Source organism: Eutrigla gurnardus (genome assembly GCF_963514095.1).
Source record: "Eutrigla gurnardus genome assembly, chromosome: 5".
In the NCBI taxonomy this organism is placed as follows: domain Eukaryota; kingdom Metazoa; phylum Chordata; class Actinopteri; order Perciformes; family Triglidae; genus Eutrigla; species Eutrigla gurnardus.
In genome coordinates, this window is record NC_139919.1 from 14,319,945 (window position 1) to 14,370,768 (window position 50,824).

The 50,824-nt window shown below is 41.6% G+C and overlaps 1 long non-coding RNA gene across 1 annotated transcript; it reads left to right on the forward strand.

The window, feature by feature from the left end:
• The first annotated feature begins 26,828 nt into the window (after nucleotides 1-26,828).
• LOC311013517 lies at nucleotides 26,829-35,493 on the forward strand. The gene is made up of 4 exons (XR_014597155.1): nucleotides 26,829-26,939; nucleotides 32,487-32,628; nucleotides 33,199-33,257; nucleotides 33,947-35,493. It is a non-coding gene; the product is annotated as an uncharacterized lncRNA (long non-coding RNA).
• Nucleotides 35,494-50,824: the final 15,331 nt, after the last annotated feature.

The window sequence follows — 50,824 nt, forward strand, 5'->3', positions numbered from 1 at the left end:
TTCTGCTTAATGTTCTTGTTACACATTTGCCATGTGATGACGGTTTCATCCTGAAATCCATTATAATGGATCACACTGTCGATTACGCAGCTAGATGTCGCCTCAGGCCTTTGTCCTAACGGGGCGATATAGAGACATCATTTCTCAGCATTATCGCTGATGGTAAAATTGCTGTGGCAGAAGGATATTCCTCCGCGGACAGGCAGACGGGGCTGAATTGAAAGCACGCTGGCAAACATTGGGAGAGAAAGAGACGGAGTTTAAACGATACGTGATAATCAAAACCATGCAGCGCCTTGGCCGGAGGAGATGGCAGAGTCGGCGCAATGGAACCGCAGTGTGCGTCGTGCATGCTTACTTCATTAGGTACACGGTCTGTGGACCAGAACGTCTGACACCGCTAGAACAAATGGGATTATTTTGATTTAAAAAATTTGCCATCGTTTTGGCGCCTCTGGTGCAACGTCACTCCTGCCAAAGCTCTCTTGACTGTCTTTCAACGTAAACTTTGGGGCGGCCATTTTAATCGTCTACGCCGTCGCCCGCGCCAGCGTGAGAATGAGCCGTCGATGTCATCATGTGGGCGCGCTCGCCTAGCTGTGCACACGCGGAGCTCGTTAATTTTCTTACTGTTAAGCAGCCGCCGACTAATGATAATCGAGTGTAACCTGCTTGCTTTTCATCATTGTAATTAAAAAAAGGATAAATTAACACTGTGGACATGAAAAGAAGAAAGGCTCCCACCACTGACCCCGTTAATCAAGACTGGAATGATCAGCCTAACTGGGATTTAATTGCCTTCTGCTGTTTTTCTTCGAGCAATAATTTGGTTTGTGTTGGCGACGCCGCGCCACTGTAGTAAGGCAAGCGCTGCTGGCCCATTAAAAGCTAAGGCACTCTGTTTTGGTGGGAGCTGGGGTAGATGGGAAGGGTGTGGAGGGGATTTGGGGGGGGGGGGGGGGGGGGGGCTGATGGCAACGCACATAGTGACTCATGATCGGGTGTCCATGGAAGTCAATGTAAGACTATAAAGAAAGCAGCTTCCCTCTCTTGGGTGTGGTGAGGTTTAAGGGCTTCTACATACAACTTTAAAGAGCCCAAGTTTTAAATCCTAGGATATACTGTTAAATCACATGGGAGGCTTATTGTTTTCAAGGCTTCACATATAAGCGCTGTTAACCCTCAAAATGCCATTGAAGCCAGCCTGGATGTATCCTCATTATAGAGCATGAGCAATCAACAGCGGGGCAGGTGTGAGAGAAATGGCGTACAGTTCATGTCGCTCTTTGTTTACAGTTATTATCCAATATCATATTACATTCTGTTGAATAAGTGACTCTCAGCCCCTCCCAGGCCCCCCTTCCTCCCATCAGAGCAGCGTGTCCATATGCCATATGAGCATGCGTTTTTTGTGTGACCGCCAGCTCGTCGGAAAACCACCCTGACATCACTGAGTGCTTTTTGCTGCATGTGCAAAACCATCCAGCGCGCCAAGATTGAACCCTTTTCATTAATCTATCATCAGCCGCGACTGAGGCTGTCTGCAAGGCAACGCTGTGTTTTGGTCATGCTGGGAATAAGATGACAAGAAATAAATAAGAAATAACACGCGTGGTTGCAATGACATTCTGACAGGCTTTTAAAAAAAAGTTTATTTTAGCATTTTTTTTTGCTGAATGCAAAACGAAAAAAAAGGACTGCAATAAGTAGGAAGCTCACATGAAGATATATTTCATGATGGAAGTGTAGATCTTTTTTTTTTTAGGATAAGATTTGACATCCAGACAAAGTTAACTGCTGCAGATGCAACCAATTTCCTCCGGTTCCTTTGTCTCTTTTTTTTTGTTGACATGAAATATTCTCCATTTGAATTAAATTACCTCCTAATATTTCAAAACCGTGACTATTCATGCCGGTCCAAAAATGTGCAGGAATCTAAATCCCAGACCTCCAAAAAACCTGCAAATCTGCAGAATAAATCCTGTTCAAATTAGAAACGTTGAGTTACTTTTGTTGCATTATATAAAAACGATCAAACCTTTATTTTCTGGCCTGTTTTCATTTTCCCGCCCACAGCTCCTCCTCCCCAGTGTGGTGTGCTTCGAAGACAGTGTCAAGAAGTAAGATATGATTGTATCATCAGATATCGATCCAAGCCACAACCTGCTCCATTGCCTGGTATTGATTCTTCAAACTGGTGCAGCAGGCCTGAAATTGGTCCTTGCAGTGAATTTCACCGGCGTCGTGTTTTTATTTGTCAAGAAAACATTCATGCAGCGCTCAGCCGTGTCAGCAGTGCCTGTCTGTCTGTCTGTCTGTCTGTCTGATCATCTGCCTGCTCTTTTGTGGTCCTCTCTCTGAAGTGAAATGGTTGCTATAGGTTTCCGAGGAATATCTATTTGTGTGTTAACTTGCTCTGATGCTTTTTATTTACAGATGTGATGCCTACAGTGTGTAGTTGTGCAGACTTTTCAACTGCTTTCATGTGAAGAGGGATTTAACTTCTAATTTTGACTATCAAAAAAAAAAAAGTTATTATCCAAACCTCTACAAAAAAACTGAATCCTTTACATGGATGAATGTAAAAATTTGAATACTCCATTTATTATGCTATTAACATTTCTTTAATTCTCCAGTGCAGCCGTTGTCTATGATGGGGTAAATGCTTCGGGGCGATCTGCTCTGCCAGCATGTGGCGTGACATGCATCGCACTGCATTTTCTTTCACTGGAAAATGTGACTCCATTGTAGAAATCCATCCATCTAAAAGCCCGAGCTGCTGCAGCTTTAGTCAGTCAGCCGAGCTGCCCGTCTAGCTCCTCTCAACTGACTTTAATTTATTTGGAGCTGAGATTATGTAGGAAGTTTTAGGCCTTGATCTGACAGATCTGAAGGAGGTTTGGCTGTGAGTCTGATGGTGAAGACGGCTGCACCATATTTGATCTTGTGCTTGAAAAAACATTAAAAAAAAATAAAAAATACGACTGGAAATCTGAAGAACATAAAAGTGCAAATTTACAATTCTCAACAGCAATTAGCGCGCACACAGAAATGATTCACAGGCATGTTGTTGTTTGATATGGTTATTTATATGCTGAGAAAATTTTAAGATGCCTGAAACACATCCTGCCTACTTTTTATTTCTCCACAATTACAGAAATGTCTCATCATAAATTAGGAAATCAGCATGTTTATGTCATTACTATTCCATGTCTGTCCAATGACTGAGAAGCTGTGCTGTATACCCCAAAACAGACAACTTAATGGAGCTTTACTGCCATCCCCACCGATAATCCGTCCTTACAGTAGCATGGTTGTGATGTAGCTTAAGTGCTTACACCACTGCTGATAATACCTATTATTCCAAGGAACAGCAACTAAACAACATGACCCTGCTCAGTCTAATGAAGTCACTAATTTAATATGCCACTGTGCTTTGGTGGCAATAGATTCAAAATCTAATCTGGGCCAAAAACTGATTAGGCCTATTAAGTGGTAATGGAGCAGGGGGCACTTAGCCCGCTTGGAGGTTAAGCACCTTTATCTAAGGCGTGGCTGCTCTTTTGTTGTCCTGTTGATAAGCTGATTGCATAGCCGCAACCATCTGTCTATGTGTGTGGTCCTCGTCTTCAGTCCGATTCTCCAAACGTGCTCATTTGTAACACCGATATTCACATGCACAGATCTTACAGATGCACTGTTTGGAAAAAAAAAAGGAAAAAAAAGGACATTTTGAATTGTCAAATGAAGCCGCCAGCTACATTTGTAATTCGTATAAAACATTTTTTTATTTTTTTTTATTTTTTACAAATCTTCATGGACATGCCCCCGTGGGTTTTGACACCTGTCACCTCAGACAATTTTATATTTGTATTAATCATTTGAAGAAAAGCAGAACACCGAAACCAAATCATATTAAAGTCAAGGCAAATTGTTGTAAATGCAGAGAGAACATACATTTAAAGCATTAATACTCCACTTTGACAGGTAATGAATTTTATTAGACATTTTTTAAATGATTTTAAACAGCACCTTTTTAAACAGCGTGAACTCCAACTTAATCAAGAAGTGCACTCAAATCTCCGCAGTTGCATTGGCCTATTGCGTACTACTTAAATAGTAGAATAAGCTTTCATTGTCTTTTGATGTGTGACTGATCTGCCGACCAACACAACCAGAAGGCATTCCTTACTAGGGAGCTGGCTGTGGATCCTCGCTCTCTGCCAGCTATAGACGCTCACTGCCACGGCACGCTTTCTTCTCACTCCCAGAAGGCCTTGACATTTTTTTGGCATGTATGAAGCAGGGCATAAAAAAAAAGACAATGTATTGAAAATGTATGGCAGATAGCTCATGCAGACCCATATGTTTAGGAGACAAGATGGGGGCCATTGTTAAAGCTGCAATCAAATCCATCTCAATTAGAGCATCTTTTCTCCCAGTAATACCTGCTTTAATTTGAAGGGCTCGAGACGGACGTGCCACACTGCAACACGAGACGAGTTTAAAGGTTTTATCTTCGCTGGGAGTGGAGTTATTTCACCTTTCAACTTAGGCTGTGTTCTTTAAATTGCTTAAGATATGAAATTATACAAAATGTGAAAAATCTTTTTTTTTTTATTACAAGCTGATGGGACAGATAATAAAAAAAATGTCTATTGGAGCAATTAAATCCATTTTAATTAATGAATTTAAGCATAAAACTAGACAAACATCCAGGATGAATAAATGAACCCACACTGCCACATTAAAGCTGCACGTCTTCATTCTTAACACATGTTTTTAGTTTTACCATCATTATTACATTTTCTTTTTGGTGTGGATATGCGAGGCTTATGTCATCTTACCTAGACAATAGTGTTTTGTATATTTGTCCTTTATAGGAATGTGTTTGGTATTAGGAATCCAACAGTAGATTTGCAGGGAAATGGCAGGATGTTGTTGGGACAGTCCTCACATCTAAAGCAGGTATCAGATGCCATCTACTGGCCGCTAAAGGGACTTCCTCCTTTTTTCAATGTGCTGCTTCTACATAACTAGTCACATTAAATGTGAGAAATTTTGTCACAGAGTACTGCATTTTAAATAAATGGTGAATTTCAATGTGTTTTGATACATATTGACGGTCTACATTTTTTCATATTACTTTCTGAATTAATTGAGTGCAAAATAAAAGCTATTTTAGAATAAAATTACCAGCATGTGGAAATAGTTTTTCCTCTATTATCAAAGCAAGTGAATGGAAAGGGAGATGTTAATATAGTGGATGAAATAAATATCTATTTTATTAAAAATAAATAAATAGATGATGTTGCAGGGAGCAACTAATTTTATTTGAAATGAAAACATGAACATGTAGTTATGTGGACAAATACATGTTGAGTTAACAGTCAACACTTTACCCTAACTCATTAAAAACATGTTATGCTGAAAGCTTCAACCAAAATTGCCTCAACAAGAAAAAAGTAAATTTATCCAAACGAGACAAAGACAAACGAGAATACAGTTTCCAGTTTAATTCATGCACTCAATCAGTTCCCTTCCCCAGCCGTTTCACTCAAGTCTTATAAGATTTTAAGGCTGAAAGCGCAGACACGGAGCAGCTGAGCACCGCCGTGTGTGCGACTCCACCATGTGACCCGCCACCCTGCGGCCTGTCTATCCAGATGGCCACTTTTCTATCTGCCCCTCTCTCTCTCTCTCTCTCTCTCTCTCTCTCTCTCTCTCTCTCTCTCTCTCTCTCTCTCTCTCTCTCTCTCTCAGCACTGCACAGCTGAGCTGGCCATCGAGCAGCGAGGGAGCCGTCCCTCTGACAGCTCGCTGAGCCCCGCTGCTAACCAGCACCAAAATATCAGGGCCGGCCCGGGTTGCGTGCAGTTCAGTGTGTGAGGGATTAAACCATGCGTATGCGTGTTTATGGATGTGAGTTTGAATACGTTTTCACCAGAGGGTTACAGACAGCTGATACCAATTCCAGTATAATCTTGCACTTAAACTGCTGATGGCTGCTGTGTTCTGCCAGAATTATTTAAGATTGATCATTTTCATGCCAGAAAAAAACTATCAAGGATTGAATGCTGATTCTTCTATGGAGGGAAAGTCTTCTAACTACCGTGGTGCATTAAAATAGGAGAATAGAATAGACGCATTTGTAGGCTATTTTTAAAGGTGCCATTTTACATGACTATGTTTTGTAAAATTACTCTCATAAGGAGCCTCAGGTGGGCGTCCTCCTCACTTGGGCCACGCCCACCTCCCACCCCCCCACTCGACATGGAGGCTCTCCTTCGAGGCGCGTTTTTATCGTTTCTGGACTTAAGTGTAGGCCACTTAACTATCTAAGCTTTCGTAGTGATCATCCCATTTATCTGGGATTATTGCAGTGAATTTACTGTTTGGTCTTCTTCCAGGCCTAAAATGTCAAGTCCAAAGTCATGTATGCAGTAGCTTTATTCGGTAAGACCTCCGCAGATCCGTCCAAAGCTGGTAGCAGTTGATCTTTGGATAGAGCATGAAATAAATAAATCCTCTTTAGCAGATCAATATTCATCCTATTTAATGCTGGATGTGAAACTGCTGGATTTGAGGTGGTAATGCTGATGTACAGCTAATCGTTGGAAAATAAGCAGCGGGGCTTTGCGATTCTCCAGCAGATAGTTTAAACAGGAAGCCGGATGAGTAAATGCCGATTGTCGAGGCAGTGAAAAAACCTGGTAGTGATTACTTGTAATTTATACCTTCCAATTAATACGCAGAACGTCTGCTCCGGAGTGGGAGGGGGGCGGAGTGCGAGGACTCGCCTTGATGAGTGTTATTGGAGCAGGAAAACGAGCCGGTGACACGTTTCCTGCTGCAGTTTCACAGTAACGACATCGTACACTAATGATATTAGTTGACACCTCTTGTATAAATAGAGTGGGAGTGAATTGATATGACAGAGGGATGTGAGGTTTCATTATTATTCTTCCTCCTCGTGTGTTTCTATTGTATGGGGAGCAAGCGGGAGGACACGACCTCTGGCAGGATTGGGTTTTGGCATGAAGGAGGAACGGACTCTTCCTCCATGTGTAAATTCACTCTGCGGTAACGGCACTAAAGCACCTGTGACAGAGTGTGACAGTTGGGCTGCCCTGTGGACTCCCGACCAGTTGGGACTGATAAGTTTGCAGCGCACAACATAAGGGGCCGGTTCCCATAGCGTAAAATACATTAAAGCATCAAGAAGTTGACCAGTGTAATTTATGGCCAGACTCTCTGTTCCCTGTTGTGAGGTGCCCCGCCCACACAGGCTCGCAGGCCTTTCTGGTCCGGTGATTTACACTTCACTTGTGGCTACTATGACTTGAAGTCTGCATACCGACTCAGTTCAACGTCTAACGCTGGCTTCCTTTGATGGCTCGCCTCAAGATGTGTCCTTATTCTAGCATCAAATTAATATGGAATTGTTTGGTAAAAATATCACCAATGCTTCGTTTGTTGTTTATTGTGAAAAAATAAATCCTCCACGGCTCACGTGTCTTGACATCACAGCCTTCAAAGGGATTTTGGCATGAGCATTCTTTTTTCTTCTCATGCCAAAATAAAAAAAAAAATGTTCCAATGAAGCACCAAAACTGCAGCATCATGATAAAAACTCCAACAGGCTAATAATAGCAGCTATGGATACATACTGCTTAGTATTTTCAAAAGAAGACCCAGGGATTCTTTGTGCTTCTTGTGTAAACCACAAGGGTTAGTCCTGTAGATAATCATAAATCATGGCGCTGTTATAAGCACGACTGTGACATGATGACAAAGAGACCTTTAAATCTAAATATTAGGCCATTAAGCTTGTCTTTGCCAATCTGGGATTACACCGATGACCTAGCAGCCTATGTGATACCCACGTGGCAGTAGGGACTTTTGAAACTAAAACACCTGTTTTCTTGTGGCTGCAACCTCACTGGATAAACTGGCAAAATAGAAAATAACGGTTGCTCTATTATTATGATTGCTAAAGAAATTCACCACTTTGAGTATTAAAAAAAAAAAAGTTGAATGTTAGATGATTTACAGATGAATATCTGGGGGGAAAAGGGATAAAAGTGGCAGGTCACTGAAACTGTGCTGGAAACCAGAGATCCCAGTGCAAAGGGGGGCAACGCGGAGAGGGAAAGTAAAGCTGCAGAGCCAGGATGTTTACCAAGGATTTTTGGCTCACAACGCTGGAGGGCTACGAGAGAAGAGAAGAAAGGAAAGACGAAAGAGGAAGAAGACGGGGGGGAAAAAGATATTTGGCGTTTCTGACTTTTCCTCAACAAACACCCCAGGGTCTAAGAGTCTCATTTAAATAAACAAAACCAAGGGGGTTGGATCAATTTGTGGACAATAAGCTTTGCCTCTGGGCCCCGTGCTCTGACAAGCTTCGAAAGTGGCGCCGGACTGTGTCTCGCTGAGTCAGAGGGAGAAATCCCATCCTTCAACAAGTTGTTGTGAAGCAATGTTCACAGGCTTCACTGGTGGCCTCGCCCGCCTCTGCAAAAACTTTGAAGTCCGTGGAAGCAGACTCCGGCTGCAAAAAAAAAGGCAAACCTCCATGTACAAAATGGCTGCTTGCCACAAACGGGTGTAGGAGGGATGGAAAATGCAGCGATAGGCTGTGGGGAGAGGAGCTTGGACTGAAACCACCGCCTGGACCAGATGTTAGATTTAGGAATCCGGACTGGAGCACCTGCAGGCTCCGCCAGCCAGGCCTCTGTCCTATAAGGTCATGGCCTCTCTCCAGAGATGAAGGGGGTTTCATCAGGTTCCACCACGTGTTGGATCTTTGACACCACCAGCACAGTGAAGCTGGTATTCTTCATTGTTTTTAGTTTCCACACACGACCAGCAGAGGGAGACCCCAGCCCTGAAAACATCCACAGGATCAGCATCACTCAGTGGTTTTAAAATGTCCACAAAGATTGCAAGAAATCATTATTTCTGTCCTTATATAGATGTAGCTTTTTAAAGATGTGTGTAATGTGCATTAGAAGAAGTTTTTCTGTTCCATAAGACAGAAATTCAATTCTGAAATGCTGCTTAATTCTTGCCGAGGCATGTGAGCCGAGAGCAAACAGCAACAAACAAATAAACACCTTTGGAGTTTTGCACTTGGTATTAACTTAGAATGCAGAGACAAGAGATTTGTGCAACGCCGCGTCATATTGATAGGAGGAGAGGCTCTATATGTATATTGGATTTCGTCATTAGACCCTTGTAGTTTTAGGGATTCACAGGCATCCTGGGCTGCAGGCTGAGAAATTAAAGATTTTTAGGTCATGAAAAATAAGGCCACAAATACAACTGTGACAATTTAAAGCGTGGTAAGACCATGTGGTCAGCTGTGATGTGTGTGCTGGACCACTAGAGACTGAACAGCCTCCACAAAACAAGCCTTTTATTTGAACCCAAAAAGAAAACCTTAAACCTTCATTCAATCATGCAGTGGCTTTAGCTGATCTACTGAATGACCTGCACAAGTCTGGGGACTGGCTAGAGGTCACATGGCTGTTGATGAGCACATGGCGTCAGGATCAAATCTGACATTACACGTATATATATATTTGGCTGCACCTCATTCCGATAGGAAGCAGGCATGTGTTGCATACAATGTCGGACTGCAAAAGGATTATAACTAATACATCAGGAGACCGTGATCAACGTGGTTTGTTGTTTCTATACAGCATCGCCACACATACGCAACATGATTTTCTATTTATTTTGTTATTTTTTTTGCTCAATCTAGCAATACAGTGCTGCCAATCACCGAGGTGAAACTGAGGGAGGAGGTGGCGTCCGCACTCAACTGCTGCCAATTTAAATGTTTCAACTCAGAGTCCTAACAGCTTATAATAAATACCTTTAAATGCTGGTTATGTGAATTAACTAATTAAATAAGATGTTTCCCCAAAACTTCTTGAGCAACAGTCATTATGCTGTGTCACTTTTACAGAATAAAATGTGCATTTTCATTGTGTTCACTATTTCTTTATGTATCAATCACATTGTGAAGTGAAGTTTTTTTTTCTATCTACATGCTTAAACCCAAAAATAGACACAAATGTGCTCCGTGGATTCGCCCCTATGTTCTAATAATAAATACCCAAACATGTTTTTTCAGTCGTGATGAAGTTCAGAGCTGGCCCCTCTGCATCTTATCTACCCTTCATTGTTCAGCCAGGGGTCACGTGGGGTCACCGACAGTCTGTTTTGACACACTGCTCCACAACCCAGCCTCCGCCTCTTATCGAGCCAACGTTTCCACAATGTATGACTGTCCATAAAAGGTTAGAGGCCCGAATAAAAAATGGCCCGATGCAACGAAAAAATATGACATCAGCGGCGAGGCGAGAGAGAAGAGTGTGATACGACCACCGGCGCTGTCCATCTGCTGTCAGGTATATAGGCGCTAAAAACAACCACTCCTTTGCTTATCAAGGAAATTAATTAGTGACGGGTCCAGCCTTGGCTTGGCTTCCATTTGGCTGCAGGAATACATTAACAGAAATAACAGATTCAGCGGGAATGATAAACAGAAATGTTTCCCAGCCTGGGCAGTGCAACTCTCTGAGGAACCACAAACGGAGAACAGATTTCTCTGAAACACAGCTGAAAAGATTTACAGCGTTCGTGATTTCTTTAACGGCTCATCCCAAAGAAAGTGATGAGACGTGTGACAATTTATTACTGTTGTGAAAGAGAAATTAGAAAACGATTATGCAATAGCTTTTTTTTTTAATTGGTCGACACACTGTGTAAACAGAAGAAAAGAAAAACATCACCATGTAAGTTAAGTTTTTATTCTGCAGCTTCAGCCGTGTTCCCAAAGAAAGATCTGAGAACGTCAATGGACAATTTACAACCGCGGGTGTTTTATTAGGGAGGGGACAGTTCATGCTGCACTGCATTGCTTTTTTGAATGAAAACCATTCAGGACAATAGACTTCCCTTTCTCTGATTTGTTCATCTTTCATCTAAACAGAATGTTTTATTTGGTCAATTTTCCATTTCTTAAAAAAAACATCTTTATTTGTTTTCACATTGGATGTCAACATCTCTGCAAGGGGAGGTACGATATGTTCTCCACATTGTATAAATGAAGGAATTGAGACTCTTAATATCTTTGATCCCATGGCTTCCTGAAATGGTCGGCTTAAACATTGTTCTGCTGTTCTCTCTCTTCCCACCGGAGACTTTCCATCCCATCCCAGACACCGAACGAGCTAGTGTAAGCCTCGCTAAGTCACTCTTAGCTCCACCGCCTCAGCTTGTGTGAGCCAATTCATGCTGAATAAGACCATGTTAATCTGGGGTTTACATCGGGGACTAAGTAACTTGATTTCTCTCCTCTGTTAACCTGAAAATGCTGCGATGGCCAACCGGACTCATGGCTGGAGGGTTTTTGTTGTTACTGTTCCCAAGATGTTCCTGTTTTCATCTTCAAGTTCTGCTTTGTGTTGGAGGGACACACACACACACACACACACACACACGTATCCCAGTAGTTCCCAAAGCTCCGTTTCATTTCACCGCTCTCACTAAAATCTACAAAGAAATTAAATCACATGGGGCTTCCACTATTTTTAATATCAAGGGCACTAAGATTGATTAAAATATATTCCCAGTTTAATAATGCTGTGATCTTAACATGCATATGTACTATGAGTTGAGGCTAAGGTCTCCCAAAAGAGAAAACTGAGTTTAATCTACTTGTGCACAGCACTGGCCATTGACAACCTTTGAAAACAACCACTTTTCAAACTTTCAAAATAAGCTTTCTTAAATTAAGGAATGAACACAAAAGGCCACAGAGCTGCAGACGCTTCAGTAAAATGTATTTACGATGTGATTTTATGGATCTCAAACTTCACATCAACGTATCAGAAAAATGAACGATTGAAACATTAGCCTTAGAAACAGTGACAGCTCTACAAAAATACAATGTAGAATTTAAAATCAAGTTTTTTTGTTCTTCTTGAAAGTAAACCTGCTGTGTGTTATTCTTTGGCAGTCTCAACAAGGAGTTTGAGGTTGATGAAAACCTGTCAGCAGGAATCCTCAGATTCAGGCTTCGGAGAGCTCGTTGCTCTGAGAGACTGGACTTATCAGCAACTGTTTTCACGCTGTGATGTATGACAGGACTCTTCTCCAAGAGCCAGATACATAGAAGAAAATCAGTTGTAGCAATGCGAATAATTAGTTAAATATGATATAAATAAAAACTTGCTTGTGTAGCGCCGTATAATTCCTTGGTATTAAATGAGGGGGAAAAACTCCGAAAATCAGTGATTAAAGGTCTGAAAGTTGCTTTATTTGATTTAACTGATTCTTCTACAATTAACTGATGCCACCATGATAAATAAAGAAAATAATATTGCATGTAAACACCTATGGAACCATCCATCTTGTTATTTCCATCTTGTGGTAACGCTAACCAGGAGGTATGACTAAGTCGAACACCATCACGCACCAGTTTTTCCCCCAGAAACTGAATTCAGGACTTCAAACATAGAATGTTTGCTCTCGCTGTATCCGTTTTACGCTGAAGATCCACCCGTATTTTGACAGACTCCAAAAACACTTCTGCTTGCTTATCAAGGTTTTCCCAGACAAAGCACAGAGAATCATTTCAGATGTCAATTTTCACCGCTCTTTACATATGCACACAAAAACTAATCCACACAAAGTGTCCAACATTACTCAAAGGTACCTTCAGAAATGCAGTTATCAGAGGCCCAGTGTGGAGTACAGTCAGAGGACACCCTGCCTTCTGTTCCTTATCTCGGCACTCTTCAGTGCGGGTGAGTGTTTGGTGGAGGGAGATGAGTGCGGCTGCGGCGGTTGTGTTGGGCACTGGAGCCTCTCGTGACTGGACATTGTCAAGTGGGGTCACCCGCGGGGCCGACCTGCGGGCTCACCAGGAATGCAGCCGTCTTATCAGTCGTAAAGGAGCTCGAGGCCCTCTGAAAGAAAAGCAAACGTCTCCGTAGGAAAGACACAGACGGTCCTCCGCTCAGGTTGGCAGATTTAAAGCTGCGGTGCAGATACCCAATGACTCCGACTGTCATGGAGGCTGTGATTTAAGACGTTTCCCCCCTTTTTTTTCTCCATCCCTTTCCCTCCCATTCTACTAATATTTTGATAGATTTATATAACATGCTGATAATGGTAATTGTTCATCTACAGGACGGTAGCTACAGAAGCCTAAAGCCCAATTCTGCTGTTTTCACCATGGTTTTATGTGCACATAAAACTGAGGCACATTCACATTTTTTTCAAAGGTTGAAAGAAAAGAAAATCTAATACTTTTTGTTTCTTAACTGATCATAATTAATAAATAAATGCATTTTAATTGCTCTGTTTACATACAGTGGATCACCGATAGAAACAAGCCTAAGAAAACATTAACGGCATCAATTTAGGTGAGAAATACATTGAGATGGGAATTAAATTATGTGGTTTATTGTACTTTTATGTCAGCAGTTTATCAGTCTTTTTGATTAAAACAAATATTTGGTAGGCTTAAAAGACCCCAATTTATCTCAATAATCCACATTAGATCATCAGTAGAAATCATGAGCACTGCGATGAGTAATATCTAGAGCTGACAATAAAATGCTAAATTTAGGTTTTGTTCAGACTGTTTGATTGGTCGCATGAGTAATTTGGTGACGTTGTCTTGGACCCTGGGAAACTGCGACGTGCGATTAACTGATTAATTGAATCACCGAGAAAATAATCTGCACATTAATCAATTATGTAAATAATTGTCTGTTGCAGCCTGACTAATATCCATTGCCTTGTTTTTGCCTGTTACAGAAACAGACTACCCTCTGAATTGGTTTAAACCTGATAATAAATGTGAAAATATTTGTAATCTTGTTTCATGTATTGTCATTTGTCGTTTTTAGTTTGCTAAATGAGAAAAATCCACAAAAAGAGCAAAATGGTGGTGTAGGATGAATGTAGGAGCCTGAATTCACTTTGAACCTGTGTGATGATTCTATCATGCAGTGCAGACACCAGACAGCTGCAGCAGTTCAAGCAGGCAACCACAAAGCGTAGCTTAGAAGGACACAGTTGACATTGAGCGTGGGGCTACAAATAAAAAGTTTTCTATTTTTTTTTTTTTTTTATAATATACTCCCAAGTCACCACACTCAGACTGCCTTTGTCATCCCATAATCCTTTGCTCTGTCTGGCCAATCAAAGACCTTGAAGGGATGAGTGATGGGAGGTAGGATGAACCAATTACCGCGGTGACGACTGAAACCCTCCCCACAAACAGCCGAGTCATTAAATCGCTGACTTGTTGCTCAGCGGGAAGCGAGAGCTGGTGGATTAGCGCTGCAGCAAACAGGCACAAGGGCCAACATGGCTGGGTGCTCTGACCCCACAAGGGAGGGGGGGAGGGGGCAACACCACCATGTGAACCTCATACAAAAAACAGGCCATCGGGAAGTAAAGGAAGCCCCCGTCATACTGAGCTGACCGGCAGCTTTGCGTTGTAAAGACTGGCACGGTGACCCTGCTGGGTAGTCATGACCCCGTCTCCATGGTGCTGAGGAGTTGACAAACCAAAAGTAAATCCTCCAGCTCACAGAGAGCAGACTTATATCGATTCAATCTGGTCTCTTCTTTACCAGAATAAAAACGGGGCGCAAGTGGTCGTATAGTGAAGTCTACGGCAAACAGATTTCTATGGCACCAGTACTTATTACGTACTACTTACTTACTTAGTACCCACACTAGACCTGATGTGGGTCAGCTAAACGGAGCAGGTGTGGCTTTGATTGAGTAGCAACAATAAGAGGTCATCCCTTCCGGATTCCTTCCTAGCGTGGTTTAATTGGATTGGGAGTCATACTGTGACAGAGCGGATGCAGTATGAGTGGTGAGCTAATGCAACGGGCCTCAGTATCACAGAATAGCTTGTATATCAGATGAATGTATGTGTTACTGTTGTTCTTGCACTCAAGCCACTTTTATAGTCCTGCTTCAGTACATTTTGGAGGATGTTGTACTATTTACTCTTAATCTTACTACATTTATTTGGCAGCTTTTGTTCCTTGTAAATATGCATAATTAGATTATTATTGCAACATTTAGCTACAAGTACATTATTCATGTATACTTGTGCTACCCAAGATGATGCAGTTGTAAATTACCAGCTGCAACATTAAAGTGATGCTTACACAATCAATTAAGCAATAATTACAATATTATGTTTTTCTGATATGGGCCATTCATCAAAAAGGGTACTTTTACTTTTGGTGTTTATTTTGATGCTAATACTCACTGACATTCAATATCATTCAATATCAAATACATAATTCTGTTTTCTTTAGTGAGTAATTACCTAAAACTAACACTCATACTTTCATTGCCTATGTTGATATGTAGGCTACATAGTGGGCGGGTCCTCTTTTGGGGAGTCCGCCATGTTTCTACAGTAGCCCAGAATGGCCAAACCAATTACCTGCTCTACCGAGAGCCTTATGCATTTTTACATTACCTGAAGGCCACCGTAGTTCCCCAACACACGTGTGAAACTGCAGTAACAGCTCCCTGACTTCCATCCTCCAAGTAGTGTTATTATGTTATGTTTATTTATTTGATATGGACATCACAAATACATTAAGACTGTTCCAGTAGACAGACCAGATGCTTTGCTTGAGTGTGTTAGTGTGTTAGCACTCAAGAATGGCTGTTAAGAATGGCCTCTGAATGAGACAAACTGTGTTACCATGGTTATCCACTCAGCAGCTTCCACAGCGACCAATCTACAAAAAGAAGGATATAAATCTAATGATGTGAAAATCTATAAAAACGTGCACAGCAGACCAAACTATGCAACAAAATACTGTCAATGAACACATAAAAATAGCTAAAAGGGCCAAACCTCAATAGAAGTATTACATCTGGATACATCATTTATTATCATTTTAAATGTACTAAGTGAGATTAATACTTTCCATAAACATAAAAAAAAATTGGAATGATTTTCACATGTGAATAGGAATCAGTCGCAGTTGGATCCATCACTTCAACATTCGCTTTGAGAGAGTTTGTTCTGATGAGTAGACATGATGAAAAGTCTCTCAGCTCTTCTGCCAGAGAACGGCACCAGCAACATTCATACCATCCAGTGTGGATAAATGATTATGACTTTAAGCTGATATCCTGCCCTTGCCGCAAGCGCACACAAGCCAATTTATCCTGAGGTAAAATAAATCAGTGTTTTTTTATCTTCATTTGAATTCATATTTTACTTTGTTTGAGTGTTTCATCTGAGTTTTCCGACCCCTGGCCTTCCTTCCAAGTTACAGCAAACTACAACACATACTCATACGGTTGAAATGATACTGTATATACACATATCATTTTTATGACCGCATGTGTATACGTTGCACATTACATGCCATATCATTCTCAACACGCAGACACCAAATTACACCAGACAACATACCTATCAGCATCGCACTAAACAAATTGCCACCTAGCTGACCTCCGGAGACAGAACATCTAAACACATGGAGAGATGTGTATATTACACACGCAGACACACATTTTCCATAAGACTATTACAGAGATAAGTTGGAGTACTTATATTCATAGTTCATGTTTGTGCTTTATGTATATTCTGATTTACATGTAAAGAAAGAGTTTTACCTTCTAAAAAGTTGTACGCAAAAAATCCCTTCTCAAAGCTTCTTGGAAGGGTGAGGAAACGGATTGCCTGGATCATTTTGGGAATTAATATTGTCCTCGCAAGTCGCAACTCTTCAATGCCTTTTTTTCATGGGGAAAATACTATCGACTTGTAGTACGACAATGTGATGTAACAACAGCAGGCAAGAGCCAACTTTTCCGGTTGTTTCCTTCACAGTAATTGTATTTTTTTTTCCGCTGATGATAACATTATATTTCACATAAATCAGTGTTTCCATACTTTCCTCTGCACCATACTGATGTGCTTATGTTGTAAAAAAAAAAAAAAGTAATCGAAAGCAGCCTATTGGTTAACTAAAGTTAATCCATATTTATGAGTCTGTATAAATTTTGCATATTCACGACTTTCCCATATTACAGGTTAATATGCTGGGAAAAGCACAGCAAGTACCCTCTCTTTCAAAATGATTAATAGCACACAAGTTGAAGGTCTTGGCTGGCACTTAAACAGACTGGATCCTTTTATACTTTAAAAAAAGCCTGAATCCTGAACTGCTGGTTTTCCAAAGAGCTGTTATTTTCTGAACTCCTCAAATAGCCTTAATGAAAGTGTTATGCGGGGCAATGATGACATGCATAAAGTCTCGATTTAAACGTCTATTATTTAGTCCAAAAGTGGCCCATAATTTAGAGGTGTGTTGGCACTGTTGGGCCACAGCGTCCTGCAGAGCCAGAAGCCTGAGCGATGAGCTGCAGAAGCGCCAAGGCTCCTCTCCTTGCAGAGGCAAGCAGGGCCTCATCTGTGACTGAGTGGGTGCTAGAACGCCGAGCGGAGAAGTGCCGGGTCACAGTAAAGGTTAACAAAATCAAGGCAGGGAATTTACGAGCGGCCGTGCTTCACAAGCGATGTCGCTAGCGGGGAGGGGAGGGGAGTGTAAAAGACAAGGGTGCATGAGAGGATTATAGAGTGTGTGCAAGCATGTGTGCGGGCGTATGTGTGTTTGTGTGGATTTGGTAGAGGGATCCTCGCCTACTTTGCAAGCAACACATTGTGACAGAATGATGAGGGTCCTTTACTGTGAGTGTGTGTTCACTTCACACACTGTTGGGCCGGTTGCACTCTGTAAACTGACTAAAAGCAGCTGGTCCCAAGACAGCGTGTACATTATTAGTCCACAGGCATCACCGTCTGTCATTCTATCATTCTATCATTTCATTTTTCTCAGGTACATTTTGTTTACTGATGCATGAAATCTGGAATGATTGCAATTATGATCGTGAGCTCAAAAAGGTCAAAATGCATTGTGTTAAGGAGTTGCTTCATACTCAAGACCACATACTGCACACTTGAGAGAGGTCCTATGAAGTGCTCAAATAATGAGGTCTGACTCTGGACTGATGACTGATTTCCTCCATCCGGATCACAGATGGAGTCGTAGATATAAGGAGTGAATTTCTTCACCAAGCTGTCACCCATTTGTTTGTGGACTGCTGTTTTGAAGGCTCAAGTTCAGTATTTTGGCCGTCGCTGTCTTGTTTTTTAGTAACACCAGAGGTTGGAACACTGTAATAATTAAAGTGAGAAGTAGGGTCATTTTCTCATAGACTTCTATCGGGGAGTCGCCCCCTGTTGACCATTTAAAGAATGCAAGTTTAAGCCATTTTATTTTTTTCTTCACTTTTCAGACCCGGAGGTTGCCACCTGATCCTAATATAAACATTTATTTTCAATAAAGATGCAAAAATCAAGTTTCTGCAGTCATGAAAATGCGTTTACAAGTTTACTTGTTTCATAGTCATTTTATATAACTGACTCAGCTATCCCGTGACCCCCTGTCCTATAGATTTAAGGTGGCAATCATGAATGTACTATGATGTCTCCCAGCAGTCTCTCTACTGTCGACTCTTTAATTAAGTAATAATTCCAGTTTGATAGAAACACTTATTGCCAAAGGAGCAGTTAAGCATATCAAATTTCCTCTTTTAAGTTTCTTTTAAGTTCAAAGGAGTTTATGTATCTGGAAGGAGGCAGTAATATAAGGTTTATATTAGTTTAGGAAACGTTATAATTTCCAGAAAGACAATTTGAAGTACATCACATACACATCACAGGAAAACTATCCAGAACAAACCGCGATAACAGCAACACACTTCGTCAGCCTTCCCGTCATCCTCGGTCAAGGCAATTCAAATCATGAATTATTCAATACATTCTTGTCAACGTTACCACATCATATTTAAGTGTGTTATTACCATTTACCACAGAGCTAGATATTAACCGGCCACCAGGCGCTCGCCTGCGAGCCCCAACCCGGGCCTGGCTCCTGGGTGGGGCCCCCGGTGACGCTATTCCGGGCGACGTAAACTGCCTTGGTTTTGTTTCTTTCATAGGGGGCTTTGGAACCGCTCTTAGTCTGACCTGTCACCTAGGACCTGTTTGCATTGGGAGACCCTACCAGAGGCATTAAGCCCTGGACAACATAGCTCCTAGGATAATTCAGGTGCTCAAACCCCTCCACCACGGTAAGGTATCGGTTAAAGGAGGAGTTGCTAATAGATGCTACCAGAAAATAATGCTTCTCAAGACATGTCAAATCGCAACATCATCACTCATCTTGACATTTCAACGATGCAAAGCATGTTTGGCCTGTTTTGGCCATTTTTCATCTGGGTGAGAAGAATTGAGACCTAGTCAGGAACTGTAACTCTCTGTTGTATGACAGATTCATAGTGGCTCGTAGTCGAGAAAGTTGCGAAAGTTTCATGCAGATGTACATGTCATCATTCAACTTAACTTGGAGTCACCCAAAGTTTGCTGGTTGCTCTGCGATATTGTTGAAATGAGTTGAAACACTGCGGTTGCATGTGTTGCACATTAAAATCATACTTGAGGGAAATGCTTATATCAAATGCTTTTATTCATTATTTGACTAAAACGCTATCTAAATATGAAGATACTGTCATGCAATAATGTGAGAAACACTTAGACACATCACCAACACACACACACACACACACACACACTGTACAGATAAGATGCCTTGTCTGTGTTTCACGGCTGCATATAAGTGGACTAGGGGCCCTAGGTTTTGGGAGACAACCGAGCGATAGGACACTTCATCACGGTGGTTTGTGGAAGTTTCTCAGCTCTCTTCCCCACTGATAGCTCCAGTTTGTCTGGAAGAGGTTACGCTTTGGGATAGTCTGGCAGAATCATGGATTTGTCTCCTCGGACCAGTTGGAACCCGTACAGTGTATCAGGTTCTAGCAGCATGTGGTTTCAATTTGATCCCTCACAAAACCGCTTTCATTTCTCTTGATCAATGTCAAACAGCTCTAATGCTATTATTCTATGCATTATCAAAGTAACAACAGATGATATAAGCGGTTGACTTCCAACCAAGCGCACTGCTGCGGCTTGAACGTGCGTGGATAATGCTGCATCGTATTCTGGCTCGGCTCACTGGTTCCTTGCTGGCATCTTTTTTTGCCCTCACCACATGTGAAGACCTTCATCATTTTCACATATAATAACACAGAGCATTGGATTTCCCTTTCTTATTTTTACAAAGCCACCCCTGAGCTTAGTGCACAGTAGGCATCAGACGGCCCGTCCATCTCACCAGCTGCGGTGCTGATGGCTGGTCTAATTCAAGCAATATTTTGAGTTTTCCAAAAAGCTGTGGGGGAGAGTCTGTGGCTGATGGCTCCACCCTGGGCTGAGCACCATCCATCTCTCCCCCTTCCCGTCGCCCGCCGCCCCTCTGCTGAGCGCCCGCCCCACTTGAGATCCATTCGGGGAGCATATTTGCCAGATGACAGCGCGCTCTGTGTATCATCCATTATGGCTAAGGCAGATACATTGTCATCGGGAGTCTCTCACGCTGGCATAAATCCATGGTCAACAGTAAGTCTAGGTCAAGTGATTTATACACAGGGGCACGTCCATACATACACTCGCCCCTCTTCTACAGACATAAAGGCATGTTCGAAACTCACATCTGCCATGCAACTGCCCAAGGCAAACTATGGAAACCTGTTACTGTACTCACAAGGGCTGTAATGGGAGTCTTGTTTAAAGTACAGAGGAATCTGGTCGAAGTCTGGCGGAGGTCACTTTTTGAGGAAATGCAGAGCCCGAGGGAGTGAGTGCTAGCAGTTCTCTGCCTCCCTACTCCTCTTCACAGAGGAGGAGGTGGCACAGTGTGAATCGCACGGACACTTTTATGCTCGCGCATTTAACACATGCATGCATGCAGTGTGGAGGCAGAGAGCTGTGCACAGACGAGGGAAGATGAAGTGCTAAGCGCGCTGACTGTACTTGACCGTAATCTCTGGATGAGAATTGAGGAGATGCAGTGTGTGTCCCAAAGGCTCACTTGTAACATGTCTGTAGAGCCCCTGGTAATACTTGCGCATTACAATATTCCAGAGAGGGATATCTCACTTGACTCAATAGGATTGTTCTCAAGGCCACAGAATTGTTAAATGAGCACACAGCCACTGCGTGCTGCAAGGATTGATACAGTCAGTCAATAAAAGGGTTGTATTCCTGTGTATGAATCTTTTCAACTGAAATAAAACCAAAGAATATCAGTGCTGTAGCCTAAATGTGGGTTTAAGGGTTCTCTAAAATAAATATCCAACATACAGAACAGACAAGTGGTATGGCAGAAGAGTATCAGCGTTCTGTCAAAGTCACCTGATGGGAGACAGAGTGTCTTAACGCAGAAGGTTCGTGTGTGGTTGACGTGAAGTGTAAAACGTTAGCAGTGTAACGCATGTTTACCATTCTAAACAGTTGTGGTTAGCATTCTGAAACGGTCGAGGTTAGCAGTGTAACACATGGTTATTGTTTTGAAACGGTCAGTGTAACATGCGGTTAGCATTCTGAAACAGTCAAGGTTTGTAATGTAACACGCGTTCAGCGTTCTGCAACAGTCGCGGTTAGCAGTGTAACACGCAGTTAGCATTCTGAAACAGTCGCAGTTAGCAGTGTAACACGTGGAATCGTTTTGAAACGGTCAGTGTAACATGCGGTTAGCATTCTAAAACATTCGAGGTAAGCAGTGTAACATGTGGTTATCGTTTTGAAACGGTCAGTGTAACACGCGGTTAGCATTCTTAAACAGTCGAGGTTAGCAGTGTAACACGTGGTTATCGTTTTGAAACGGTCAGTGTAACACACGGTTAGCATTCTAAAACATTCGAGGTAAGCAGTGTAACACGTGGTTATCGTTTTGAAATGGTCAGTGTAACACGCGGTTAGCATTCTTAAACAGTCGAGGTTAGCAGTGTAACACGTGGTTATCATTTTGAAACGGTCATTGTAACACGCGGTTAGTGTTCGGAAACAGTCGCAGTTAGCAGTGTAACACGTGGAATCGTTTTGAAATGGTCAGTGTAACACGCGGTTAGCATTCTGAAACAGTTGCGGTTAGCAGTGTAACACATGGTTAGCATTGTGAAACAGCTGAAATTTAGTAGTTGTGACTTAATATAAGCTATGGATGTTATGTCACGTGACTCAGTGATGTAGTGCCATGTGACAGAACTTTTCCAGTAAAAACAACCCAACTTTTGGTTTCCCACGGGACATGAACGCTGGTCCCCTGAGTGACAGTCCTGCGTCTTTTTGTCCCCTCTACCACCCCGCTCTCCCGGCCTTAGAGAACCTCTAGTTCTTAATAATTCAGCCGTTGCTCTAAGTGTTTAATAGTGACGCAGATGGGTTTAAATTGGAGTTAGCTGAAAGGTTGGTGCATCGCATACGGATGCTAAAGGTTGTGTCTGTATCAAGACGCCGAGGGCAACATGCCCAAGTATCAGTATTTGACACCCTGGGAGTGAGATCAGGCTGGACAGTTGCTTGTCTTTGTCATAGTCACAGCATTACTCACAGCACCTCTGTTGTACATCATCAGACTTCAACAATATTGACTTCTGTTGAAGAGATTAGCTACCAAGCTTTTATTTTGTTAAGGGATCAAGGTCCTTCATGTTCTTACCTAAATATAACTTTACTCCATTGCACGTTTGAAATTGCTGGTGCAGGTGGTATTTCATTTACGAGAGCGCTCGAGACCCAAAATGCCTCGGCTTGACCGCTGGGCTTTGGAGGGATTATCTGATGAATTTGTGTTTTACAGCAGCTGTTAGTAAGAAGTCACCAGGGGTCTAAAAGTGGATGCGAAAACCCACCACAAATTGTGCCGTGAGTCACTTTCATTTTTCTCTTGGCTGAAAACTTGTAATTACTCGATTTATTTTTAAAACTTTGCAATGCCTGCTTGATATAACCATGCTTGTTGAAGGTTTTGATTGAAATGGAATGGGAAAAGAAAACATGTGACACCAGCACCGCGCTGTGTGATAGGGGTCATATCAGACTACACCCAAAATTAAATGTCCTTAACCCTGTCTCTGGGAGCATCAAGTTAATCTTGTGCATGTCTGCAGTGATAAAGATCTCTGTAAGGCTAGGCAGCACATCTTGCGTCATTGGAGATTTTGATTTATGAGGCAGGAGGAGCCAGGATTTACAACCTGCTAATGCCCACTCGGATGCTTGGATTGCCCTTGCCATTCATAAGAGGCCAGCACACCAGGACTACATGAGACCAGGATAGAAATGTCACCTGCGTGCACAACCTTTTACGCCCCAGAGGCCTTCTCAGAACTGTAAACTCTATCTTACACGCCTCTGACCACTTCCATTGATGGCTTATGGCAGAATCCCACTAGCGATACCAGCCTTCCCCGGCTTCACTGTAAATCAAACTGCTATCTAAGGCAGCAGGACTCAGACTTACAGCGCTGGCCAGTGACATATGGGAAATCCCCTCTGCTGCAATATTCTAGTGGAGATCTAACAAGACCATAAAGGTCACAAAATACACTTGGCACATTGCATTTGGATTTTTGTTACATGGTGTGCAAGCAAATAGGAAGCTGAGCACCAGGCTTCCCTCAGCAAGAAAAGCCTTGTTGACAGAGTTTTAATTATTGAAAGCCAATCAGCCCTGTGAATGAATATTGGGTTTTGCAAAGAATAAACCCAAGTACATCAGAAATCCTGCTTCTGGTCTTGCCTCGGAAATTGCTTAACCTGGAGTGTGTTTAGAGCCGCAAATTAAAGATGAATCAAAATGATAACTGGCCTTTTGCCTCCTGAGGTGTGTATTACAAAGAGATTAAAGCCTTTATAAGTTCAGAAATTCATGCTGTAAAATAAATGCAGATATACCCAAACTGTTTTCTCAAAGGATTCAAAACTTCGGAAGAAATTTTTACTCTTTCTCTTGTCTTTAGTGCCGGGATAACAAGGCATCCCTGGTTTTTGGTTTAAAGTGAAGTTTATGCTGATGGATATGCTGTCTCTAACTGACTTGAATGCCTTTTTGCATCTGGAGTTGGTGGCTTTGTACTCAACCTACTGGATCTTTTAAATTATCAGTCCCCATCGTCCCAGAAAAATTACAACAGTGTAACTTTAGGACACACAGGGTATGCAGAGTGTGGCGTGGGTCTAGTGACCGTCGAAGTTGTGTTAAATGTGACATAAGCATTTTTACAGTCATGAAGCACAGAATTATTCTTTGCATCTTGTCTTGCATGCTTTATATCTCAAACTTGAAAGGCATTGTTGTTGCCAGAACACAATTTCAAAACATTAAACTGGAAAGATCAGACGGCACTTCATACGCACTATATACGGTAGTATATAAAGTATTACCTCATCACTGGACATATCTGTTGGAGGTCTTCTCAAGTTGTTATTCAGATCCGTGACATTATGTGATATGATTTTATTATGTATGTCGATTACAGGCCATTATAAGCGGTGCCAGAGGCCTGTCAATGCTGCGGCACTTTATCTATATTCCACTGGAGATGTGGTTTTCAGCCTACAGCGGTGCATGTGTCTGCAGCAGCTGGCCTCTGTACTGTGCCTGTCTTTTCACATTCATACTGCTATCTCCACCATCTTCACACACTCACACACACACACACACACACAGACACACACACACACACACTCCCCAAGGGAAGCGTCCTCTGAGTAATGAGACATAGCTGGGCCTATGTTCAACGTCCTGTCACTTAATGTGACATGAATCTCCCTTACTATGTGTGATCGATCTATTTATTACCCTGTTTATGTAAAGCCAAGCAAAGTCTCCTGACGCAGGATTTCTGCAGCCTGAAATATCAATGGCCATCATTCACCTTTTATTGCTTTTTTTTCTCCCTTGTCCTTTCTCGTCTTGTGTTATTTGTTTTTTTGTGTATTGGGGAAAGGATCTAATATATGGAACAACACTGCAGAAGATATACAGGTATAATGTGCTTGCATATTGAATTTGTGGTATTTGCAGATAGTCAAGAACAAAAGTCTCATAACTGGAGGGAATCGGGTCAGTGTGATGTTTTCACACATTTTTACTTACATATTCTGCATTTTAAGACTACTGATTTTGAAGAATCGTTGCAACATGTTTTTATTTGTGACAGTGTTTCATTTTTTACAATCCTAGAACTGTTTACAAGTTGGTATGTTGCTGCATTCACGCCAATTAAACAAATAATGAACTCTTGCATGGCTATTATAACTCATTCTATGAATATTTAGCTGAACAAATGATGCGCACCCTAACTGTAACACTGCCTGTCACCCTGGTGATATTGAAACCCTGTAATCCTGCCGTTGTCACTAGCTGACATGTCTGCATCATTTTAACAAGAGCGATGTGAGTTTCAACACGTTTGTGCCATACGCTGAAACAACGTGATGGGCTGTTCATATGTTGCAACGTTGTGTTCTTGTCAAATGAACCAGGACAATATTTGAATAGCATTCTGCATTCATGATAAGTCCTTGTGGCAAATAAACAGGTTGATGTTTTTATGGTGGTAGTCTCATTACAGTACATACCATCAGTGCAACATCTAGTCTTTCTACACCAGATCCCCCTCAGATATGTGCTGCCATGCTTCCGTCCAAACTGCCCTCCAGACCCGCTGCGTGCAACACTCCGGTGAGCGCCAGGCGTCGTGCTATCGTGCAGATGCCAGGCCTTTCTAAGAGGGCTTCTCGGGGCAATCCCAGTTACAAGCTCTGGTGTTAACCTGCTGGAGGACTCTTATCAGCTGCATGTCATGTTCGCATTTACCTCGCAGTTCCACCAACTCCCTCCCCGTCATCTCAACACTCTCCTAAGCTCCACCCTTGACGGCTACTTTTATCTGAAGCGCTTAAGTGGCAAACATATTTGTCCGGAGCTTTCCCACAGTCTTAGGAGTTGGAACGTGGACTAAGCAACTGCATTGTTACACAGAACAGGAGTCGGTGTGTCCACACGGAGCCCCCAGGTTTCGAGTGTCTCTGTGGACCCTTCAGTGTTGATGCTCCAGTCTCTTTCAATGAGCATTTGCATTTTTTTTTGCACATTAAAGTGCGGTGTACTGCAGTTATCTAGTCTATTTACATTAGCTACATTTCAAATTTAAGATTCTACCTGCTTTTGCTCTTCATTGGAACCATAAAAGATACAAAGAAAAAAACTAAACTTATGAATATGAAACGTTTTCACTTTATGAAAGTAATTTTATTGCTGCATTGTTGCAGTTGTTAGAAGTGCTTATGACATTGCGTCTGAATTTAAACATTTTGCTTCGATTTTGACATTGAGACACCTTGATTTTTTTGGCATCTCTTCACAGCATCTTATAAAAGATGTTTCATTATTTGTTTTACATAAGAAATGCATGTGTTAATTCAGAAAACAGCCTCTTATGTCGGTATTACCTAGAAATCCACTGATAAGTCTTGATAGACACTGACAAAGTGGGCTTTTGACTCCCAGACCCCCACCCACCACAGACACCCCACTGAATCTGCTTATTACTGGGAATTACTTGGGGGGGAGTAGAAAAAAAAACCAAGAGCAGAGTTAAAGTTTTATTGCTTGTGTTGTCATGTCCACTCAGTTCGTGAAACTTTCGTTTTTGTTGATAGGGGGAGTTGGCTTAGTTCACCTCCCTTTGCCTTTGACTACTGTCAGGCCTTTTATGTTCTTCCTGTGGATTTTGGGTCACTGTCAGAGAGCCTGAGAGAGGGTGTGAGGGAAATTTAAATGTGGCTCTCTAAAGGCTGGGAGAGAATATTGAGTGGCGGGTTTTCTTTTGGGGAGATACAGAATTTCTGTCTTAATTACTGGAGTTCAAGCCAGCCTTCTGGAAAACACGTGAGTATTTATTTTCAGTCTGCATGTTTACTCTATAATTTACAGTGAAGATATTTATTTTTTTCTCTAAATTGTTGCATTCCATTTTGGTATCTTGGGATACGTGATTTCAGCTATTTTTTACTTAAACATATGAAAAATATCTAGAGCCATGAGGTATAATGTCTAATTTCACCCAATTTTCAATATTTAAAGTCATGGAAAACTCCTCCGGCTCTAGTTGGCTTTTGCAGGGACACCCTGCCTCGTGTTGGTTGGCACCTTCGTCCCTCCTTGGGGATTAGAGGCTGTCAATGGGCCCCTCTGCTCCACACACATACACACTCATACCCTGCACACACACTGCAGTAGCTGCTCAAATCTCTAGTTCTTAGGGTGCTGTGTATGATAGTGACTGGGCGAGCTTGAGGCTTGATTAGTGCAGTTAGCCCTTCTAAGGCTCTGGCTGTTTACAGTGGATTACAGGGAGGGAGGCAGGGGTTAAGTCTACCCAGGCACCATGCCTCCGCCTCCTCCTCCTCGTCCCCCCACGGGAGCCACTGCAGCGGGGCTGGCAGCTCGTCTGGGCTCCCCATCGCAAGGCCAGGCTGACAGGTAGCGGGATTTGGCAGAGCAGTTTGCATGAGAGCCAACAAGAAAAACTGAACATGGCGGATTAGTTCGGGATTATGTTGTCAGAGTTAGCCTTGACGGACAAACTGCAGAGGAATAAATTGCAATCTGTTTGAGGAGCACGCTGCCACGCAAACAGGAGAGGCATCGGCTCGTCTCACAGCCTGTCCAGAATGACATGGAGGGGAGAAAATCATTAATAATTTATAAACAAAGTCCACGGCCATTACTGACGTCTGCCCACTCTGGCTGGACAAGATGTCTGGTTGTCTCACCCCGAACATCAGGGGCTGGTTCATGTTAAATCTTAAAAGCAAAAGTGACAGGGCAATGTGTAGAGATAAGAGAAGGTTTTACTGGGAAGGGCTCGTAAAAAAAAAAAAAAACGTATACCAGCTACTCCTGTGATTTAAAGTCCATCGTCCTATTTCTGATAAGGCAGTGAGTGAGGAGCAGGCAGGAAGGTCTAAATCTACCGGTGACAGTTTTTTTGAACGCACACATTGGTATTCATTAGTCCACAGTTGGGACTCAGTTTGGCACCTACCATATTAGAATGAGATTTTAGTAGAAGCCCGGGGAATTGGTCCAGTGGCTTTTATGAAGCCAGGGAGACTGATAAACAAAGGCCAGTGTTACATTTGAGTTTCCTTAATTGCAACGAGCACTGTGCATTTTTTGTTGTTGTTGTTTGTTTTTGTTTTATTTTTTGCAAATTTAAGTCAGCTCATAGCTTCTGTGTAGGGCTGGTTTCTGTCCTATTTTAAAAAAAATGTCCCTTTTATCTTGACTGAGTGCATTTGGTGTGTACTCAAATGTCAAAGGTCAGCTGAAGAGTCTTACACATCATTTCACAAGCAGGACACTTTTACCAATTCATTTGTATTTCATGCATTCAGTGCCCTGTACACAAATCCAGCATCTGTAAGTATTTTCATCCCACATGAGATCAACACTGATACTAAAAACAGGATTGAAAAATAATTTAGGATGAAATGAAATTAAAGAGGATTGAAAGAAATCAGGTTAACTGGAAATTGTTATTGAATTATGTGAAAGCTTAAGAAAAAACTTCAAAGTTAAGGAAGTAATCGTTTTATAAATGAGAAACTCTCCATTAGAAATACTGATTAAAAAGTACAAATTTCCCACCGAGAGAGTAATTACACTGCAGCAGCTGTATTTCCTTTCTCTCTGTTTTCATCTCACATCAGAGTCGTGCTTTATTGGTGAATTGAATTAGCTTGATTTGACACAGCGTTGTCACGCCGAGGACTGACTGGCATGGTAAAACGTATTAATGAGCTTTATTGCATTCTAGCCTCTCCTGCATCATTAGGAATGCATGTCTGTATGTTAAACATATGAATATGCATCGCCATAGAGCATTTGCTCTCAGAGTTAGCAGTGAGCCAGTGTTGTGCCTTGAATAATAATGTCGCCGAGAAATAAACTGCATTTTCTTTGCCTTCGCCCTATAATTGAAAAAAAGATAATAAGAACACATTTTGTTTTTTCTAATTCATCACGAAACCGATTCTGAATGTCAAAGTGTGCTCTGATTGAGGGAACGTCTAATTTTATACGAGGTGATATTTGCTTATATGATAAAAAGTCTTCAGTGTTGCATGTTTAGATTATTTTTTAGCCATGTGTGATTTGTGATCACAGTACTGTATCCTGTAATACATTATCAAATAAATAACAGAATAATGCGGTTTTAATTGAAAAGTATAAGACGGTGAGCAAATTCAGGAGAGTGAGATGTATATTCCACGTCTGTCTTCCTGAACAAATCCAGTCCAGTGTTCCCAGTCACACTGCCAGGGTGATCCTGAGGTCAGCAGAGGTGACTGGATAAAGGTTAACAAATTACCAAGATGCCTCTCACACACCTGATTGATGTGGAGTGGGGGAGGGGAGAGTGTCTAGGGGTATGGTTAAAGATAAGATCATCTTGGAAATGAGGCATTTCTGTAAAAATAAATTAGCTTAAGAGCAAATAAAAGAGTAAAAATATGTGAGATTTAAGGCCAGGATTGTTTTGTGTAAGTGTGTCTAGTTATATACGTATGCGTGTGCACTGTGGCAACTTCAACACAGCCTCCTGACCAATGCCCAGACATAACAACACACTTAAATTAACTTTATAGATAAAAACACATTTTGACAGGCAAGAAATTGAGTCATTTTTCCATCACATTGTATTCATTGTTTTGTCCAAGGTGACTTACAATTAATACATCAATACATCCAAAATTGGAAATGCAAATGTCCCATACAAATAGCTAAAAATGCTGCTTATATGTTAAATAATTGAGCTGGAAGTAACATATAGAATGATTTTGTAAATGGCTGTTTTATGATATGATAAGGTAATGTTTAATTAACCAACAACAGGACACTGCTATGTTCCATTCAGCAGTGCTTTGTGTTGCATGAGCTCTCATTTAAATGAGAAATCCGGACCCACAAGTAAAAACTGGAGCGCTGCCTAATTCTAAGAAAGAAGCATTTCATTGATCCACTCACAGCGAATTATTTTCGCCCTCGGTTCTCTATCCGTCTGTGCTCTCACTGTACGCTCCGGCTTTGCCCCGCCGAAGACCCCGCTATTCATTCAGCACACGCGAGTCGCCAACAAAAACAGCCGGCGCTCCTCAAGAACAAAGACACTATCTGCACAAATCAGGCAGACAGCGTGTTATAAGAAAGGGTGACATGGAGCCGTGAAGGAAGGGAGCCTCCTGATTTAGTGACAGGACAAATTAGAGGGAGCATATCTTTCTATCTGGAGCTAAATATTCTAGATAGGGTGGGCATGCAACAGGGTGACGGATGCTCCGCGGGGCGCCATGGGGGTGTTCATGTTGATTGATTTATCTGGGTGAGGGTGAGACACATGGGTCTGACTATTGTTCTATTGCTGCTTATTATTATCTAAGAAATGAGAGCAGACGAAGAGGCAATGCTCCAAAAATAGCAACAATCCTGTGGTTTAACCAGTCTACGTTTTTCAAATCTGGAAAGATAAACTCCGTAAATAAAAATAGTTTCCAGGTTAGACACAAAGCATTTTGGAAGGAGGCAAAATCCCCAGTAGCATGTTGAACACTCCCTGCTCATCCTCTCTCTGTCCTCATCGTAAATAAATATCCGCTACGTCTGAACACGCAACTTTTGACCTTTTGGTGACTTCACCAACTGGAAATGACAGTTTCCATATTCCCTTTGATTTCCAAAACGGTATTATCTTTGCTCTCCAGTGGAGGGAGGGTAAACAGAAGCACTGGAGAGTCATATGTCTCTTCAAATAAACTGCATTGTCTGATGATGTTTTAATGGGCAAACCTTGATCCCCTGGGCAGTGACCCTTCTGAGTGTGCTCTAGCTATGTACTCTGCACAGGGTGCTGAGATGTAATTGCTATGTTACCAGGCTGCTCTCTGCTGTCTACACTGCAAGAAATGTCCGACACGGAGACCTTTTTAGTGGGATGTTGAATAATTAATTCAGAGCAGTTCCTCCTTCATTCCTTCAAAAAGCTTTCCTCAGCATAAGGAAAAGTACTCCATTTTTTTTGCCCACAGTGGGGTCCCACATGCCTCATAAACAAATCTTTTTGGAGAAAACGTGTATAGTGCTCTCTACGTTACACCATAGGGACTCCTGTCATGATTCGAACCAGTAAGTAACTTACAGACTGCTGAAGTATACGGGCTAGCTGTTTAGTGGGACCGCTATATGGGACAAACACAGCACTGACAGGGAGCCGCCCCTGACCATGGTTTTTAAAATAAGCAAAAAGTTACATCACCTGAGAATCAGTGCTGATGTTAGCGAGCTCGGCTGTCTTCTACTGTTTGAGTAGACAATCTAGCAACATGATGGATCCTCTTAAATGGAAATGTTGTAAAGTGATGGATGTCATGATTTGAACATAACCAATGCTATGCCAATACCTACCAATAATGCCCATTAGATGATGTATCGCCATTAATAGTAGTTATTTTGTTTTGTTGTTTTTGTTCTGTGTTTTGTCCTGAAATCTGAAAATGCCAATAAAATATATGAATTACAAAAAATAAAATAGTAGCTGGAGAATTAAAATGTCGGTCCAGGTTATATAGTACTTCATATAGTACGTAAAATGGGATATTTTTTGCAGTGGATGCCTATCATGTTTTTCCCACCTTATTCCCACATGTGGGTCCATTTCCAGTCAAAACAGAGAGGCCGTCCTCAGAACAGACAACACAGTGATTTGTTTTCACCGGAGACCCCCACACCCTGAGCTCAAAGATGTTTCTCTGGGAAGAAACAGAGATATGTGCATGGATGGGGGGGGGGGGGGGGGGGGAGGGGACAGAGGATGTTATCAGATTGAAGGAATGAGCAGGAGAGAAAAAATGAGACAAAGTAACTCAGCTGAATGTGCACGACTCCCCCGTTTTCCTTCTCTGTGCTGCTGAAACTAATGAATTTTTGCTGGAAGAGGAAATGCTTTGGGAATAGGTAAAAATTTCATCAAACACCGGATGTGTGCACTTGATTAGTGATTCAGACCAAAGCTAACTTTGGTAAGACAATATTACAAGAGGGCTCAAGGAAATGGCTAATGAGCAGCTAAGCTAACTTCATCTTGCTCCAGAGCATACAGTCATCTGATTTTCTCAGCATTGAATCCTAATTGGATTGTGGGGAAGTAAAGAGGGCAAAGAACATTTATCTTTCACAATTATCAGGAATTCATAACTTGGGCAAATTTGCTAGCTTGCATTACAATTTGATTGAATTAACTATTGATGGGCAGGAGAAACCAATATTTCAAACCCTTAGCAGTCAATAGATTATTCAGGTTTTTGATTTTAGAGAATACTTTAAGTCTTTTGTGATTTTTTTTAGTCATCTCTCTCCACACCTGTCTTCCATTAGAGTTGGGTGACCAGCTATTGTGGAGTGCACGGCGCACAGGAAGCGATGCAGTGACGTGCCCGACAGGATCGAATCATTCACGAGCCGAAAGTGAGGGCGCGGCCTGAAGAAGATGTAAAGTAATATCCCGGCAGCTCATGAGGTCAGTCATCCCCCTTTTACAGAGAACATGAAAAGAGGTTCGAGTGCCGGTCACGAGACAGGGCTGGGTTCCCTTTGTCTCAACCAGGGTTCATCAGTTCAGATCATGTAGAAGGGCGAGGTTCATATACTGACGTAATGAGTTAATATTGCATCCATTCAGTGACATTTGCAGACCCAAGCAGAGATACATCACTGTTGCTGTGTGATATCTCACATTTCCTGTAAGTTCAGCTTTTCAGGAATTAAACGTTTGATTTATAATTGACCATCATGCATTTTAAAAATGTGAGAGGGGTCATGAAAGGGTTTCACGAGGCTGGAGGATCAAAGTGTTTTCTCAGCCTACATAAAACCTTGTAATCTGAGACTGGTATTGCAAATTTTCACCTATAATAGTATGGAACAAATGTTTAAAATGTCATACCAGGTGAGAAAATGCTGTTTATTTTTGTCTCTTGTCGCGTGTGAAGTTCAGCGGTGACGGTGTTGTTTTGTCTTCCCTTGGAGTAGCGAACAACGTTATGAACTGAGATCATATTTTTTTTGTCTGTTTTGACTTCGTCCACAGGTTAGGGGTGCCAATTAACCCCAGATGAATGGAGTCGCCCACACCAGAGGTGACTCGAGGTGATTCGCCACCACTTTGGTATTAGTCTTATAATGCGAGCTGACGGTGGGGATTTCAGAAGCAGGGGAGGGGAAGTGGGGGGTCCACAGGGTTCGTGTTCGGGCCTCCTCTGTGAATCATGCAGCCTAGCGTGCGATCGGCACACTGCCCTCCTCTTGACTCCCTCATAAGCTCTGTTACAATAACACACTTGCTTTTCACTCCGGCCCTAACCCCGAACCTCCCCCGTCCAAGACCTCCCCCCCACCACCACCGCCAACACTCTGAAAAACATAGGAGGAGAAACAGAAACAGCCCTGTACCTACAGTTTCCTGCGAGATAAAAGCTTGGGGGTATTTACTTCGGCCGCTGGCTCCCCTCAAAACTCCATTACTGCTGTTAGCATAACTGTGATGACAGAGATAATCTGTGTTTTTATTATTATTATTGTTATTATTCCCCATTTTTAATTAATTTCTCCCCGGGGCTAAAAGCGGTAATAAGGAGCAGACGTTGACTGTTTCTACTCCACTCTCCTCAACACTGAAGTCCCAAACAAGTGCAAGTCAAGGTTAACAGTGCCATCTACAGTAGAGAAGAAACCAGTCCATTGTGTGCTTTGATGATATTGATGATGTGAGAGGTTCAGACATATCTGTGGTATCAGCCATCTTATACAAATGTTTTTTTTTTGTCTATTTTTTTTAGGAATGGTTCAGCAAAAGTTGCCATCTTTTTGTCAAATGGATCAAGGTACTACAACACATATTTACTCATATTCATGTCTTCTTTTTTAATAAATAATCATTCAAAATATTTCATTCCGACATAATTCGATGAACAAACTCTTCTGTACTGCAGCTTAACAATGTGACACCTCACTATTCTTGTCCAGTATTGATCGGTGACAACATGGCTTTTTACAAAATACAATGTTTGCAAATGTTAAATGTCCCACTGTGCTGAATCTAACCGAAAATCATAGTTACAGTTTAATTACTGATGCTTTTTCATCTAAAGTATATTTATTTTATTTCTAAAGACATAGAATATATATTGAATATTTAAATCCACAGTTCTGACACTTCCTTGACGGATGTGAGAAGTGCAGACAGGTTTTTCTGTCTGTAAGATCACAAATATCAGTGTGATTTTTGCGCCTGTTGCACTCTCGAGCATCAAACTGATTCCCAATCGTTCCAAATACCACAAATCATAGACAGAAACCCATTTTTACCTAATTTTATTATTAAGAGTCTGATGATATTCCAATGCCTGAATAATTTCTTATCCATTTAAGCAGGAATAATGCTAAGTGAGTGACATGAACTAATTCACAGCTGCCTAATTTAGCTCATCGATGTCAGAGACTATACACAGGGATTCAGAGATTTAACCATTTGCCTTGACGAGGGAGAGGGGAAAAAAAGGCTAAAGACGGACCATTACTGTTTATCCTCAGCCTTATCACTACTGGCGATGGGCTTGTAAATATTATCCTATTCTCCTTAATCCACTGCACAACGGCGTGCTCACCCACTTACCGGAAGCTCCGACATTTACCTCGGGCTTTGCCGGGGCTTGGGCTAGAGTGGCTGTGAGTGGGAAAGTGCTAATCTACAAGGCAGATTCGGGATTAGTGCGGTGAGCCAGGTGACCCGCGGGCCTGAGATCTTATTGGCCGGAGGAGATGCAGGCCTGTGGTCCTTGGAGGGGGGTGACTGACTAGAGGAATCTAAGAAGGAAAGGGGGGGGGGGGGGGGGGGGGGGCTCTCTTTTTGCTCTCGATCCTGCTTTCTTGTTGTTTCTCCTTTTTTCTCCCATGCACACTCTTTCTCCCTCACTCCGTCTGAAGGAGCCCTGATGAGAATTCCACTAATCAGCTGAGGATTAACAGGGACTCAGACAACACTACATCTAATTCCCCCTTCACCTCCACTGGGGCAACAAGAGGCCCCACGCAGCACTACGGCACACCAGCACTGAACAGATCGCCGCACCAGTCTATACATGGGGGTAAATGTGAAGCTGAACATTTTTAGGTGATCAAAATGTTACAATTAACTTCCATAAACTGAAAGCAAACTGTGAAAGGTTAAAGGTGTTAGATAAAAAGATGAACATCAACCAGACAACACCATGGTCGCATAACCAGTCAATCACAATGTAGCCACGCCATAAAGCATAACCTGCTTTATTGTCTATTTTACTCTAAATGAGACCATAATTTACAAAATGAACACCATGCTCTTTAAGAAGATTTAAACTGGAGTTTGAGACCATAAACACATTTTTACAATGTTAACAGAGACAATAAATCAAGTGAGAAGTAAGAACTTCTTCTCATAATTCAATCAGACTTCTTTTTTTAACCAGAGTCGCTGCCCCCTGATGGCCAGTAGAGACATAATTATAAATGTTGTTAATGTGAATTAATTGTGTTAATAGGGTTTACTGTGTTGCAAGAGCTCATAATAATAATTTTCCACATTTTGTGACCTTGCCGATACGTTAATTAACAATGTGTCCTAGTGATGTTCCTGAAGTTAGTTGTTAATTTTCTTCAAAGCATATTTGCGTTTGCAAATTGATAGTGTGGGTCAGTCGTAAGTCGTAACTATATTTATTATTATTATTATTATTATAACTTGTATTCTGTGTATGAGTAGTAGAATTGTTATTGTTATCATTTTTTATCATTAATAAGCAACACCATGCAAAATAACAACAACTGTCTTGACCTTTTCCTTTACTTTGTGGCCGTTTTGGAAATCTTAGCTGGATTTGGATAACTGTATACCTCATTTATGGAGCAAAAAGGGCCAAATATCCACAATGGTGATGATGGTGATTTTTTATTTTTTTTTTACTTCAGTGGAAATTTGAACAGTTTGAAAGTTTACAGTAAAGATGCTACCTAGGACTCTGGGGGGTCGGGGCGTGATATTTGTTTTTTGCCATTTGGACTTTATTGGACAGTAGAGATAGAGACACATGAGGAGACGGGGATATGACGTGTAGAAAAAGATAAAAATAAGTGACCAAATAAATGACTCATTCAGGCTAAAATACCCAGATTGGCTGCGAATGTGCTGTTCAAACACAGCCAAGCTTAATGTTTTTGGCCTCCATGTGTTCTTCTTGTATTATTTCTTATTTTTCTGTCCCAGATGAGTGTGAGCCTACGTGACCGCTCCGAGTGTAATCCTGTACGCTCGGATAGGAGCACGATGGTCAGCTTGTGTATTTCAGTGACAACACTGGCATCGGGAACTCATTCATTTTAATGCCAAGCCTCACCGGCCAGGTCATGCTGGGCCACCCACAGAGCAACACTACTTCTAAAGAAATCACCGTGTGAGGTGGGACATGTGATATTTTAAAGTCATTATGTCTGCGTGTGCCTAATATGAATGCAGCAAACCGTGCATTGTGCCTGATGCACTATTCATGATAATATATTATAGGCATCAAGGGTAAGTGGGTTGCATTTTCCGTCTGGTTAAGTACATGTTGGCAGCAGTCCCGTGCTATCTGGGAGACAGGTTGGCTTCCCAGCCTCCCACAGTTTTGCAGTAATGAAGGAGCTGTCTTACCCAAACAAACAGGCTCTCTGGAGATGTACCTCAACTACCTCCTTAATCCAGGAAGTCTCTCTTATCTCTCCGCAAATGGCCCCCGTAGTAAGGCACAGCACACTGCAATGTCATTCATCAGATAAACCTCCGGAGTGATGAGCAGGTACCATCGCTCCATGTTGGGAAAGTGAAAAGTGACAGCATGCACTCTGGTGGCGTAGATCAGGGCTCCAAGCTCAGACGTCAATGTGTCACGGTGCTGAATCCACATAGAGTGGTGTGCTTTTATTTTTCATCGGCAGATATCAATACTGTTATTGCTCTTGGTCTGACGGTGTTGTTCACTGAGGATTTTAAGCTTATTCTACTGTGGCATTTGTCATAAATCTTTCAAGATGGGAGCCTGTTCAATACAGTTAAAATAAATTGAAGCATGTTGTTCTCAGACACGCCAACTACGATTTTATGTTCTACCAAAAATCTATTTTTTTTTCTATGTATTTTTGTTAAGACCAATATACATTTTCCATACATTCATTATTTGGTAGCTACCAAATGCTACAAAGTACATGATGGCTTGTCCAAAGAGACAACAGTGCCTGAAGGTGTTGACAAGAAGAAAATGGGGCCACAAAAAGTGGGGGAGCAAGGACAGGCAGGGGAGAAAAGTAATTTGTGGAGGAGTCGTGACACTCGGCGCCACTCATTAGACAACTTCATAGAGAGCTAAAAGCTTTGCTTCTCCCACTGAACACACTCCCACACAAAGCTGACTGGACCATGTCAGACACAGGTGTCCAGGATTCAGCAGAAGAAAGTTTGTCAAAAAGGAAGAAAGAAAGAAAGAAACATGTTTCCATTGTGCACACGGTTTAATTACACACAGTTTGATTACGCATTATTTTAGAGACTTGATCTGGTGTTCTAATGGAATTTTAAAGAGATATACAATAAAATACATTTTGACACATGCAAATCAACTTTGTTTTCTTCAATCTTTCACTTCAATTTTGGCTTATTTTTTAAATGTTTCAGTTGTTGGCAATATCAGTATTGTCCGACTTGAGGACTGATGGTTTTATGATGATTTAGATATGATGATATAATATTGTCTGAATACAATTTCTTATACTACCACTCCTATTAATAATAATAAATATATAAATAAATAATAATAATAGTAATGATAATAATAATTGACCAGCCGCCTTATGTACTTATTTATTATAATTAACTAATCATTGTAATACCCATAATTCTAATATAATAAGTGATTCATAATAATAATAGGATAATATGAAAACTGCAACAAATTAATATCAAATGCAAACTTGGTATGAAAAACACAACATAACTTGCATCATTTTTATTTATAAAGAAGTATTTATTAAAGGTTAAATAGGTTAAACAAATTCATTATTTTGTAAGAAATAGAGACTTAAATGGTCAATAAAATTAATAATTTCTCAAAGAATGAGGTAAAACTAAAGAGAATGTAAAATATTGACCCACGTTACATAATACTTTGCTTTGTAATGTTGATTTGATCCAAATTTTTTACAATATTTGTTTGCTACTCCACTTCTTTCCTGTGGGTCACAGTTGTGACTTAAATGTATGTCTAGAACGCAAATTTAATGTAAAAGGGTTTACATTATTGCATTGTAAGTGGTTGACAAAGGCTTACCAGCAAAAAATGTAAAAAGTATTAGTATGATCAGTTCTCTACATTAATGCTAGACTAAAATAGTAATTTTATTAGTCTTTCATGGATGCTTTCCACATTTTAAAGATGTTTATCATTTGTTTCTGTGTTGTAAATTTGCATATCATAATAAAAATACCTGTTTTTCAGCTCAGCTATGATTGAATCGTTCTCTCTCATCATGTCTTTGTGTGTGTCTCTGTGTGTGTGTGTGTGTGTGTGTGTGTGTGTGTGTGTGTGTGTGTGTGTGTGTGTGTGTGTGTGTTAAATAGCCGAGCAGTTTCCCATTACTATCAGTTACTCCGAGGCAGGTTTTGAGCCAGTTGCTAAGAGCTTTCCTCCAACAGTGTTGATCGTTAATACTGATCTGTACATTTTTTCCAACTAAAGCTCTTATAAAGAGCTAAGACCATAAGACTGTGTTTGCGAGTTTAGTAACTACGCCAACAAGGCAACAAGGAGCTGGAGAGAATTGGAAACCGAGCGCGCAGCCGGTTCAGAAAGCTGAAAACAGCTGTGTTTTTACAACCACTGAAACACAACGCTAGAAAGGATTTTTTTTTTCCATCAGCTACCCATACTGCACCTGCCATTTCCATCACAGCCATGTGGTCACAAAGGGAGCAGTATATCTGTCAACAGGATCAAGTGCTCAATAGAAACCGCGAGCCACTCAATCCTTCAAGAAACCCCCCACCTCCGCCGGCCTCACCAAAGCCCCAAAACCCCTCAACCTGGCCATCTCGGCCCAATTGAGTCAGGATATCCTCCTGTTTTCTGTAAGGAAGATACTTCCTTCACCTGTCCAAACTGTCGAAACTGCCTCGGTAGCAGCGTGCTATAGACAGAGGCCATTTAGTAGCAGTTCTGCCAAATTTGACACACAAGTCTGTGTTTGAGCTCGAACCCTGAGACATTTATTTTGGGAAACTTCAAGATAAACATCCTGCTGCACTGAGCTGTTTTGGGAGAAATGTGCAGGTTGATGCAAAACTATCCCAGTCTGCTTTGTTTGCCGTTGCAGTAAACGTCAAGCTCAACATCACCTGTCCCGACAACAGTGTCATTTCACACAGGAGGGATACGGCAAATAAAAACCCACTAACCCCTCGTAAAGAAACGTGTCGTCGTGGTCTCGGCTCTAAACTGGACGTGAGCATGAAATAGCCCGAGCCCTATGTGATCCTCCGACACGAGTGTTAGTGTGGGGTAGGCGCCATATGAGGTAAAAGCCCAAAAGAAGAGGGAAAGGAAACTGAGAGACTGGCTCGACCCACTGGGGATTAAGGAGGGGTCATAGTGGATCAGCTGGGTCTTCCTCTCCCACAGAGGAGGGAAAACAAATATTAATCACCTCTAGCACTTCACACACAAAGGGCCCCAAATGCAAGGGCAGTAGGCCGGCGGAGAAGACGACACAGGCCTCAACAACTAATGAAAAACCCCCGTAGGGGCCGTGGTGTGGTGGGGCTCTCAGGACACCTCAGTGTGTGAATGTTTGTTTCTATGTTTTTTTTTGGGGGGGGGGGGATTTCATTTGAACCTCTTCACACAGGTGATGTTGAGGGAGATCTGCTCTTCAGTGTGGTGTTGAAACTAGTGAATTAACGGCATGTTTACATCTATGCCTGAAAGGAAAAGAGCGGTCGCGATACAAAGGGAATGAGTGTGTGTGTAGCAGCGAAGGTAACTGGAATGTGTGGTGGTTAATTCTCTTCCTAGTTGGCAACACCCACGCTCCTCTAACTCCCCCCCGTTCGTCCATGAGGCATCTCACGAGTGGCAACGACGAACCCCACCTGGCATCCTGGTGCCGGCGCCATCTGGTCGCGGCCAAGGCTCGCCATCGGGCCCGCAGTCAGTACCCACAGTGCCAGTGTGGTGTTGTTTAATGAGCGCATATGAGCAAACATTTGACTGCCAGGTGGCGTTTGCCGCCACGCCACGCAGACCGGGCAGGGTTCTGCCATTGCCGTTCAAACCCGGGGGCATCAAAGGGGGGCCTTGGATTTCCAAAGTAACTAAGCCATAATCCACCCCCTTATTGGTCCCATTCATATTGAAATACATGATCAGAGGAGCTGAGGAGGCCCTAATCTTGCCAATGAGCGGTCCGGCACAGCTGCGGGGATAAAGTCAGGGTATGAGACCACCAGTATATTAGAAAAACTCAGGCCGCGCTGATTGGATTAGGGGAGACGAGGGAGGGGAATGGGTGGACTCGGAGGGGGGGGTGAGGAAATGTCATCTCCCAGCGTTGTGTGTGGCGTCGTGGTCTCGGTGTTGGCGTCCAAGGATCAGGAGGTGGGGCAGACACACTTTGTCCCGGGGTTCGGTGACCCGCGAAGGAGAAATTGGGAGGGGGTGAGACGAAGAAAAGCCCGAACAAAATGGAAAGCAAAGGCAGAGGCTGAGTGTGTGGAGTCAGGCCTTGATAGCTACTCCCAGCCACCCAGCATGAGCTCGTCTGGTATTAAGTTGTTGCATGGCAGTTTTGAGGAGGGAAAGAAAGAGAGGGAGCGAGAGAGAGGGAGCGACAGAGAGAGAGAGAGACTAAACTGGGCATTAGCTGTCGACTTAAAGGTTTGTGCTGGTTCCTCTGGTAGGAAGAGCCGCCCCGTTTAAGTGTGATTGAGCGTGGCTTAGATGGGGATCAATGGTTATCCTCTCGACTGTTTTGTTTTGAGGTTTCTTTTCTGTATTTACTGTGAGGAAAAGGAGAAGCCATTTTGTTTCACAAAGCAGGAGCCAAATATTTCCATAGTTGTATGTCTGGCACTGGCAGCGCGTTTTATTCATTTAAACCAACAAATACATCTCAAACGTCACTATTTAGCATCATGATACTCCTTTTTTTTATCTTTAACAAAGACTGTACACCATTCAGACTTTACATGCTGAAAAATCGGACAGTGTCATGCTATTCTGGGAGTACTGTGGAAAAGGATGTCAAACAGAAATCTCCACTTCACACCTCCCATCACTGAAGTGTTGTTTAATCTGTAGTCAGTGAAAGCATACTTGCTATATTTATGTTGCTTTTTAACAGGACGTATTAAGTAGTAGTCAGTCAAATACTCCGGGATAAGAACAGCATGTGTTTCAAAGAACACACTGATGTGTTTAAAAAGGTGCTAAGAATTCATTTAAGTAGGAATTGAGTGCCGTTCCCTTTTTTTTTATGTCATGGAATGTCAGCAGTCGGCTCGCCAGAGGTCACTGGGTGGTTGTTGTGGGCGGAGTCAGCCTGTCTGCAATCTGCAACGACGAAGCCCTGATCACTTAATCAGTGACTTTTACTGTGTTCACATCATATCAGATTCATATGGTTATACAATTTTTTACAAATATACAATATAATTAATCACTCACAAAACCTTTGATTGTGATACAGTTGTCTATAAAATGATTGATAGCAAATAGCAAGTATTTCAGAAAGTGGCAAGGAAACTATGCTTATACTATATATACGGTATATATATATACAGTATAGTCCTTATACAACTCTTGTAACGTGTTTTTTTATATTTTATATGCAACATACTGTATGACCGCCAAATATATACCCAAGTAAATTGCATTGTTAAGCCAAAACAAACAAGCAAATGCAAACAAACTTTTTATAAAATTGTATTCTCTGGGTATTTCTTTGTGATGAGAGGGATTCTGCCTCCACTTCTCGTCCAGACTCGACTGTGGAGCAGCGGCACGGAGCCACACAGCCCCGCTGAGTTGACGATGGATTTTTGGCTCTTGGTACACCTGCCCAAGATGTTTACTCTGGATTGACACTTAGCCTGCTGCGAGGCCGGAGTTATAGAGACAGACTTGAGTCTATTCCACATTCCCTCATCTTAACAACGTGTTCACATCTTAGCTGCATACATCAAATAAGTGGACACTTTGAACGATCATGTGTCCCAGCCGTAATACGATGAAAATGTTTATATTGTCAGTGGTCGTATATAAATTTCAAATATTATAAACCAAAGTGCTCCTCTGCTATGACGTACAGTCATCTATCTTAGGTAGGCCTTTACACATTCTATCAAATCCATACATTATTGTTTATGGACACAGGTGTGTGCCATGCACTTGCAAACACACATGCAGGTGGGTCGTCGTCTCTTTGAGTTTGTACAATGCAATCCATCTGCAAATTCATCCAGCCGCTCTGGAAAAATGTCACCATTTCTGCACTTGACTGTGAGCGTGGTGCACATTTCTATGCTACGTGTCAAAGATAACTTTGAATCCAGCAAAACAACATTTTAATCTGATGGATGCAACTCAACTAGAAGCTTTTATCTCTTACTAGCAGTGAATGTTCACACCAAGAAATAACACATACATTCATTCTTGGTTTTTGGGTGTGGTATACATAGTCATTTTGGGCCCACAATATAATGCACAATGGAAAAGAAGGGCCTTTACACACAAATGAATGCATCTTTTATTGTCAAATTCAAAACCGACACCAAATGTACGGTGATTTCTTGTATACCAACTGGCAAATGAATGCTAGTGCACAGTACGTGTAGCATAGACTGTGGCATTGAGACGTTGGCTGTGAATTACTCACATCATTTAGACCGAATGTTCCCCCTTTTGTGTGTTCCCCTTATATTCTTACATATTGTATGTCCAGTTGACTGGACTGGGAGGAAGATGGTAGTTCGTTTGCACATACCAGTACATGTAAACAGGCAACTTAAACGTGTCCAAGTGTTTTTTGCTGATTCATTCATCCTCTCAATTGACCCTTTGTGAAGTCCCGTCCTCAAACGCCGACTGGCCAATTATAGCTGCGCATCGGCCAGCTCGACAGTTCTCTCCGCTCCATAGACACTCATTCATGTCATGGTCAAAGGTTGTGTAATAGTGATACCCGGAGAGATTGGAATGAGATGTAGAGCATCGTTAACTAGCATTAGCACTTCTGTGCTGCACCATATAGCTACTGAATGTACATGTGATCTATATACATACTGCTTTGGTAGTGATTATAGCAGTGATTACAGCTTTACGGGAACATCCTTCATCTGTACAGCCAGGTAATAAGGTGGTTCACCTTTACACTGTGATCTGTGGGCTTTAGCTTCTATCTGCTTGCCTTGTTTTCAACCGTTTTTTGCTGAGGAATCAGTTTGACATCTTGGATACATCCTTCAAACGCATATAGATCATTATGTCTGCTTCTCTCTGACTTAGCTTTTTGTTTTTAAAAAATAAATAGATAATCATTTTTCAGGGAACGCAGGAAGTGACAGTATGGGCTCCATGTTAGGTCTGATAACTTGCAGTGCCTATCAACAATAGTGTGTTTGTGAAAATTCAAGAAAAAGTTCAAATTAAGTTTTCCCCATTGACAAACATGTAAATGTTAAATACTGCCTAAATAAAATAATAAAACAGCATATATGTATATTGATATTTGTCCAAAAAAATGCCCGTCATTTGAAGTCTCCATACATGCAGTATCCATCATGACATATTATCTGTGTAAGCGTGCTGTAAGGGGCACTCCAGTCCGAAACAAATGTGGACTTTGGTCCCTGTGGGCTACGAGAGCTAGCTCAACAAGGCTGTAGTCCCTCAGGGATCTACAGTTGATTAAGTACCCTGTTGAGAGAGTGGAGCAGTTGCTGAACAAATAGTACAATGACCAGAGCAACAATAGTCAGTCAAGTGCCAGAGCTCATTATCCACTGTGCATCGCATTTACAATGTGAAAAAGTAACATTTACAGGAAAGCATTTTAAAATGTGTGCACTCAGGGAGTCGTTACCAAAGACTGAGACCCCCAAGTGGGTTGCAGGAGATTAAATACCTTTTTCATAATGAATTATTTTCAATTTATCATACATCATTAATCTATTTTTCAAAAACACCTTTTTAATTGTCCCACTTAATTAATTAGCTGTCCGTTTTCCAAAGGCCTGTTCTGGCATGCCTTTGGCTGATGAAAGAGCATCCCATTAGCACGCGGATTCACATTGCTTACAGTGTAAAGAACATGTTGATAGCCATTAATATTTTCCTGAGTTGACATATTTTCCCCTTCTCACCATTGCGGGGGTTTTGGTAGCTTTCCTTCTGCTACTCAAGCTCGCCACCTGTGCCAGGAAGACAGACTGCAAATCTCCAGCCCCAGTGCGCTCTGGGAGTTGGGTGACAGTTTGTGTCAGCTGCGTCTTTTACCTGTCGTCAAGGAGCGGTGGCTATCCTTCTTCCTCCTGCGTCCGCTATTGCGGCAGCGGAGAAGGTTCCTGATCTGGCCGCCCGTATCAGGAGGCTCCTCGTCGGGTGACATTCCTCTGCAATGCTGAGGAGCCCCACAGCTATTTATCTCCATTTCTGCACCTTTTGAAATTGGCACCATCCCATTTCGCTCATGAGCCCTCGATCAACAGCTGAGTGCCTGAGTATCTGGCTGCAGCCGTGACAGTTGTATATTCTTACATGCTGAAATACCGGCGAGGGATTGAGTGAGTAGGTGAGGGGGTGAGTGTTGAATTTGTCAGGGTACCACCATGTTTAGTCGGCGGCGAGGCCTTGAAGGGTACAACGTGGTCAAGCAAGACAAACATTTGTGTGATACCACAAATGTCCCAAATTGTATATTGTATTTAAGACCATGATGCATTTGGTGGCAAGTGATGGTAACTGCCCCAACAACTATGTCAAAGCTCAAATGCAACAACAATGTTTCAATTTGGCTTTGTTAGCTGGCCAAATAACCACCACATAACATAATACTGTGATAGCATCGAGTTATCCGAGTTGTCGCCTATATGTACTGCAATAATTCAGTGTTCACACAAACTGTTGCCCAAGAGCTGAAGGCTCACAATATGGCTGGCAGAGGGTGCAGCTCATAGCCAACGTCTGCATCAGGCTGGGTATTTATGGGGCACCCATGTTTGATCAGATCAGCTTTAGATCCATTAAAGTGCAATTTAGTGCAATTAAAAGAGGGATAATGCTTTACTTTGCTTTGTTTCGTATCCAGTAAATCACCTGAAACGTACAGCCTGCAGTGTAAACATTCAAAGTGTGTATTTAAGAAAAAATCTAAAATCTTTAAATTGCTTTGTTTTATCACAGCAGCGTTAGATTAACTGCTAATGTATGTGACTGAATTGTTGTGTGTTGACGCCGCCTCCATATGACAACAAAAAGCACTGAGAGGGCTCAGATTGGACTGTAACCCCTCAGATTATCCTAATTATACACAATAACAGGCACTTCCCTTTGAAGTTAGATGCTCTCTTCCCTCCATGTAAGCACACGCACCGGGAGAAGATGATTGGAAACCCCCTGGAATAGTGTCAACATGTACGAAATGCAGAAAAGAGCAGATTGTTTAAAGAACAGTGGAAAGGCCACGTGTCCAACCTTCCGAGTTTCTCAGTTTCTACCTGGATTGTGCTAAATCAACTCAACTCACGGTGCACAATTCAATAAGCACAAAGAAAGAAAATATAGCTAAGTCGATTAAGATTTATGTATATCTCTTTTTAAATCCAAGATCCATTCAGATTTGTCACCTGTCTGCTTGTTGTCGTTGCTTGCCGAAGACTCTGCAATCTTCAGCTCAGCACTTATGTGGTTTTGACTGCAATTTTGTTAGGCCTTTTCTTCTGAATGAGAAAGACAATAAGGTAATCTCCCTGTGTTTACCTGAAATACAGTTGAAACACACTCTGTCACTCAGCAGCTCACACCGTCTTAAATCCCTCTGCTGCCTCACTATGAAATACTTTTTTAAAAAAGGGATTGCTCCGGATTTCAACCTCTGAAGTGTCCTCGATGACACCCTTCATAAATGTTTATGGTGCACTCCTTAAAACTTAATTGTTTTCATTCGAGGGTTGACACGTTTCTTTTACGGCGTGGCCACACACCTGCTGTGAGGTCAGGCGACTTTATTGAGACTTCCTCCACCTGACAGGAGAATCATATGGCGAGCGAATGGATCCCGAGAAGGATTTATTGCGCACCTATGCCTTGATGTCATAAAGTTTTATGATGCGTTCTCCACTGACTACTTTTTAAGCACATCTTTACCTGACAGCAGAGACATAATTCACTCTGGGTCATAATTTAGTCAAGACAGCCCGCTATGAATCTTCTTTTAGTTAGAAGTAAAGCACGCCTACCAGAGCTCGCCTTGGCTTCTGTGTTGTAAAGTATTTTAGGGGCAGAATATTAACTGGGCAGCGGAACAGTTCATACAGATTGGGGTTGACGTGATAAATCCAGTGTTATTTGTCTTTAATAAATATCAGATATTGGTCAGTTTGTGTCGTCCACTGCTAATGCGATGAAGGTTTATTGTTGACAGTTACTGTAAAAAGGAAATTATTTATCGTACTGGCTGGTCTTATGTTTTCACTTTTGCCTTTTAGTCCTATAACTTTTGATAATAGATAATTCAGCAATAGTGAATGGTTTATTCATTTCATTGTTGAAAAGTGTTGGACAATCACACTGTTTTGTTCTTTCTTTTTCTTTTTCAACAACTTACACCATGTGTAAGTGTGCTATTAGCACTGTTAGCTTCTAGCCACCGGCTCAGTCGTGGCCATGTTGAAAGCCTTGTGGAGGTGATAGATATGCTCTGAATTCTGTATCGAGCACCATTAAATGACTGAGGTCATGACCTTGCTGTAAAGAAATGATGACCCTAAAGGAATTCATATGACTAAGATGAAGAGTTTTATAGTTATATTATGATCAAAATGCTGTTGTAACCAAAAATCAATTGAGAGAAGGGTCACTTTTACTATGAATATGCTCCAATTTAAAGACGATCCTAAACCTTTGTTAAAACCAGCTTTGATACAAAAATACACAGAAGACACACACACACACACACACACACACACACTTGTCTGCAGGCGCACACAGGATTCCAATTTCTAAAATGTTACAGCATAAAGGGTTTTGGCTATAAGGACGTTTTAATTAAGCTTATATGTTTTGGCTTCCAGTTTAAACTTTCTCATTTTCATTTGGATCTGGAGAGCTGTAAGGGTTCATACTTGTCCTCTGAGTGATGCGATTGGAGGACACTAAATCCTCGTTCTGTTAATTAAGGCTCAAAGAAATATTGTGGATGAGAGAAAATATCTTGGCAAAAAGCATGCGTGAGGGGTGCTCATGGGAAATTATTGTTTTTAAGTTAATAAGTTGTTTTACTCTTAGCAGAGAGAAAGGGGATTTTCGGGATTCAAATCAAAACAAACAAAATGTCCAAATGAACTAAATAGCAAGGGAAGACTCTTTGAAGGGGAATCAACAAAACAAAGTTCAGATGTAGTCAGCTGAAATTCCCCCGCAGCTGTGTTTGTGCACACGCACCGACTCGCACACGCATGTGAACACAAAAAGGCCCGTCAATGATAGAACATTATGACAGGGGCCGGTATCTCATCATACTAATCAAGATAAATGGCTTCTACTGTTGCTAATCGAACCGGCTCCATTTAATGCTGCTCTAATTTTCATTTCTTATCTGAGCACAGGCGCGCCATTCACACAAATTGTGAGCATGAAGGTTTGGATGATATTTAAAAGCTTGAATGCAGCCACATGATTAATGTGGTTACAGTTGGCAGATAAGAGGAGGACTAATGGCTCCGAGAGGCTGCCAGATTTATAGCACCCTGACAGTCGATGTGAACCCTGTGGTTTTTCTGCACACTGCCCTCTGGACACTTTCTAAAATGATTCATTTATTCTATGAACGTGACAAATTGTCCAACAGATTGACATGAACACGTTAACACAAGAAAGTAATTATGAGATACACGTGATACATTTTAATTTAAAAAAGATTTTGAATTGAATTTGATTATTTATATGCAATCCCATTCGAAAAGTCAATATGAAGACAATAAAAAGAAGCAAAAACCATGTTATTATTTTGTCATTAACCATTGGCCATAAGCCTAATGAGAGATCTCCTTTAATGTTCCTACAAGCAGATCTAATTTTTAACGATAACTACTGCTGATAATATAGCAGCAATAGTTGTACAATGGTGTAAACTCAACAACTGTTCAAATGTTTTAGTCTATCTTCTAATATATTTTATGAATAGTACATTTTGAAATACATTTTAGCATGTTGCATGTTCTGTAATATGGGAGAGGTGCATCCAGCTTAAAACTTGTTTAATCACCCACAAAACAACAAGCTGATGATGATCAAAGCCCCAATTTTTATCACATTAATGCTTTATTCTCGCATATTATTATATTATTATTATTATTATTGACAATGAATAATTATGGACAGAAAATAGCTTTTATTAATGATGCTCCTTAGGCTGTTATACATTTTCTAAATCTCCACAATCAATGGCAGATAATCGAATATAAATAATACAATTTCTTTATTGTTACATAATATATTAATATGTGATTATGTCATTGATGTACCATAAAAGCATAGTTGACCTTATTATAAATGTGGCAAGAGAGACACAATATTTCATAGTAACTAAATTGTTGATTATAGTTCAATAAATTAAAATATATTTTTTTAAATGACAATATACAGATCAATCCCTGCACATTATTTTGACAGTTTAAAATGAAAATGTTTCTTTGATCTGCCTCAGTCAGTGGATGCACTTCTCAACTTCACAAGACACTTTGTCTTTGAAACTCCTGACACATGATTTTCTGCAACACTGCTCCCCCTAGTGGAGCCGCACCTCCACTGCATTTACAAGACAACTGTCACATCACAAGATAAATTGTCATCTTAGATTTTTTGCACAACCGGAACCACTTGTTTCTCAATGTTTGTGTTGATGGATTTGTGGAAGACAAACACATTGTGATGCTTTAAACAAATGCAGATTCCAACAAAAAGACCCAGATCAGGTAAACGACTCCTTTCATGTCTCCAAACAGCAGCCGTGTTTCAAAGAGCAATGCTGCAACTGATCATTAAGCAACATTACATAGTTCAAGCTCTCCTTGAAACAGCCCAATTAGTGGTTAGAGCGCTGATCCCTCTGCCACCGGGCTCTACAGCAGTTAAAGCTGCTTTCTTAATGAGCCGAGAGGTGAGGCCTTGTCTGCGCGCTAGCCGGGCGGGACACAAACACGGAGGCAATAAAATCAATTGGCTCACCATCACTCTGCTCAGTCATATTTTTCTTTCACACACAGCCATGCCACCCACACATGAATGCTATATTTCCTCATTGTATAGATGTGTTGCTACATAAAGGCGGGGAATAGGAAATCTATGGATTCCAGAATGTATAGCCTATTGTTTTCCAGTCCAATCAGTATTAGAACATTTTATATTCTACTACATTCAGAAGGAAACTATACAATACTTCAGCTATAGTTACTTCAAATTAGAATTATAACATTGAAAGCACTTTGATCACTTTATAAAATATGATGCATCATATAGATTAATGTATAGTAGTTAAAAGTAGCTCTTCCTTGACCAATACATTCAATTAATAATAATGATATAACACTGACTGGGGTTATTTTGCATAATGTGGGAGTATATGTGATACAGATACTTCTGAATTTTTAATTAAGAATTAGCACACATTACTGTTTATTGTGCGTCACATGCCATCATTCACGTTATTCAACTTTTTTGGAACTTTCAAAGTCACTTTGGTTCAGCTAAATGCCCTAAGATGAACATAGAGTGGTGGCTGTGGGTGTTCCCCTGCAGTGCACTAACTTGTCAGGGCAGGACAGAGCTCTGAGGTGGGTAAATCTGCCTCCAGTGCCCCAGGGATGAGGGATTACCCTGGGCTATTTAGCTGCCTCCAAGCAGGTGAGGAGCCAGGTTAGACATGACAGACTTTGTTGGGGTGTCCAGGGCTTAGCCATATTACTTTAAAAGCAGCTCGGTGGGTGTTCCTGGAGCTCTCTCCCCGTCCTCTCCTGGTTGTTTGTTTGTCAGTCATTAGAGATCAGGCATTTTGTGTGGGTAGTAGTTCTTAATCCGAGTGCGAGTGATTTCAGGGGCGGTCAATAGAAGCTAATTGTGTGCACTGTGGTGTTAATAACGCAAACGTAATCAGTGGGCTTTAAATGATGAAGTCATCTTGTATTGTGTTGCCGGGCTTTCTTGGATTATTTCTCATTAATTTAAAAAAAACAGCGTGCCAGACTGTCACTGATGCAGCCGTCTGATAGAAGAGTTTTTCGGGATGAATATAATCATCTTTGACCGGAGCGGCTGATCAAAGTACTCGGCTGGCATTGTTACTGGGCCCACTCCTCAAACATAAAGCCTATCTAGGCTCGG